Source organism: Pan paniscus, chromosome 19 (assembly GCF_029289425.2).
Source record: "Pan paniscus chromosome 19, NHGRI_mPanPan1-v2.0_pri, whole genome shotgun sequence".
NCBI lineage: Eukaryota > Metazoa > Chordata > Mammalia > Primates > Hominidae > Pan > Pan paniscus.
Window position 1 is genome coordinate 78,419,276 of NC_073268.2, and position 65,251 is coordinate 78,484,526.

Here is a 65,251-nt window from a genome sequence, read left to right on the forward strand (position 1 = left end):
CCAAAACAGAAGCTTATTTATTTATTTATATACTTTATTTATTTATTTTTGAGACAGAGTCTTGCTCTGTCACCCAGGCTGGAGTACAGTGGTGTGATCTCGGCTCACTGCAAAATCTGCCTCCCGGGTTCAAGCGATTCTCCTGCCTCAGCCTCCCTAGTAGCTGGGATTGCAGGTGTGTGCCACCACGGCCAGCTAATTTTTGTATTTTTAGTAGAGACGGGTTTTCACCATGTTGGCCAGGCTGGTCTCAAACTCCTGACCTCAGGTGATCCACCTGCCTCAGCCTCCCAAAGTGCTGGGATTACAGGCATGAGCCACCAAGCCCAGCCTAGAGAAGCTTATTTTTTAAAAGAAAATACACAAAAAAATCAAAATCTCTTAAGTCCAATTGTAATTTTTTTTGGCTTTTAAAAAATGTTAATGCCCTCAAATATTCTCCTATCCAATCACTGTATTTTAAATGGCATTCCTCCAACAAATATTTGTTGAGCCCCCACTACATGCCAGGATTGAAATGTCAAATTGAAGGAGGCAATAGCTACTGAAGTAAAGCAAAAAAAAGTACTGGCTATTTTTCCTTCTATAAAATGACCTAGTAATAACCGCTTTACCCAGGAGAGTTGCTGTAAAGATCTAATAACATGACACATATAACCACACCCCTAAAGAATGAGGTGTTACCGCATGTTCTCACTCATAGGTGGGAATTGAACAATGAGAACACATGGACACAGGAAGGGGAACATCACACACTGGGGCCTGCTGTGGGGTCAGGGGAGGGGGGAGGGATAGCATTAGGAGATATACCTAATGTAAATGACGAGTTAATGGGTGCAGCACACCAGCATGGCACATGTATACATATGTAACTAACCTGCACATTGTGCACATGTACCCTAAAACTTAAAGTGTAATAATAATAAAATAAAAAAATAAATTTTGCTTAAATAAATATTATAATAAAAAAAGAATGAGGTGTTATTAAAATGTTTGCAAGAGAAACCCTAGTAATTCCAAGCACATATTTTAGGAATGGTTTCTTGTGTAGAAAATCCTGGAATGTGAGGCTCTGCTGATTTTTTTAATGCATATTCTCTTCTTATGTATGCGGAATTTTTTTTTTTTTTTTTTTTGAGATAGAGCCTTGCTCTGTTGCCCAGGCTGGAATGCACTGGCATGATCTTGGCTCACTGCAACTGCTACCTCCTGGTTTCAAGTGATTCTCCTGCCTCAGCCTCCCGAGTAGATGGAATTACAGGCATGTACCACCACACTTGGCTAATATTTGTATTTTTAGTAGAGATGGGGTTTCACCATATTGGCCAGGCTGTTCTAGAATTCCTGACCTTGTGATCCACCCACTTCAGCCTCCCAAAGTGCTGGGATTACAGGCATGAGCCACTGCACCAGGCCTATTTTTGTTTTTACTAATGTTTAAAGAGACCCACTTTATGTACAGAATTCTGGCTACAACCTAACAAATGAGTTGCTCTGTTCATCAGTTATAGCCAATTTAAGTAATTATGAAAAGCTCAACAATACTTTAACTGGCAATGAAAGCATCAATATCTCACATTTACCACCACAACTTAGGATTTCTTGGTAGCTAAATAAAATGCTTCTATTTTGTGGGGGGAAACTGTCACATAAGTTGAAATTCTGCAATGTTCAATTGAGGAAAAGGTCTCTATGTTAAATCAAAGGTATAAATTCCACATCAGTAGTACATGAAAGAGAAAAAAAAAGCCAAAATTAAAGTGATTCATGCCCACTTCCCTAACTGAACCTAAGATTTTACTAACAGAGATGCCGTAACTTTGATCATGCACACATCAAACTTGAATTTAAAAACATGCATGCACTCACTCATCTTTTATCTGTTATGTAATTAATACTGTAAGATTATATTTTGCCTACATGCTCTATATTACTAATTTATAGGATTATTACTATTCAGTGTTGTTTACTTGAAACCATACTGTACTATACACAACTTTTGCAGTCCATGCTAACTTTATTTTTTTAATTAATTTTTTTTTATACAGAGTCTCACTCACTCTATTGGCCAGGCTGGAGTGCAGTGGCACGATCTTGGCTCCTGCAACCTCTGCCTCTCGGGTTCAAGTCATTCTCCTGCCTCAGCCTCCCAAGCAGTTGGTACCACAGGTACATGCCACCACACTCGGCTAATTTTTGTATTTTTGGTAGAGATGGGGTTTCACCATGTGGGCCAGGCTGGTCTCGAACTCCTGACCTCAAGGTTATAGGCGTGAGCCACCATGTCCCAACTCCATGCTAACTTTAGAGCTTATTTCCCATCCCATAAGATACAACACTACTTGTGTTACATAGTGAGCAGTGTGGGGAAGAAAAGCATAGAATTAAGTTAGTGACAAATCCAGTGAACTCAAAAAGAGGGAAAAAAACACTCCCAAACAATTGTTTTCCCCATATTCTATTCTCCCTAGAGGTAGTCCATACAGTAATGACAAAAGAAAAAAAAGGATACAAAATGAGAAAGATGTTCATGTGACATAGAAGTACAGTAATAAAATCAACAAGCATATATGATATTTAAGCAAAATAGTATCTATGCATTGATGGTCATCTGATATAAATCCATCATTTCTGTTGGCCAACATCTAAAACCTTTATTTTTCTGAGGAGACAAGCTATAAATCTATATGGATATTTCTACAATGAGAATTCACTATTACATATGAACCAATATAATTTGATGTCAAATATTCACAATTAGGTTTTAAAAATCCCCTACTTGGCCGGGCGCGGTGGCTCATGCCTGTAATCCCAGCACTTTGGGAGGCCAAGGCGGGTGGATCATGAGGCCAAGAAATCAAGACCATCCTGGCCAACATGGTGAAGCCCTGTCTCTACTAAAAATACAAAAATTAACTGGGCGTGGTGGCAGGCACCTGTAGTCCCAGCTACTCAGGAGGCTGAGGCAGGACAATCACTTGAACCCAGGAGGCAGAGGTTGCAGTGAGCTGAGATCGCGCCACTGCACCCCAGCCTGACGACAGAGTGAGACTCAGTCTCAAAAAAAAAAAAAAAAAAAAAAAATCCCCTACTTATGTTAAGAGTACCAAAAATAGGGCCAGGAATGATGGCTCATGCCTATAATTTTGGCACTTTGGGAAGCCGAGGTGGGAAGATAGCTTGAGTCCAGGAGTAAAATAGTGAGACTCTGTCTCTACAAAAAAATAAAAAATTGGCTGGATGTGGCACACACCTGTAGTCCAGGTACTCACGAGGCTGAAATGGGTGGATCACTTGAGCCTGGGAGGTCAAGGCTGTAGTGAACTGTGATCACACCACTACACCCTACACCCAGCCTGGGCTACAAGGTGAGACCCTGTCTCAAAAAAAAAAAAAAAAAAAGGTACCAAAAATCTATAGCTGTTTCGGGAATAAAATACATGTAGTTAGTGAGGTTTTTCTCTCCCACTGCTATGACTTAATTTTTGGTTGAGATGCTAAGCCAAACATCATTTTAAGTCTGTGGCCCAACCAAAAAATGGAATCATACTCTCCAAAGAATTGTACATTCCCACTCTAATTGCTAAAATAAAATGTTGGATTATGAAAATCAATTTTGTAGGTATCAATAAGTTATAAGAGCATGGCTTATTTTAAAAAAAAAAAGTGGGCCAGGTTACCCTACATGAGCTGCAAAGCAAGCAAACTGAATTTTCTTATCGAAGAGCCCATCCTCATACTTAAAATTTCCCATGACTACATGGAAATTCTTTCACTTACCAGAAAGACCTGATTGGCAGTTTCACTGAGAGTTGCGTCATCTGGGCTGTCGACAGGTGTCTGACGTGTAAACTTGGAATCAAACTGACTTACATCCTCTTCAGATTGCTTTATACAAACAAAATAATTTAGAAAATAATGAATAGTCCATATGACATCAATCAAATGCACTGTAAGCTCTGGGAGCTCTTTTCGCAGGGGTTAACTATAATAAAGTATTAGAATAGTCTTAGCAGGCACTATTCTAATAGTGGAGAAATGCAAGTGGAAGAAAAAAATGCAAGTGGAAAGTACTGAGTCAAATTACATCTTCAAATCTTAAACATGCACTAAAAAAGATTTTAGTATACTGTTATTCCTACTAAAAATGTGAATATATTGACTGGGCATGGTGGCTCACGCCTGTAATCCCAGCACTTTGGGAGGCTGAGGTGGGCAGATCATGAGGTCAGGAGTTCAAGACCAGCCTGGCCAATAAAGCGAAACCCCGTCTCTACTAAAAATACAAAACATTAGCCGGGTGTGATGGCGGGCACCTGTAATCCTAGCTACTCGGGAGGCTGAGGCAGGAGAATTGCTTGAACCTGGGAGGCAGAGGTTGCAGCAAGCAGAGATTGTGCCACTGCACACCAGCCCAGGTGACAGTGCGAGAGTCTGTCTCAAAAATATATATATATATATCGAGCTCAAAACAAGCTGGAAAAAATGTGAATATCAATTTCCCCTCTCACAAAGCTTCAGTGTGCCTAGGCCACTGGCTAAATCCCTGTTTAGAGATAATTAGTTCAGTTGGCTACTGCAGGTTTGTAATAAACCTGAAAAACTACTGAAGCAGAGTTAAAACATGAATAACACTGGTAAGATGCTCCAGTTAAAGTTTCTTCCCACAGCTCATTTCATTCCTCCAGAAATCTAAAGGAGCAAAAATAATTTTCTATTCTGCATGGGTTATAAGTTATATTTCCTTGTGAAAGTATAGTTATCACTTCAGTTCTAACCATGAGATTTATTTATTTAATTCCTTCTCTCTTTCCCAAAATATCTGGTTAAACTCTTGGGCCAAATGTAAGAAGTAAATAATAATTTAGAATATCTGACTTAATACTAAAAGATGATGACCACGTTGACCTTATAATTCTCTTAGAGCCCAGACTGTGAACCTGCACTCCCTGGAGGAATGGCTGATTCCAAGTGTGGGGAAAATGTACAAGATAAGCATAGAACACCAGTTTCCTTATTTTGCTCTTTCGTACAACACTAGACAATGTGCTCATGTCAAAAGGACTCAGAACCCAACATGAAGATGCACCCAGCATTCACTGCACCCAGCATTCAACGAAGGGAAAAAATGAGCACCAATAAAAATAACTGCTAGGTGCGGTGGCTCATGCCTATCATCCCAACACTTTGGGAGGCAGAGGCAGGTGGATTGCTTTTGAGCTCAGGATTTGAAGACCAGCCTGGTGAACACGGCAAAACCCCGTCTCTACCAGAAACACAAAAATTAGCTGGGCATGGTGGTGTACCTGTGGTCCCAGCTACTCAAGAGGGTGAGGTGGGAGGATTGCTGGAAGTCAGGACGTCAAGCCTGTAGTGGGCAGCGATTATACCACTGCACTACAGCTTGGGTGACAGAGTAAGACCCTGCCTCAAAACAATAAATGAATAAATAAAAATAAAATAAAAATAACTGCAATGAAATGAAACACAAATGTGTTAAAACGTGTAAGTTCATAATATACTAAAAAAGAAAAAAACACACACACACAAAGTTCATTGGTCAATTCTGGAAGATGCTAGGGAACTAATTCATTATTTTGAAAACTAGGAAAGAATCAAACATACATCCTGCCTTTCCTGTATGAACTGTACCTTGGGTAACTAACTGATCAAAGAGTTTCTCTTTATGAAAGAATTCCAGCTAACAAAGAAAGAAGAAATAACAGTTAGAATAAAACCATTTCACAAACACCTGATGAAACTATAAAAGTGGGCTACAGTTTCTCAACCTCAGGGCTACTGACATTTTAGGCCTATTAATACTTTGCGTTAGGGGGCTGTGCTATGCTGACTCTTACCCCTGAAGGTACCTATAGCATTCCCTCCCCCAACCTGTGACAATCAGTGTGTCTCCAGACATTGCCAAATTACCCTGGTAGTGAAATGCTGACACAGGCAGTGACCACTAACATAACTAAAAAAACACACATACACACACACAAGTACACATTATGCCTCCTGATCAAAGCATACGCGATACTGAGAGTGTAATCTGAATCAGATCAACCACCTAAATTTAAATACCAGTTTTTGGAAATTTGGGGAACAGATGAACATGGTCAATGAAACTCTGGGGATAATATCAGCAAAATCAAAATTTGAGAATTCTACAGGACAAATGACCCTGTTTCTTCAATAAATCACGAGGGGAATCTATAAATGAAAAGAGACCTAAGAGACATAGTAACCAAACTACATACAGACCTTGATTAAATCCTTACAAACAGGAGAAAAAAAAAAAGAATGGAACAACAACAACAAAAAAATTAGGTGGGGCAACACAGGGAGACCTCATCTCTAGAAAAATTCAAAAAATTGGATGTGGTGATGCACCCCTGTGGTCCCAGCTATATGGGAGGATCCCTTGAGCCTGGGAAGCTGAGGCTGCCATGAGCCACTATCATGCCACTGCACTCCAGCCTGGGCAACAGAGAAAGACCCTATCTCAAAAAAAAAAAAAGAGAAAAAAAAAAAAAACCTGGGGAAACTGTCAACTTCTTAGGTGTGATGATGGGATGACAGTTATGTTTAAAGAAGATGATCTAATTATTTTTAAGCTGGGCAGGAGGTGTATGACAGTTCTCCTCCTTAAAATTGTTTGTTGTTTTTCAAAGTGGGTCACATTATGCTCCATGACCAAAAAATAATCACCATCACCATCCTCCTCCTTTTCCACCTACAGCCCAAGGAATGGAAAAAGAAACTGTGTTTTCTCAGATTCTGAGGTGGCAGAAAGACAATAACACACTAACTCATTTACTCATAAACATATTGTTATGGGTTGAATCGTGTGCCTTACCCACCCCCCAGAAAATTTCGTATGTTGAAACTCTAACCTCTAGTTCCTCAGAATGTGACCTTATTTGGAAAGGGTTATTGCAGATGTAATGAGTGAAGATCAGGTCCTACTGGAGTAGAGAGGAGCCCTAATCCAATATGCCTGGTATCCTTAGAAAAAGGGGAAATTTGGCCACAGATATGCACACAGGTAGAACACCATGTGAACATGAAGGCAGAGATCCGGGTGATGCACCTACAAGCCAAAGAATGACAAAGATTACCAGCAAACCACCAGAAGCCAGGGGAGAGGCATGGAACATACAGTTTCTCACAGTAGTCAAAGAAACCAACTCTAACAATGTGATCTAGAACTTCTAGTCTCCAGATCTATGAGATAATAAATTTCTGTTGTCTAAGCCACCCGGTTTGTGGTACTTTGTTGCAGCAAGCCTAGCAAATGAATGCACACATATTCTGTATTTTGAAGAAAAAATTCCCAGAGAATCATATTTAAAATGGTTAAATTAAGCAAAATAAAACAAACCAAAAAAAGAAAAGTCCCAACCACCTGAAATATTTAATTGTCTTAGGAAACTGACTTAAAAATATCTAATACAGGCCGGGAGCGGTGGCTCACACCTGTAATCCCAGCACTTTGGGAGGCCGAGGCGAGCGGATCACGAGGTCAGGAGATCGAGACCATCCTGGCTAACATGGTGAAACCCCGTCTCTACTAAAAATACAAAACATTAGCCGGGCGTAGTGGCGGACGCCTGTAGTCCCAGCTACTCCGGAGGCTGACGCAGGAGAATGGCGTGAACCCGGGAGGCGGAGCTTCCAGTTTGCCGAGATTGCGCCACTGCACTCCAGCCTGGTCGACAGAGCCAGACTCCGTCTCAAAAAAAAAAAAAAAAAAAAAAAAAAAAAAAAAAAAAAAAAATCTAATACAGTCAATTGCCACTGGCTTTAGTTCTTTCAAAGACAGTACAAAAATAAAAGATGCTTGGCTGGGTGCAGAAGCTCACACCCGTAATCCCGGCACTTTGAGAGGCTGAGGTGGGTGGATCACTGGAGCCCAGGAGTTGGAGACCAGCCTGGGCGACATGGCAAAACCCTGTTTCTACAAAAAATACAAAAAAATTAGCCAGGCATGGTGACACGTGTCTGTAGTCGCAGCTATTCGGGAAGCTGAGGTGGGAGAATCACCTGAATCTGGGGATGTCAAGGCTACACTGAACTGTGATCGTGCTACTGCACTCCTTCCTGACAGAGTGAGACCTCGTCTCAAAATAAAATAAACAGGCCGGGCGCGGTGGCTCACGCCTGTAATCGCAGCACTTTCGGAGGCCGAGGAGGACAGATCACGAGGTCAGGAGATCGAGACCATCCTGGCTAACATGGTGAAATCCCGTCTCTACTAAAAATACAAAAAATTAGCCGGGCACGGTGGCGGGCGCCTGTAGTCCCAGCTACTCGGGAGGCTGAGGCAGGAGAATGGCGTGAACCTGGGAGGCGGAGCTTGCAGTGAGCCGAAATCGCGCCACTGCACTCCAGCCTGGGTGACAGAGCGAGACTCCGTCTCAGAAAAAAAAATTAAATAAAATAAATAAAAAATAAAAACAAAGATGCTGAAGAGAGGATAAATCAGAGATCTTTGAACTGCTAATAAAAATAATGTTTCTGTCTGCTCTGAGATTTTTCTTTTCTCAGCCAGGCCAGCTGTCTCTGTTCAGAAAGACCTGGGGGTCTCCTTGACCATGCACTCAGGGCTCAGACCCCAACACAAACAAGCCCCGTGTGCTGAAGAGAAGCAGGTCCCTTAGCTGAGGTCCAAAGGCTGTGGGTCCTGCATGAGCCTGAAGTGGTGCACGTCCCTGGTCACATTGGAGGTGGAGAGCTTGGGGATCTGAATGTGCTGTTTGCCTTGGATCTTTATTTGTGATTCAGAAACAGTGGAATAAAAGGAAAGGAAAGAAAACCCGAATGGCCACCTCAGCAGGATGCTCCAAGGGTAGTGTCCAGGTGGCACTGACTCAGACACGTGGGGGCTTCCCCCACCCATGCTCAAGAGCCACTTTGCCATTTCACCATCTCTCTGTCCTCCACACCCCTCAGCAGCAAGCACACCAAGAATGTGTTCACCATGAAGCTCAAATCTCAGCAGAATCTAGAGTCTGAAATCCAAGTAAGGGAAAGTGTAGAGCTTCTCGGATGATGCCCTGTCAATTTTATTTTAACGAATGAAAGACCAGAAGAAGTCAGTCTTTGAAAGGAGAGGACAGGAGCATCTGCTGGCATTAGCAGCCATGCCATCGTAGGACCGGCTCACCTGGACCCGCGGCCACCTGTGCTTTTACATCTAGTCTTGGTTAACCATGGGCCACTTTTCCAGCTTGGAAACTAAGTATATGCTCCACTTCCTCTCCTTCCTCATTGAACTCTTTCACTAAAAGAACAGTGCAAGAGAGAGTTAAACTGTTTGCCTCATTCTTAAGAACTTTCAGGAAAAGTGTTGGCAGGGAAGGAAATTTCCCAGCTCTGGGAAACAGTCTTGTGGATTATCTGCTGGTTTCGTTGATCTGTGCTGTCCTCCCTGCATTCATGAGGAAAACTGGCCTTGGTTCAAATAAGAACAGGATTTGTCCTGGTGACAGAGAAAGGTTTCTTCTGATGTCTATATATCTCCGAGGGGGATGCTTTGTCCAGGCAGAGGCTGTGGCCAAGCGATCGGGGGGCTCAGAGGGCTGCTGGGAAGGGGTGGGCCCCTCTCTCCCCAGAGGGAAACTCCTGGGGACCTCTCGAGCACCCCTGCCCATCCTTTAAACATAAATTCATAAATACAAACAAGTAGGCCATTCACAGAAATATTTCTGTGAATAAAATATGTCATAGGACGGGTGGCACTCTCATATGGCAATAATTATGACAGGGGCCGGCAAATGACCTGAGTGACCCGGAGTGACCTGAGCACTGACTCCCAAATGCCCTCCATCGGATGTTCTGCATCCCCGAGACCCTTTCCTGGGTCCTCCTGGGCCCTACCACCCCCTAGACCATCCAGACCTCAGGTCACCCCCCTGTCTGTTGACAGAGTAGTCTCCGTTCCTGAATGTGCTGGTCACCAGCAACAGCAGCTGCTCCTCCTCCAGGAAGCTCAGCCTATACTTCTACATGCAGAGAACCTGGACGGCACCCAGGTGGACCTAAGCCTTCAGCTCCCAGTAGACACTCTGGGCTTCCTACCCTGCCCAGACACTCTGGGCTTCCCCCCACACCTCCCCTCGGCCGGGGCTCCTGTGCGCATCTGTCTCTCCCAGTGCCCAGCACAGGCGTGGAATGGAAGGGGTGAATGGACCGATGTGAACACATCATCCTGGATTCTCCTTCCCTCTCGAGCCCTGCAGCTAACCCATCGGCAAGCCCTGGGGCCTCTGCCTCCAAAATCCTGCCTATCCCATGTGCAAACGCCTCTCACCATGTCCACTGCTATTTGCAGTTCTGTGTGTGTGGAAATACTTCCACAAATTTGGAATGAACAGGTCACAGCTGTGCCTGGAGGGAACGGCCAGGGAAATGTGCCCTCACCTTGCTGTTCTATCCAGGCCCACCCAGCTGAGGATGGGGGACCTGCCACCACTCTCCTGGCAGTTCCGGACTCCTGGGAACCGGCAGGTGAGGACCCAAGAGTGTTTTCAGTGACCCGGCTGACCTGGTCATCCGTCAGTCCCACCTTGGCCTAGGCCTCTATGCAGCACAGATCACAGCTCATTCCATCGTGGCATTACACTGGCCTGTGCCCTGTCCTCAGGGTCACATCCGTCTCCCAGAAGCCGTGCAACCCTGGAAAACCCAGGTCTAACAGTCAGGTTCCTCCTCTGTGCATTAACAATGGCGTTGACGCCTGCTTTGCGGGACGCTGGGAGGGGAGAGGGAGGTGTATGCTGGAGAGCTCCCCAGGGGCAAGGCCTGGCTCTGCGTCACTCACTGTCAGATCCTGAGAGCCTGGGGCTGGCCCAGCACATGGCCATCATTCCCTAAGAGTTGGATTTCATCCCTCAGTGCTGAAGGCAGGGGATAGAGCTTAGACAGACCCCTTGCGTCCTGTCTTCTTTATCTACAGCTTACTCATCCTTGCCCCTTTCACGTGCACCCGGCAGAGCAGGTGTTCACTGAGCTTGAGCAAAATTCAAGCTAGAGCAGCTGATGGATCTTGAGGCCTAGATTCACTGTCAAAGTGTTTCTCAAACGGTGCTCTCCAGAACACCAAGGAAAACTCATTTACTGTATAAGTTTGAAAATCCCTGCCCACCGGTCTACCTTTGTGTATGAGCAATCAGCTCTACCATTCAGCCCAGGTGTGTGTTTGCTGGACCATGTGGAGGAAGCTGAAGAGACATGAGCTGAAGGCAGAGGGTGAGTCCAAGGTGGGATCTTGGGACAGGTACGAGAAGTTAGGCAAAAATGGGATAATTCTAGCCTTCATAACCTTAGATAATAGTTCACATTATTATTTAGTTAATAGAATTGTACCCACATTACATTTCTTAAATTTTTTTAAGAGATAAAGTCTCACTCTGTCACCCAGGCTGGAGTGCAGTGGTGCAATCATGGCTCACTGCTTCCTGGAACTCGTGGGCTCCAGCAATCCTCCTGCCTCAGCCTCCTGACTAGGTGGGACTATAGGCACACACCACCATGCCTGGCTAATTTCTTTGACTTTTCTCTAGAGACCGGGTCCACCTAGGTTTCCCAGGCTGGTCTCAGACTTCTAGACTCAAGTGAACCTGAATCTCCCGCCTCGACCTCTCAAATTGCTGGGATTACAGGTATGAGCCACCACACCCGGCCTAAATTTCTTATGTGCCATGGGACTGCAAAACATCATTATTAGGGGCAGCTGGATGGAAGGTATAGGAGGACACTATAGTGCCTTTTCAATATTTCTGTCTAAAATCTAAAATCATTTCAACAGGAACATTTATTTCAAAACGTGAAGGTGGTTATCCTTCCATGAGTTTAAAGTACAAAGGCAGGCTCACGGTGTCGTCAGAATTCAGAATGATGGTCGTGGGGCTGGGGGCGTTGGGAGGGGCTGGGCATGGTTGGCTTTGTGATCTGGAGTCTGGTGTGCTCCATCTCTGAATGTCTCTCGAGCTGCACTCTTTCTTAATACATTCTCATAAGTTTAACAAAAAATAAAACGAGGAGGCGAAGCTTGCTTGGGTTGTTAAGCCTAGGGAAATTATCCAGCCATGAGCCCTGGCCCAGATGCTTCTAGAAGCCTGGAGGGAACTGAGAACTTTCCAAGTGGAGGCCGCAGAGGCAAGGCCCTGAGGTGGGAGCACACTGCTGTTCGTCCCTAGCTCTGAAGGGGGTGCCCTGGTCGGAATCAGTGCTGGGTGCACTGCAGGGCCGGGAAGTCCATGCCCACGTTGTGGCTCAGTGCAGTGAAAGCCGATCTCACCCGCTCCGCAGGGTGTTCAGCCTGCCAGCAGGTGGCCGGCTGGTCCTCCTGGGATATGGCACGGACCCAGCAGCTCTGTCTGAAATCATAACGGCGGAACCAAGGGTCCCCTACGTCCAGGTCCGTTGGGAGGCGGGGCATGGAGTTCCACTGCAGGAATCTCCAGGAACCTTGAGGTCCTCCCTGAGCCAGGGCCGGGCTGGGCACACCCTGAGTGCCCACAGGGTAGGTGTCTTCCCGGACAGCCCCACCAGGACAGGGTGTGGAAGAACGAGGTGCCCGTGGCGGGGAAGCTGACCACATGGGCCGCGGGAACCGGGCTGGTGGGCCTGGAGGGGCCTGCCTGTCCCCCTTGCAGAGGGTCTTCCCGCCACGTGAAGCCGGCACAGGCCTGGATGCCGACGACCCTTGCTCGGGTTTGGCTGAAAGGAAAACAGACGCGGTCAGCATCTCCAGTGAGCCCACGCAGGCCTTTCCGGGCTGGGCCCCACCTGCCTCCGTCTCTGGAGTCCTCGGGGTCTCTGTGTGGCCCCCGTGGCCTGACACTGAGGACACGCCTGTAGTCTGCTGATCCCAGAGGGAGGGGTGCGTGCTGCCTCGCGTGGGGAAGCTGTCGTGGCATGGCGGGTGGCTCCTGGGACTGCCCCCAGGGTTCAGACTGGCTGGGGGCTTCCTGCCACACACCTTCGTCCCAGGGCTGTTGGGCCTGGGATACGGCCCCCAGTCAGAACTCAGGTGGGAGGGGCCTTGGATGTCACCCAGCCCCTTGCCACCTCACGTGGGGACCCGTCTCCGCAGTGGGTGATTGGGCCCGGATGTGGGTCACCCTCTGTCCTCCTGGGCTGCCCAGTCCATGCCAGGACTGACCGTTCCCACTTCTGGCTGAACTCTTGGCTCTGGCTCTGGGCCCGGGGTCCCGCCTGAATTCCCTTGTCTCCCTGGCTCAAGGCTTGTTGTCCTGGCAACCTTGGAGGAGCGTGCAGGAGTGAGGGGCCTCTGCTGCTCTCTGAGGCTGTGGGTGCTTGCAGGGAGGGGCGGGGCCTCCCACAAATGGGTCTGGGCTCGTCTAGTAACTTGGAGGGCCCTGCGAGGGGGAGACGGAGACACCGCAGAAGGTGGGAGGGGGCTTGTTGGAGGGTCTTGCCCACATCCCCCTCCTGCGTGCACAGCATGTCCAGTATACACGCACTGAGTGCCTGCCCTGAGGACCGGTGGGCCTCCTGTACTTTCTTAGAGTCTGGGAGGAAGAGGAGGAAGAAAAGGTGAAGAGGAAGGCCCAGGTAGTAGGGTTGCAGGTTCCGGGCACTCCCCTACTATTGACTACCCCAGAGGGGGACATGGGAGGGGACGTGGCACTGGAGCCCACCTGGGGGTGGCAGGTCCCCCTGCTTTCTTGTTAGTTTCTTCATAGAGGCCCTAAGATGCTTGAGCACAGTGTCATCATCCCTGGCCCAGGTATCAACGAACCGGTTCCAAAAACGTGCCCACGGGCCACACCTGGACGTCTTCGTGAGGCGCTCTAGGGACAGGGTGGATATCAGGCCAGGGGAGTTACCTGGGAATGGTCACAGCTCATACCCCGTGGCCACTTCAGTCTCCCACTGGGCGGTGCCGGATCCTATTGTGGCCACCCCAGGCGTCCAGATATACACAGGAGACTGTGGCTGGGGGGCGATCTGGACAGGGAAGTGCTCACCACACTCTCGACTTTCATCTGGGTCATGTGGGGGATGGGCTCGGTGTCACAGTGTCCTGCCCAGCCCACCTGGCCAGACCTCCCTCTGGGCCAGAACAGAGGATCATGAGGACAGTGTGAGGAAGCTGCCCTCGGGCCAGTCGGGCTCTGACCCCAGGGCTCCCCAGGCCCCGCTGGGCACACGTAGACTTACTCTGCTGAACCTTAAAGGCGATTCTTGTTATCGGCATCAACGCCTGTTCGCCTTCTACCAGATACACATCCCACAGGCGCAGGGTGAGCCCGAGAGAGATCTGTGGGGACAGCAGGTGTGAAAGAACCTGGTCCTTCCAGGCTGGGGCTGGTGGCTCGAGCTGCGCACACTGGGGCTTCAGTCTCCAGAGTCAGTGACCTTCCCCATGAGGGTCGCCTGAGCCCTCCAGGACGCTGGGTCAGACAAGGTCTTGAAGCTCCTCATGGGGGGCACTCATTTGAGTGGGGATGTGGCTCCTGGAGAGAGGGGCTTGCCCAGGGCTTGAGGCTTCCCTGAGCCCTCTCAAGTCAGGTCCTGGCCCAGTCTGCCCATGAGGCTGGGCCTGAGCCCCAGCCATTGCCCTGGGATGACCCCTCTTGGGCAGAGGGTTTTGCTTGTGTGTCCTTTGGGGACCCGCCTGAGATTCCTGTGGGCTGGGAGTGAGCCAGACCCCCGGGCTGGGGAAGCAGGGCACTGTAGGGCAAGGAGGGTCCCTGAGCCAGGGTCTCCCAATGCCTCCTTACCCCGTCAATCAATATCCGGATGAGGCAGCCTAAGGACGAACACTGCCCACATAGATCTTTCTTGTCCTGATGGAAGCAACAGAGGTGCTCAGGCCACTGGGCTGCCCTAAAAACCTCCCTCTTCCAGGGCCTCTGAAGACCCTTCCCCTAGTGCAGAACACTGGGCGGTGTCCAGAGCTCCCCACAACACTGTCACCTTCCCACACTCCCGGTGGACACATTGCCCTTTGCCCTGCTCTGCGGGAGCTGGGCCCCCATCCCTGTGCCTCTGTCTCCTCCAGGGCAGGAAAGGAAACCAACTCCCAGCCCATGGAGAACCCGACGTCCCAGATCAGGCCCTGGCTGGGACTCAGCCAGTCACCAGCCCCACGAGGGGCTCCAGCCCCCCTGCTCCTACAGCCCCACGGGAGTCAGGGCTTCTGGGAAGAGCTGAGGGAACCATAAACTCACCTGATGCCACATGGTGTTGGGTTGTGACGTGGCTACCACATGCTCCTGTTGGTCTTGGAGCCCCTGGACGGTCCCGCCATTTGGGCTGTGAAATCCTGAGAAGCCCCCAGCCCATCATGAAATCAGAGCCTTCCCCCAAGATGTGGAGCCATCAGCTGCAAGAGCTGGGCAGCTGGAGAGGCCCCCAAACCCCAAGGCCTCCCACCCTCCCATCTGGTGACCCCAACATGCGGCCTTTACCCTGGGGAGGTGGGGCGGGAACATTCCCTGGAGCCTGGCTGGAGGTTCCCCTGGAGGCCTCCTGGGCCAGGGTGCAAAAAGGGCAAGCCTGACTTTCAGGCCACCACAGGGCGGCCGGAACTGGGTGGGTGCTGGGCTTCCTGGTCATCTCCTGGTAGTGGGGTCGGGCCAGGGAACAGGGGATGGGGAGATGCTGCCACCTGGGCTTGGTCGGCCCATTCGTGGGCACCGATGGCAGCAGGAGCCCGGGCAGCTGGAGGGCAGGAGGACTCTCAGGGAGGGGAGAGTCAGCTGCACAGAATCAGAGCCGGAGGGCGTGGCTCCAGGACACAGAGGGTGGCCACGGGGAGGATGAGATGCCCTCTGCTGATGGGGATGAGAGGTGTCTGATTTGGGCTTTGGGGGTCAGCCGTGGACTCCTGTGGGACCCTCAGCAGAGACATCCTAAAGTCTCCCAACAAGCTGGCGACACAAGGAGGGTGCCTTGGCTGAAAGCTGTGATCACCTGGCCAGGGTGGCCATCCCCAGGTCTGGCTGCAGGAGGTCCCCAGGGCAGCTGTTCGCTTACCCTGCAGGGAGTGCCTCTCACTGGCCAGCAGCTGCACCAGTGCCCAGAATGCATCCTCCTCAGGAAGATAAAGGAGGAACAAGGCGGCGATGTGGCTCAGGTCCCTGCAGTAGCCCACCTCCTGCAAGAGCCAGAGTCACCATGGAAGGACATCAGCTGGGAGGGCTGAGGTCACCTGGGAGGACTCATGTCATTGGAGAGGGCAGAGGTGACTGGAGAGGCTTCCTCTGAAGGAGAGGCTTCCTCTGAAAAAGAGGCCTCCTCAGGATGCACATTCATTTCATGACAAGAGCCAAGTCCATCAGGCACTTCAGCACCTTGTCCAAAATGTCTGCTGATAGCACCATCCTGTGTGTGATGCTGCCAAGCTCCTGGGCTTTGGGGCAGCCCCAGGAGGAGGGCGTCATTTCTTGTTCTGAGAAGTGGTGGTCAGGCCCAGGTGACACCAGGAGTCCAGGCCCTGACTCCTTTGTGTATCAGCTTGACCCCTTGAGACCACCCCCTTCCTTGGAGGTTTATGCCAGCGGTGAGCTGACATCCTACCTCCTATATCCTGGTGGGTCACAAATACTAACTTTAAAAGAAGCAACGACACCCCCACCAGACACCCACTCCTGTGAATATGGAAATATGGCCCGGGAACCTCACTGCCGGGAATACTCACCGGGTTATACTCCTCATACGCCAGGAGGATGTAAAGTAGTTCCCGCTGCCTAGGAAACAGAGAAAGGGGGCTTTGGTTTGTTTTGTGCAGATGTTGTTAATTTCACTTTGTCTACAAAGCCTAACAGCAAATCCCATTTCAGGTTCAGATGATTCACCAGATAAGCAGTGAGCTCTTCAGGGCCTGAGACTCTTGAAGAAATGTTTCAGTAAAATCCACATCTGTGACATGCAAATAGCCCAGTTGTACAGTGACTTGCCTGATCCTTTTCACTCTGAATGATTTTTTTTTTTTTCAGTTTGCACACACGCCAGTTCAGTCTGTGGGTGTACAGTTCCTCCACGGTTCCAAACCAATGTGCAGAGTCTCCTGGCCACCGCTCCAGCCCCTCCTGGGGCGACTCCTTCATCCTCCAAGTCTCCAGGGTGGCCCCTATGCACCCAGCCTCTCCCCGATCCGTCAGCCCCTGGCCACCCAGACTGCTTCTCAGTCCCTGTGGTTTGGCCTTTTCCAGAATGGCCTAGGAATGGGAATCCTACTGTGGTAGCTTATTGGGTCTGGCTTCTGTCCCTCAGCAAAATGCATCTAGGATCCACCCACGTTCGTGCGGGCATCACTGGCTCGTTCCCTTTTCTCACTGGGTCTTCCGTTTGAAGGGAGGACCAGCCTTGCTCTCCCCATTCCCGTGTTGAAGGCCGTCCCCGAAGGCTCCGTGTGTGAGTGACGAGGAGTCAAGCAGTGAACCTGGCATGCAGGTTTCATGTGGATGTCAGTTTCCAAATCAGTGGGTTCAATATCTGTGACACTTTGGGGATGTGTGGTTCAAGTCCATCGAGCTTTGTGAGCCACTGCCCAACTGGCTGCCAACGTGGCTGTGCCATGTCATGTTCCCAGCAGACCTGGATGAGAGTTTCCAGGACCCCTAATTCTCCCAGCATTTGGTGCTGTCACTGTTGCCTGGGGGGGCTCATGGGCCCTCTATCCTGCCACCCTCCCGTGGGTCCTACCATGGGTCCCCATGGGTCAGGGAGAGCACCTTTCACCATTGTGCATGATTTTGTTTGCTGCCTTCCATCTCCTCAGGATCCTCCTGGGTTCTGGCCCCACATGTTCCAGTCTGGCCCAGGGCTTGGAACCAGGGAGGTGCTCGGTTCATGGTGCCGGCTGCTCCCTGGGCCGGGAGAGCTCTTGGCAGCTGTGTCATCCCTCCTGGATGACCCTGGCTTCTGCTCCGGGGAAGCCCCCATCCCTCTCATTCACCCCATCTCTGCTGGGACCCTGTGGCTCCCGTAGACTTACTTGGTTCCGTATCGATCCCTGAAGAATATATGCCTCCTTAATGTCCCGCTTATGTCCAGGTCCATTTGCTGGATGTGTTCAGATGACCTCTTGCCCTTCTTCTTCATGATCTGTAGGGCAGGGCCAAGAGGAGGAAGCAGTCTCAGAACAGATGGAAGACTCCCTGCCCCCAGTGGCAGTCAGCCCACAGTCAGCACTTCGGGAAGGAAGGACAGAAGGAAGGTTTCCTTCTGCAGAAAGCTGCATTTTGGCTTGTTACTGAAGCCAGGGAGGGTCACCAGAGCTGAGTTTGTCTGTGGTGACTGTGTCACCATCTGTGCCCAGGGTGTTCATCTGACCTTCACCCCCAGCTCCCCAGGGTGGTCTTGACGTTCCCTCCAGCTGGAGACCTGGGCCCCTGACACGGCCTGTCCTGTTTGTTGTGCTCTGGCTGAGCGTACCTGGTATCTTCCGGGGTTTTTCAACTTGATTTCCTCAATGTTCAGGAGGACTGACCACATCGGGCCCCGGATGTTCATGGGAATTCCCTGGTACGCTCGATCTATGAGCTGTGGGCAGAAAACAATCTGGCGTCACAGGCCACGGGGTGACCCCAGTGAGGACCAGAGCCCGGGGATTCTGGAAATTGTCGGTTTTGGCCCCATGATTCCTCAGTAGAGGTGAGATCAAGCTGGGACAGGGTCTCCCTTCCCAGGACTGAAAGAGTAGATGGACACTCAGAGTCGAAACTCTGATCTGAACCTTTTCCTTCCTTCAGGTCACCAGGGCATCCCTAGCCTTGAGCTCCGGGTAGTCCCAGCCCTAGATTCAGATTCCCTCCCAGCAAGGTGACGCTTGCACGAATAGGCAGGAAATCTGGCGACCAGGCCTGCAGTCCTCTGGGCGAGGACAGTGTGCCACCCACCCTCTGAGAGGCTGACGGTGCCAGGCCACAGCCATGGGTGCCTGTCCCCTGTCTCTGCAGAGAGTGCTTCCTCCCTCCACACATTACCTTTCTGCTGTTTTTGTAGGTGTCCCACTCTCCCAGCATTTTCACCCACTTGCTCTTTCGGCTGATCTCCCGCCGAATTTGCTGTCAAATGAGGCATGTTCGAGTTAGCGGAGCTGCCAGGCTTCCCAGAGCCGCCCGCGGATGCTGGGTCTTGGGCTCTGGAGCCCTGGTGGGAGCCAGCTGGAAGGAGCCAGGTAAGGGCAGACCTCAAAGGCTGAGAGCCTTTGAGCAAATAAGCACCAGTGGGTTGGCTTTGGGACCCCGGGATGTACCATCCTCAGGCCACAGCCACACCAGTCTTAGGTCCCAGCCTCTAGGTGGGCTCCTGACACAAGCGCGCAGCCACCCCCAAGCCAGGACTGTGGTTCTCCTTTTGGAATTTTATCAAACTGCCAAAGCGAACAGCAACCTGGGGTCAGGTCCAGCAGGGACTGCTGCCCCTCTCAGTGACAGCGCGTTGCCCTCACCCGCCACCGCTCAGGCCAGCTGCTTCCTCTGCCTCACTGACCACCCGCCCAGTCCCTACGTCCCTGGACCAGCCCCTCCATGCATCAGGCTCTTACCTTCGCCTCCCGCGCAGTCAGAGGAGGCAGCTCCGTCTCACTGTAAGGCAACCCAGGCAGAGCTGAGGAACTGCACGGGGCCTGGAGCGGCCCCAGCCTGGGTGCCGACCCCCAGAAAGGACTGGCTCTGTCCCTTTCCAGTTCAGGGCTCAGCCCAGGAGAAGGCACAGGGAAGGGAGGACAAGGGCCTTCCTGTGGGGCTGACTCCCAGGAGGAGCAGGACCTGGGAGGAGTATAGGGACAGCCTAGCCGGGGTTACTGGGGCCCCTGGCGTGGGGGGTGGACAGGCTGCCCAATGGGTCTGCCCATCCTGGACTCGAGGTGGTGCTTTCTGCTGGAGCTGAGAAAGGTTAGCCCTGAGATGGGATGGGGGCCGCCCAGGGTGGGCGACCGGGCCCTGACAGGAGTCCCTCAGGGAGTGACCACATCACCCCGCCAGGGTCAAGGGAGCCTGCCCTGAGACCTGCCCGGTGTACTCTGGGTGCACCAGGGGCCCATCCCACTTGACAGCCCCAAGGCCCTTGCAGGTTCTGACCTCCCAGCATCCACCTGCCTCTCCCTGCACCCGAGCCACACACCCTGCGTTTCAGAAGTGGCATGGCTCATCAGCTCCCTCCCACCCTACCTCCCCAGGGATCCTCTGTCTCTCCATCCTGTGATCCCTGAGGGCTGGGCTCCTGGCTGGGCTCCTCTTACCCGGCCCCAGATCCCTTCCCAGCGTCAGACCCAGGGTCTTTAGCCGCAAGCCCTGCTGCCTCCCTGGCCTCACCGTGAGATGCCCAGAACGGGGCCCTGCCCATCTTCTCCCCCATTCTCCTAGGGCTACAGCCCCCATTGTCACCATGCCTTTTCCCCTCACGGGACAGTGAGGGCTGTAGCTCTAGGGGAATGGGGGAGAACGGGCAGGTGGGCCCTCAGAGACCCGCTGGACAACAGCCCTGAGGCTGGGCCAGGCGTCCCCTCACCCTGTGGCCATAACCCTTGGATCTCACCGGGGTTGTCTCCGAGTAGACAGGGCCAGACCCTCAGGCTGCCCCGCTCCTCTTGTGCTCACTTGCCGACAGAACTGCTGAGCGCCCAGGGGCCTGACCTAGCCCAGTCTCCATTCCCACCGGCTCCCTAGATGGGCCCCACACCTCTGGCCTAACAACAACCTCGGGCTGGACCTGCAGGGGAGTCAGGGAGGAGTTCTGTCCCTGGAAAGGAGGTTGACCCGACCTGGTGAGACATGTCCTGCATCAGAAAGGCCTTTCTAAAAGCAAACCCATCCCTGAGCTGAGACAGGTGCTTTAGGGGTGAGGGGAGTGCAGAGGACTCACTGTACAATCCCCAAATGATCGACGTTGTTGTTGTAGCTTCGAAAAGGCTTAGGCCCCTTGTCCTCTGACAGCCCAGCTCGGTGTCCCTGTAGCCCAGAGGGAGCCTTGGTGAGGGGTCCAAGGTAAAGGGTGCAAGGGCCTGGGGGCATTGGCCACCCGTCCCTGCCCTGTGCTCCTAGCGAGCCCAGGACCCTTTGACCAGGGCACACTGGAAGAGGCCTCCCTCCAAGAAGCAGACCCACTTGTACCTTTTCGTATTTCATAATGACGTCCTCTCGCTCTTGTGCCCACCAACTACCCGCGACCTCTACCACGTCCATCCTGTGAGACAAAATTGTCTAAAGATTACACTGTACGCGGCGGCTTCGGAGAACACCTGAACCGCTCTCGCCGGGCTCCCAGATGCTGGCTGGCTGCGTAACCCCCATTCCACCGCCGCCCCCAGGTAAAAAGGGGCCAGACCCAGTGGCCCACAGCCGCTCGAGTCTCTGGAGTCTCAAGTCCCAAGCAGGGGTGGGCATCTTCCCAAGGACTTGAGTACAGTGGGACCTAGACAGAGAATCCTGTTGTCCCCCAATGCCATGAAATGGGGACACACTGGCCCCAGCAGGTTGAATGGTTTCCACCTGCCAAGGGTGAAGGGCCCATGATGGGCTATTCCAGGGATGTGGAGGCAGACTGGGGTCAGCGACCAGAGGTCTCTGTACAATCGGCCTCCTGGGATGCTCAGGGCCTCAGAGATGCCCAGTTTCCTACAGGGAACAAGATCTCTCCTGACTGCTCGGTTCTACTCCGCTCATCACTTTGGCTACCGTGGCTCTTCAGTCTGAACAGTGAAGCCACTTAAGGAATAATGCCTGTTGAGCAGGAGGGTGTTCGGTTTGGGGGATGAGAAAGATCTATTGTACGCATGGAAACCACGTCTCTCGCGGAGGGACTGTGGAGTCCACCATTCTGAGCCGTCCCAACAGGAGGAGGCTTCATTTTCCTGGGTCACTGAGGACGAACAGTGGGTCCTTGGTCCTGGAGAACACCTGGATGGACCGTCCCTCCTGGGAATACTCGAGGCAAAAGGAGGGCGAGGCCTCAAGAGGACCACACAGAGCAAGAAATACCTGGGGAGAACCCTAGTGCCCGGACCCCTTTGAACAGAAGGGAAGATAGTCTCCCCTCAGCCAGCCCTCCAGGGCTCCTTCATTTTCCACAGCTGCCCAAGGGCAGCAGGCTCCCCTGGACAAGGGACCATGTGTGTTCAGTGGGGCCCACAGCAACCATCAGGACCCAGCTTAGGGCACAGAGGTGTTCTGAGGACCGTCAGTGGATCTATACCAGTGGATCTATACCAGTGGCTCTGCCAGGACCAGGCTCTGCCCCATCGGGATCGGAAACCTGGGCAGATTTGGGAGGTCACAGGGTTCAGGCCTGAATTCCAGCACAGCACACGGCAGGGCTGAGAGCAAAACTCAGGGTCATGTCCGGATTCCCAGGCCAGTTACTGCCTCTCTGACCCCAGACGTCTCATCTGTCGAATGGGGACATTTGGGAACAGCACCCACTCTACGAAGCCACCATGGAGACGAAAGAGCCAATCGTCTACACGGGCAGTGTAGAACGGGCGCCTGGTGAGTGCTCAGGGATGACCCTCCTCGGTAGCTGCCCCACAGAGGCCAACACCGCCCGCACCGTAGCCACTGTCCCCAAGTCCGCCTGGAGGAAAGAGAGCAGGTCACGCTCACCTGATTCTGATGAATCAGCTGGCCTGGGTCATACCTCTCAGGGAGAAAACCTTTGAGTCCACAGAGCTGCTCACAGATACCACTGCCTGTGTGTAACTGCTGTAGAACACTGAGGCAGGCCAGAGAGTGGATAGGTGTTAAGCACCAGTGACATTCTGAGGTCATGGCACGCATCACAATGGGGCCTTGCCCGGGTCAGCAGCGCCCAGAGTCAGGGTCCTCCGCTGCCTGAGGCGTCAACATGCCTGCATGCAATGTGTTTGTGCATGTGCGTGCACACGTGTATGTGGGTAAACACGTCTGTGCACGTGTGTGTTGCTTCTCTGGCCAGGCCCGGCTGCCCCACTCATGTGTGCACCCAGTTCCTCATCACTGTCACCCCCGAGGCCCAGGGCCAGCATCAGAGCATCCATGGCTGCTCCCTAACCTCAGCCCTCCCTGCCCAGGGTGGTGCTGGGATACACATAGGGGTGGAGGGAAGTGACTGCTGCTGTTGGATCTCAGAATATAAAAGCTAATACTATTACCTAATGGTCTTTTTAGTGTCTCTAATGGTATCGCTTTTTCATTTCTGATATTTTAACTGGGTATTTCTCTCCATGACCCTTGGATATTCTAGCTAGAGGATCCTGTGAGGAAAGTGCCGGGCACACAGTAGGGGCTCACTCTTCTAGACATGTTATCTAAAACCTGGTTCATCTGTCCTTCCATGCAGGGCCTAGGGGATGCCAAATTCCAGGGTCCAGAAAGAGCTTGGGATAAAATGAAACTTCAAGGGGACGGCTTTGACCTGGGCTGAGTCTGCCTGTGCCGAGTCTGCCTGTGCCATCCAACTGGAGTCTCAAGTCCTGAGGCAGGACGTCCAGGTGCCCCAGTGCAGGGTCCTCCTGATCAACACCTGCTCCCCTGTACTCATTAGCAACCTCACCCACCCTACTCTCAAAGCACACTTGGCTCTCATATCCAGGAGCTCTGCATCTGTAGATTCAGCAACAGCAGATGGAAAATATTCAGAAAATAATTTGGATGGTTATGTTTCTATTGAACATGTGCAGACTTTGTTCTTGTCATTATTCCCTAAAGAATACAGTATCACGACCATTTATGTAGCATCTGCATTGTATTACACATCCTGAATAATCTAGAGATGGTCTAATGTCTACAGGAGGATGTGCATAGCTGATATGTAAATACTAGGCCATGTTATGTCAGAGACTTGAGGATCCATGGATTTTGGCATCCCCAGGGACCCTAGAACTAATCCATGGATACCAAGGGATGACTGTATAAACTCACTCAGTAAGGCTTCTCATTGGAGGAAGGGCCCAGTTCAGGACACACAGGGACATCTCCCTGGACTACTGTCCATTCATCCACCCATTCATCCATTGTCTCCCCCCACCCCCCCATCTCGGACTGTCCCAATGACAGCCCTAGCAAGAAGAGACAAGAAACAAGATAAGTTCACGTTGTCCAGTTTTGAGGTATTGGAAGAAGTTGCACCAGTATGAGAATAGTGGGTCAGTTTTCTACAGGATCCAGAAAGCATATCGGGCAGCCTCGGGGTGCGGAAAGGAGCCTGGCCTCTCCAGCAGCCACACAGGCCTGCAGTAGGATGGGGCTGGGGCTGGCCATGTGGATCACTCAGGCCTCATGAGGGGAAAGGAAATACCAGGGGGCAAAAGAGGAGCATGGGGGCAGCTGGTTGCCTAAGGGGAAGGCACCTCAGGGAAGGGGACTGTATTCATTTGTTTTCACACTGATGTAAAGAAATACCTGAGATTGGGTAATTTATAAAGGAAACAATCTTAATTGACTTGCAGTTCTGGAAACTTATAATCATGGCAGAAGGGGAAGGGGAAGCAGGCACCTTCTTCACAAGACGGCAGGAGGGAGTGAGTGGAGAACCAGTAAGTGCCACACTTTGAAACTATCAGCTCTCCTGAGAACTACCTCACTATCCGGGGAGCAGCACGGGGGAAACTGTCCCCAAATCCAATCCCCTCCCACCAGATTCCTCCCTTGACACAGGAGGATTACAGTCCCAGATGAGTTTTGGGTGGGGACACAGAGCCAAACATGTGAGGGTCTCAGTCTATGTTGCAGCTCCCCTGGGGCTGAGGCCTCCTCCCAGCCACCCCTTCCCCCAGGGCTTCCCACCTTCCCTGCCCTGAATTCTCTTTTTTTTTTTAGCTTAGTGATAGACAAAGTTAACATAGAAATCTTGGCCTTCCCAGGTGTGGTGGCTCACACCTGTAAACCACTGCACTCCAGCCTGGGCAACAAGAGTGAAACTCCATTGCAAAAAAAAAAAAAAAAAGTACATTTCAAATAATTATCACAAAGCAACTAGCTTTCCATTATCACTGAGTTTAAGAAACAGAATATAGTGAGCACTCAAAAGCCTCCCATTTGCTTCCTCCAAATCACAAATTCTCCCTTCCTCACAAAGGTAACTATTATTCTAAATGTTACAGTAATCACTTTCTTGCTTTTCTTTACAGTTTTATATCCTATGCACAAGTAAATAAACACTAGATTTCATTTTCCCTGTTTTAAAAGTTTTTATATTTATAAATAGAATTACTTAATTCATTTTTGTTTGTTTGTTTTTTGTTTTTTGAAACAGGGTCTAGCTCTGTCATCCAGGCTGGAGCGTAGTGGTGTGATCTCAGCTCGCTGCAACCTCCACCTTCTGGGCTTGAGAGATTCTCTTGCCTCAGCCTCCCGAGTAGCTGGGACTACAGGTGTGTGGCACCACGCTGGCTAATTTCTGTATTTTCTGTAGAGATGGGGTTTCACCATGTTGCCCAGGCTGGTCTTAAACTCCTGGGCTCAAGCAATCGGCCCACCTCAGCCTCCCAAAATGCTGAGATTACAGGTGTGAGCCACCGTGCCTAGCCTAATTCTTTTGTGTCTGGCTTCTTTCCATCAACATTAGGTTTACGAGATTCATTTATACTCGATATAACTACAAATCCATTCATTTTCATTCCTGTATAATGTTCCATTATCTTAATATATCTCAACTTCCCAATCCCTTCTACAACTAATGGACATGCAATGTTTTCATTTTGGGGCTACTATAGAACATGGTGCTACGAATATTCTTGTACATATCTCCTAGTACACATATCTTTTGGGTGGATACCTACAGGTAGAACTGCTTGTCTTTAACTAGAAAATTGTATTCCAAAGTAGTTGTATTAATTTATATTCTCATCAGCATGGTATGAGAGTTCCTGTTGCTCTACTTAGCAACCCTCTCAGTCTGTTTAATTTTACCTGTTCAGGTGAGTGCACTGATATCATAATATTGTTTTAATTTACATTTCACTGATTACTAGTGTCGTTGATCACTTTTTTTTTTTTTTGAGATGGAGTCTCACTCTGTTGCCCAGGCTGGAATGCAATGGCATAATCTCGGCCCACTGCAACCTCTGCCTCTGGGGTTCAAGTGATTCTCCTGCCTCAGCCTCCCGAGTAGCTGGGACTACATGTGCCCACCATCACGCCCAGTTAATTTTTGTATTTTTAGTAGAGACGGAGTTTCACCATATTGGCCAGGCTGGTCTTGAACTCCTGACCTTGTGATCCATCCGTCTCGGCCTCTCAAAGTGCTGGGATTATAGGTGTGAGCCACCGCACCCAGCCAAGTTATCAATTTTAATGAAGTCCAATTTATTCTTTTATATGAGTAGCGTCAGGAATGTATTTACCAGTATTATCTTCCAAGGGCTATTTCATTGTTTTGCTTTCAAATTTAGCTCTATAGAACACCTGGAATTGTGGTGAAAGGTAGGTGCCAAGTTTCATATGGATATCTAATTGTCCCAGCACCACTTGCTGAGAAAACTGTCTTTCTCTCACCTCTCTGCAATGTTATCTTTGTTATAAATCAGGTGTTCATACATTTGTGAACTGGTTTCTGGGCTCTCTCTTCTATCCCAATGGTCTACTTGTCTTTTCTTGTAGCAATATGACATTATTTTAAATATCATATCTTTGTGAAATAAATCTTGATATCTGGATGATATCCAATCTTGATGATATCCTCATATCTTATTCTTCTTCAAGAGTATCTTGGTTATTCCTGGTGCTTTGTATTTCCACATATGAGAATCAGCTTATCAAATCACACACCACACACACACACACACACACACATGCAGACTTTGCATTTTTATTGGGATTGTGCATTAAGTCATCTGTAGATTAGTTTGTGGAGAACTGATATCTTAAAATATTGAGTCTTCTAATCCATGAACATGGTTTATTCCTTCCAATATTTAAGTCTTCTTTAATTTCTATCAATATTTTATTTTCTATATAGATGTCTTATGTGTCATTTTTAAAGTTTATTCCTAGGTACTTAATTTTTTCTCAGCATTTAATTTTTTTGATACTAAGATAAATAATATCTGTAGTTGAGTTGAATGGTGGCCTCTAAAACAGTATATCCATATATCCATGTTCTAACCCCTGGAACCAGTAAATGTGACCTAATTTGGTAAAAGGATGTTTGTAGATGTAATTAAGTTGAGGATGTCAAGACGAGATCATCCTGGATTATCTGGGTGGGCCCTAAATTCAATAAGTATCCTTATCAGAGAAAGACAGAGAGAAGGAGAAGGCTATATGAAGAGGCAGGGATTGCAGTTATGCAGTCACAAGCCAAAGAATGCCTGGAGCCACCAGAGGTTAGAAGAGACAAGAAAGCATTCTCTCCTAGAACCTTTGGAGGAAGCCCCCACCCTACAGAAACCTTAGTTTCAGACTTCTGGCCTCCAGAAGGTGAAAGAATAAATTTCTGGGCCAGGTGCAGTGGCTCATACCTGTAAACCCAGCACTTTGGGAGGCCGAGGCAGGCAGATCACGAGGTCAGATCAAGACCATCCTGGCCAACATGGTGAAACCCCATCTCTACTAAAAATACAAAAATTAGCCAGGCATGGCAGCGTGCACCTGTAGTATCAGCTACTTGGGAGGCTGAGGCAGGAGAATTGCTTGAACCCGGGAGGCGGAGGCTGCAGTGAGTGGAGATTGCACCACTGCACTCCAGCCTGGGCGACATAGCGAGACCGTCAAAAAAAAAAAAAAGAATATATTTCTGTTGTTTAAAGCCACCAAATTTATGGTAATTTGTTATAACAGTCCTAAGAAAACCAATACAGTACCTTTTTTACAATTTCATTTTCTCTTGTTGCTGCTATACAATCAATTTACTTGATCTAGAAGCCCTGCTTTCCTTTATTTTATTTATTTATTTATTTATTTAAGACGGAGTTTTGCTCTTGTCGCCCAGGCTGGAGTACAATGGCACGATCTCGGCTCACTGCAACCTCCGCCTCCCAGGTTCAAGCGATTCTCCTGCCTCAGCCTCCTGAGTAGCTAGGACTACCGGCGTGTGCCACCATGCCTGGCTGATTGTTGTATTTTTAATAGAGACAGGGTTTCACCATCTTGGCCAGGCTGGTCTCGAACTCCTGACCTCATGATCCACCCGCCTCAGCCTCCCAAAGTGCTGGGATTACAGGTGTGAGCCACTGTGCCCGGCCTTTCCTTTACTTTATAAAATTAGGACACTAAAGTCCAAAGAGCTCAATCAGCTATCTAGTGGCAGAATTAGAACTAAAACATAGGTTGCTAAATTCCTAGTTCAGTGCCCTTTCTACTCTACCAAGTTGCCACTATACCCGAAGACTACCTCTTTAACAATTATCCACTGACCACAGTTTTCAAACCTTCCTTTTTCTTTTTTACCAAAGAGTCAACCTTTAATGCAATAGTTATATATTAGACTATCAAGAGAGGAATTACGCACAACTTGATTTTCCTCAAGAACATTCTTGTATCCTCTAAGAAAAAAAACAAAACAAAACAAAAAAACCAACCCCAAAACAAAAAACTTTTCCGAAGCCATCCGCATTTATGTGGCAGTGAAGATATACATACCTACACAAACACACAGGAAACATAAATTTTGTGTGTGTTGGTTTTTGTTTTTTTCTAATTTTTTTAGAGACAAGGTCTCACTTATTGCCCAGGTTGGAGTGGAGTGGTTATTTACAGGTGTGAGCATCATAGCATATTATAGCTTCAAAATCCTGTCCTCAAGGGATCCTCCTAAACATGCCTGGCTTAGGAGATACTTTTTTTTTTTTTTGAGACAAAGTCTCACTTTATCACCCAGGCTGGAGTGCTGTGGCGCAATCTTCGCTCACTGCAACCTCTGCCTCCTGGGTTCAAGCAATTCTCCTGCCTCAGCATCTCGAGTAGCTGAAACTACAGGCCCATGCCACCATGCCCAGCTAATTTTTTTATTTTTAGTAGAGATGGGGTTTCACCACGTTGGCCAGGCTGTTCTCAAACTCCTGACTTCAGGTGATCCCCCTGCTTCAGCCTCCCAAAGTGCTGGGAGTACAGGTGTGAGCCACCGCACCTGGCCATTTTCTTTCTTTTTTTTCTTTTTCTTTTCTTTTTGAGACAGGGTCTTGCCCAGGCTGGAATGCATGGGGCAAGCAAGCATGGCTCACTGCAGCTTTGACCTCCTAGTCTCAAGTGATCCTCCTGCCTCAGCCTCCAGAATAGTTGAGACTATAGGCACACACCATCATGGCTGCTTAGTTAAAAAAAAAAAAAAGTCTTTTTTTTTTTGGAATAGACGAGGTCTCACTATGTTGCCCAGGCTAGCCTTGAACTCCTGAGCTAAGGTGATCCTCCTGCTTCAGCCTCCCAAAGTGTTGGGATTACAGGTGTGAGCCACTGCACCCGGCCAGGAGACACAAATTTCTAAAGAAAGTAGTACTCAGATGCACTGACTATCCTGTTGCCTCTTAATATACGGATAAGGAATGTCATTTCATACGTTAGCCACCATGAGTAATACTAAATCCTGGCTCTGATCACTTATATTAGCACATATAATACATTGAAAATGCATTCACAGCAACAGATTTTGAGGACAGGATAAAAAAGTAAAAAAATAAAATTTGTAAAATTATTAAATTTTAAAAAATTAAAGAAAAGAAGAGAAGAAAATGCATTCAATGATGTTGCAAAGACAGAAAATGACTATTTCACAAATGACACTAGCAAGACTGGCAGTGAGTTGCCTAACATTTAACTAACCATTTTTCGGTGGACTGCAATGATGTAACCTGTAAAGGGGCTGTCAGGAAGAGATGGCATGTGACCATTAACCATTCCATTTGTGAAGTTCTTCTCAGTTCCACATGGCACAACAGTGTTTGGCATTCCATTGGGGATGAATATTGGTCAGGGTAGGTCCCCATTGGTAGTAAGGGTGAACATTCCATTTGTAGATGGCGAAGAGGAGAAATCTACAAATTCAAAGATAAGTACAGCATCATAAGCTTGTGGTATTTTCATCTTTGCTCTTTTCTCAAGTATCCTGAGGACCAGAGACAATGTAGTCTCTTAACACAGGGCAGGGAGAAATCACAGTATAAATAATTATAGATTTATTGGAAGATTTTAATTTTCCAGTTTTACTTCCGTAACTCACACTTTTGACCAAATGAAAAAGAAAGAGTAACTGCTGGAAACTATTAAGCAGAATTTTTGGAGAAACTTGTATCAGCACCATGTTGTAGCACACAAACAGTTCTACCACTTGTTTTCTTTTCCTTCTCTTCGCCTTTGAAGACACTGTCCAATACAGTAACCTCTACCCAGATGTTGCATTTAAAATTTAAATTAGGCTGGATGAGGCAGCTCACATTTGTAATCCTAGCACTTTGGGAGGCTGAGGTAGCAGATGCCTTGAACCCAGGAGCTAGTGACCAGCCTAGGCAACATGGTGAAAACCCATCTCTACAAAAGATACACCATAGCTGGGCATGGTGGTACACGTTTGTAGTCCCAGCTACTTGGGAAGCTGAGGTGGGAGGATTGCTTCAGCCCATAAGGCAGAGGCTGCAGTGAGCCAAGATGATGCCACTGCACTCCAGGCTGGGTGACAGAGTGAGACCGTTTCTCAAAATAAATAAATTAAATTAAATTAAATTAAAAATGCATTATTCTCCCTCACACTAGCCACATCTCGAGCGCTTAACAGTCCACGTGACTGGTGGATACTGTATTGGATGGCAAAGATCACAGAAGTTTCCACCACTGCAGAATTCTATTGGACAGTGATGCTCTAAACTAAAACTAAAATTAGAACATCCACCAACTCACCGTCAGGACTATCTACCTACTACACATCAATGAGGGGAGCCTCATAAAGCCCTTTATAGTTGGGGAATTAGCCTAATTAACCTAATTGTAAGTAATATAGAGAATAGACAAAGCATACTAGTGGCTAAAAGGACTCAGTGAGTGACCACATTAAATTACATATAATGTTGGATTTCTTTCTAGCTATATCTATTGTTTATATTTTCTGGTAGTATGTTCCTCTCATACTAGCTGTTGCCATGTTAGTATTAGATAAAAGTTCAAAGAGATCTGAATTCCAAGAGTATATTAGCTAACGACTACCTATCTAACTGAAGTCACTTGGGTTCTCTAAATTTTAGGTTTCTCGTCGAAAAAATATGGAATAATCAGTAAGGTTTCCCTTGGGTTCCAAAATTCTTCTGCTATCATATCCTCAGCATGAACAAATATAAAAAAGTTGACAACTCTTAGGCAAATATTTAAAGGAGCAATCATGAGAAGGAGTTCTAGTTCTATCTTACCTGTCTGTGTTGGACTAGAAGCTGAAATTGGAGACGCAGGGACAGGAATTTCAAATGCACACAAAAATCCACTCACTGAGAGTCGTACTTTTTGGTTGTCCTGAGGAAAGTTCTACAGAAACAGCAGCAAGATGAGAAGGGGAAGATGTTTCAGATAAAATGGAAAAGTTCTCTCTCTAACATATTTCAAAAGAATGTCTTAGGCGCTTTCATCCGTAAAACCAATGAGATGATTGAATAATTTTTCAACTACATAAAGGATGAATGCTTGATAAAAATAACGGAAAACTAACCTCAATTTTTGAACTATTATCTCTTTTCACAGGAAGAAGTGTGTTATATATGACTGACTTCAGTTTTGTCCGTTTCAGGGATCTAAATTCCAACCCTCAGAGACTCCATTTTTGCATTTCATATTAAGAAACTGTCAATGAGGTGAGAGTGTGTTCAGAAATCCCAAAGATGAATATAAATAATACCAGTTGCAGGAGCTTAATTTAGAGTAGGCAATATATTTATTAGATTATTTGTTTCCCCAGCTGGTATGTAGAAAGACATGATTGGTGTCAATTTGTCTTTACTCTTAATTTCTTAGTGTGTTAAAAGACCAAGTATATATATTCATAAATACTAAAAACACACATTCATAAATACATAAAATACTTTAACCTAGGAATAATTCTACTAACAGCGGTAATACAGAAGAGTTGTCAAGTGTAATAGCAGCAGGCTTTGGTAACAGCAGCAGTCTTTGGTGGAAACCTATACTATAGTGACACAGCTAGAACACTCCATATAGGCAGCCTTACTTATTTCCCTTCTTCAAAAATACCACCATCAGTATTATCCCTTTATTCTGGTAGAAAACTCTTAGGTTTCTGGGTTGGAAAACTTGGTGTTTTTTGTTGTTGTTGTTGTTCAGTTTTCGTTATGTTTTAGTATCTCTCTTGGTCACATAACCTAACAATTGATCATAATAATTGAGAAAAATGTCATCTTTGGAGGATAGAATCAAAAGTTTCTTAGAATAGTTAATATTACCTTTATGTTGGAACCATGTACTTCTGCTAGAAGGATTTGTTCTGAATTAAGTCCACAGAGATCACTCAGCTGTTTTTTTAAACCTGTGTACTTTTCATCCATATTCAGTCTTAGTCCATACCGTACAGGGGTAGTACCATCTAACTTAATCACTAGTAAAGAGAAAAGATCTTTTATTGGTAAAATGCAGGTTTCATTGAAAGTCTTAAATGCTGTGTACAGATATATCTGACTCGTAAATATAATAGCAAATATTTCAGCCTAGAATTTTTATTTTATGTGTAAACACTAAAACAGATGGTGCTTAGGGATAATATTAAGTGAAATCAGTATTTTTTTGGTGTTCATCTGACATAAAAGTATGAGTGGCTTTGCAGGGTTTTAAAGAGAGTTGCTGGCATATTTGAAACCAAAAAAACATGCCCCAATCTACATCTTTCAAACCTCAAGTCATGCCTAAAATTAGGTTGCTCAATTATAATATGCTGACCACCGGTCTTTATTTGTAAACAAATAACTATGCTTACAAATTCAGGCTATTTAAATAAAGTAAATTTAATGGAGTCAAGTAATTTTTCAGAACTTTCTGACCTACCTGTTATTTCTAATTGCATATAACTGTCCATTGGTAGTGGCAAAGACAAAAAATTGAAAGGGTCAAATCGGACACTTATATGCCCACATGTCTTGCATTTTACTTGAGATCTTAGCTGCCCATGGAACAAATCCACAACAATTGATCTATTTCTTCTTAGTTGGTTGTCCCAGGCCTAGCAATAAAAAAGATGAGAATTTTCTCTCAAAATCCAAAAGAGAGGCATTTCTATATAAATTCAAAGAAACTAGTTGAATATATTGGATTTAAATGTAAAGAATATAATCCTTACTCTTCATTTAACATAAAATATTAAATTGAGATGGAAAATCCTATTTTTCATTTGTTCTTATCAAGGTAACAATGGTAAATATTAAAGTTATTTGTCCATTAACAAGTATAAAGCATGGCTATAGGTCACTGTATCCATTACTTTAGCAATTATGGGGACTCTTTAAATTCCACTGGATAATTATTCCTACATCCAGTCCCATAAAGTTTACAATATGAAATGGCAACAGTTTTCTATTTTCATTAAACGTATTTTTGTTTTGGCATTATTGCATAAGAATTAAGCACAGAAATAGAAATTCATTCATTTTTGCAGTAAAGTTCTGATCTCAGAATAGTTTAGTTTGCATTTAAGTTGTGCTACATGTATTTGTGGCCAGAACATTTTGTCTATTGCTTACATTAGAAACTCAAAACTGACAAACCTCTGCAGCTACTTCCCAGTCTGGTCGCCCATCACTGTCCTTCAGTTCCACATATGGCTTTTCATGGACTCGATTAAGATCTTCATGAAGACCATCCAAGAGAAAAGCCAGAAGTTCTTGGGAGTCTTGTTGCTGAAACCCGTTAAACCTGGGAGCATATTTTGCTATGGTCCACTATAAATATAAGAGAAGTCACAGTCATTATTTCCTACCCATAAAATTTGGAATGAATATGTCCTATAATCCAATCAGAGCCATTGTAAGAAAATAAATAGTATAGTACTTAGTCTGCCTCTATTTCAACAAATATATTTTGGATAATCATGAAATCTTTTGAATCTTAATGTCAAATGACCCCCCCAACAAAAAGAGAAGTATTTTGGCCAATACTGTGCAATACTGTGTCCTCAGTTCAGTATCATGTAAGCAAACTATTCTTCAGGCACACAGATGTTATTTAAGGCAGAAATATTAAAACAGCGTTTGCTCACATTGAAAGATCCTGTTCTATAACGTTTTACATTTTTATATGCACATAAAATATGTATATTTTATAGGTACATAGTATATACATAACATGTGCATAAAATAATGTGCATATAATAATACATAACATGTATAAAATAATATGTGTATATATTACTTTATATAATATAATGTTGTCTTCAACAATTACATTTTCTGGTCTTGTTGCATCCTAACTTTTATTAACTGCATTATATTATAGAATTATTTTGAGGATATAAATTAATTAGAATAGTGCCTGGCAAGAGGTAAGTAGTCAAATGTGTAGCTGTTATAGTTAATAATTTGTAATATAAAAAGCTTTTGCTTTGTATTTAAATAAAAATAATGAATAATCCTAATTTCACTAAAATCTACTACATCTGATATTAATATAAAACTTATATTCATTAGTTTCATTCATTCATCCTTCTACTTTTTTTTTCTTTTTGGAGACAGAGTCTTACTCTGTTGCCCAGGCTGGAGTACAATGGTGTGATCTTGGCTCATTGCAAACACCACCTCCCAAGTTCAAGCATTTCTCATGCCTCAGCATCCCAAGTAGCTGGGATTACAAGCATGCACCACTATGCCTGGCTAATTTTTTTTAGTAGAGACAGGGTTTCGCCATGTTGTCCAGGCTGGTCTTGAACTCCTGGCCTCAAGTGATCCACCCACCTCGGCCTCCCAAAGTGCTGAGATTACAGGCGTGAGACCCTGCGCCCAGCCTACTTCTTTGTATTCTACAGATAGAACTATCTTAGTTACGTTGAAAATGGATTGGATTGGATGTAATTAATAAGACTCTGAGGTCCACCTTGCAGTTAGAATACTGCTAATAGTGAAGTATTACCAAAAAAGGTTTACTCTTCATATAAGATGTTTGACAAATTAGTAAAATGAATGACATCCCGAATTTAGAGTATACCTTTGGTCTTTATCCTACCCACTACATATACAGTAGTATTTTGCATATATTTAAACAAGCAAAAGAATTTGACCTTTTGTTTATACCAAGTGAAGGATCCAAAAACATTTATTAAGCTAAAAGGCTAAACACAAAAAACAAGTAGAGAAAAATGATTAAACAACTATTAGGAATTAAATACTTTTATATTATTTTAACCTGCTTACCCGAAGCTTTAATGGGGCAACATTCTTCTGAGTTCCACTCCAAAGTTCCTGCACTAAATCACCATAGCATTTAGCCATATGCCCCTTCATACCAATGGGATTTGTCCTAGAAGTTTGAGAGGAAAATTTGTTGCCAAAGATTCTCATAAATCACAATCATGTGGGTGCAAAAATGCCTAGCATCTCACATCAAAATATCTTTTCTTTTTGAAACAAGAGATGTATTCCTTGGCCTATTTCATATTAAATAGGGCAAATAAGATAAAATCTTTCTCCCACAGGGTGAAAAAAGAGGAAATTTAGGTAATATTGGGTTTATATCAAAGTCACAGGTTAAGAGGCCAGTGACTCCAGAAAGATTACCTGTTGAGTTCATAAAGATGTCTCCCTGAGATAAAATACTGTGTCAGTGGCTGTGTGTTACTAACACACTGGATGCTTGAGTTCATGAAGCATGTGTTTCCCAGGTTGCTTAGACCTGTGGCTCCCTTTTCTGTGGGAACTGGAACAAACAATATGAGAACCAAAGCTTAGCTGTAGTAATATGCCATGGCACAAACAGTTACTTATATTCAATGAAAAGGTTTTTTATAACTCTCATAATCAGCTAAATGGTGCTAATAATTCTCTAGCAGGTCTTTGAAATGCTAGAGAAGGCTTTTCATGGAGTGTCTGGCAACAGTGATGATCCATGCTCATTTGTAACCCAGAAGCAGCAATTATTCTTTTTAATTGCTATGATTTTTCAAAATAATTCAAACAATTCTTCTTCTAGTATGTCTTTTAAAACATATAAATTATTTAATTGCAGAGTTAGAAAGAAATTTAGAAAATAATTTGATGGTGGGTTTGCCAACATCAAATGCTGCTTCAGGAAAAAAGAAAAAGAAGAAGGCCCTAATTACTTTTGAACTAGAAAACCAAAAGTTGTTAGCACTTTAATAGTTGAGAGAAGAAAAAAAAAAAAGAATACATTTAAAATAATCTCTTTAAAAAATAATACTGGAGACTTACCCTTGTGTCTATCTATTTTACTACTATTTGCTATAAAAGACATCTCCTCAGGCCAACTCATATCTTTGTTGCGAACTGGAAGGACAGATAGGAACGTGTTAATTTCTTATCAATCTAATTTACACCCATTTGATTGCTTTTTTTTTAAAGACATCTTATTCCTAAATCAGAAGTTTTAAAATCTAGTTAATTTTAGTACATGCATTGCTTAACGACGAGGTTATATTCTGAGAAATGCATCATTAGGTGATTTTGTCTTTGTGTGAACATCACAGAGTGTACCTACACAAACCTAGGCTATGTATGGTATAGGCTGTCGCTCCTTGGCTACAAACCTGTACAGTATGTTACTGTATTGAATACTGTAGGCAAGTGTAACACAATGGTAAGTATTTGTGTATCTAAACATGTTAGAACATAGAAAAGGCACAACTAAAAATACAGTATTATAATCTTATGGGACCACTGCTGTATACAGGTCTTTTGTTGACAAACATCTTTTTGCAGCACATGCCTGTAATTGGCTCTAAAACCATTCCTACTCTTCATATTGAGGACTTTAAAGTCACTTGGTTTGAATAATCTCATCCCTCAATTACCTACTTGAAGTAAAATTATACTCAACCATCTACAGAAGTAATTAAAGTTCAGAAACAATGGAATTTCTTATACTTAAAACATTAGAAATTACAATTCTTTCTTAAATTGTAACAACTGTCAGAGTAATTTATTCCTTTTTTTTTTTTTTTTTGAGACAGTCTGGCTTTGTCCCCCAGGTTGGAGTGTAGTGATGTGATCTTGAGTCACTGCAACCTCTGCCTCCTGGGCTTGACTGATTCTCGTGCCTCAGCTTCCTGAGTAGCTGGGACTACAGGCACGTGCCACCACACCCAGCTAATTTTTGTATTTTTAGCAGAGACAGATTTCACCATGTTGGCCAGGCTGGTCTGGAACTCCTGACCTCAAGTGATCCACCCATCTCAGCCTCCCAAAGTGCTGGGATTACAGGCGTGAGCCACTGCGCCCAGCCTATTCATTTTAATACAAAGGCAGCTAACAATGTTGCCACAAAACTTGATGGGAAAAGATACACTTAAAAAGTTTTTAATGGCATGTGCATGCCAGTGTGTAAATCTATGAATATACAAGTAGCTCTGTCAGTGAGTAGCCAATGTTGGTGACTAATGAAAGCCTGTGCTACTAACTATGCAAGAAAGTTGTTCTCTTTACTCAAACTCAAAGCAGCAACTTGAAAATTTTAAGGAACTATAAATGTGTAAACTGAATTCACTTGTTTTTTATCTACCATTCCCATCCTTTGTCAGTCAATGACTAAAAACAGAATATTTTCCCTTTAAAGCAATCTAAATTGTATGGTAGGATTACATAAGAGTTCAAAGGGTTTTCTTTTTCTTTTTTTTCCAAAGGGTTTCTTTATCATAAAAACATAATAATCAAATAATAGTTGTTTTGGAGAAAATTATAAAATGGGTTATTAGTAACTCTTTAAATTCTTCCCCTTGAAAATTTAATATAGATGCATGCTTCCATCTTGTACCTTCAATTACCAGGTGTTGTTCATCCTGGATTTTCAAATATTCCAATTTATGATCCTCATCATCCAGAAGAGTAAGGTAGTTCTGTGTAAGGAGGAGGAAATGTTTTTGTTATTTGGTTAGTAAACTTGAAACAAATACAGAGATAAAAATGAGTAACAATTAAAAAAAAAAACTTCTTTGTAGTTATATAACATATCACAAATATCTGGCCTACTATAGTTGTTCACAAATATTTATAACTTAGGTGGTGGTATGAGAGAAAGACAATGTGTACTTCATAAGCGTTATCTTTCTCTTTTTTAAAATTTCAGTAGGTTTTTGGGGAACAGGTGGCGTTTGGTTACATGAATAATTTTTTTTTTTTTTTTTTTAAAGATGGAGTCTGGCTCTGTTGCCCAGGCTGGAGTATAGTGGCACTATCTCGGCTCACTGCAACCTCCGCCTCTGGGTTCAAGCAATTCTCCTGCCTCAGCCTTCTGAGTAGCTGGGACTACAGGCTCACACCACCACACCCAGCTAATTTTTGTATGTTTTAGTAGAGACAGGGTTTCACCGCGTTGGCCAGGCTGGTCTCAAACTCCTGACCTCTGGTGCTCCAGCCACCTCGGCCTCCCAAAGTGATGGGATTACAGGCGTGAGCCACTGTGCTCGGCCACACCATTAGTTTATAATGTAACATATAATCTTTGTAACATGTAATCTTTATATGTAACAATAATCTTTGAAAGATAGTACTGTCCATGGTGATCAATTGCTATTATGGATCTCAGAGACAAATATTACAAGTATACATATAGTAACTTAAAAGATGAACTTTTCACTGATATCCTAGACATGGCTTTTAGCATAATTACTATAGGTAAAATCCCATACTCATGAAATATGATTTAACACTTAATTAGCCTTGTGCTCTTTGGCAACATATGTACTAAAATTGGAACAATACAAAGAAGTTTAGCAAATTTCTTTTACTATTTAAAATTAAACAAATACCAACAATCAGACTCTCCATGACTCTGAGATGCCTCTTACCTCACTGTTGTATAGCCACAGGCGCATATCTTCCTCTTTAATGCGCAGCCTTTGAGATAGATATTCGTGAATTTCCTTGATGGTCTGCATTCGACTAAAACAGCCTGTATAGGCTAATACCCGCTTTAAAGGTGCATTCGGAGAAGGTACATTTCCTATGGTTACAGTAATCACAGTAAGAAAAAAGGCAGATATGAAAAAGGAGCACCCCTCTCAGCAATGGGGACCATACTATTTTAGGAAATAATAATGAGAAATGAGAATTACAGGTGTAATAATTTTATAAATGAAGAGCACCAAAAAGCTTTAAAGTGCAGGCAGGAGACCCAAGTTCTTTTTGTTTGTTTGTTTGTTTTTAATAGATGGAGTCTTGTTATGCTGCCAGGCTAGAGTGCGGTGCTGTGATTTTGGCTCACTGCAGCCTCCACCTCCAGGGCTCAAGCAATCCTCCCACCTCAGCCTCCTGAGTAGCTGGTACTACAGGCGCACGCCACCACATCTGGCTAATTTTTGTACATTTTTGGGTAGAGACAGGGTCTTGGCCATGTTGCCCTGGCTGGTCTCTAACTCCTGGGCTCAAGCAATCCACCTGCCTCGGCTTCCCAAAGTGCTGGGATTACAGGTGTGAGCCACCAAGCCCAGCCTTCCAGGTGTTTTAAAGTGAGTCCAAAGCCTCGACTTTGAAAAGATGAGCAAAGGCCCAAGGCCCAAGGTCCAAATTATTGGCAATATTTAGATACCAAGAAGAGTAGGAACATGCCAGAAAACAATTGGCATTGATATCTGGCTGCACTCAGCTGAGTCACAGTCAATAGCAAAATGAAATAAAACTCAGTGGAAAAAAAATTAAGACAGAGTTAAAAAAAAAAAAAAACTCAGTGGAGGAGATAAAATGAGATGGGATTTGAATCCCACAGATAGATAATTGGATTCACCTGGTCCACTTTCCTAAACTTTCTTTGAATCACTAATCCCATCACTTTCAGTCATTAAGTAGCTGAATTATCTGGCACAGTGGTACAACTGCACCAGAAAACATATGTATATCTATTACATATCAATTTTAAAAAAAGAGAATTTGACATAAAATTCTAAATAGGTATAGACTCTACATAGCCAAACAGAGTTTTTTATTATCATTATTTGAGATAAGGTCTCATTCTGTTGCTCAGGCTGTAGTGCGGTGCGGCAATCATGGCTCACTGCAGCCTCAACCTCCCTCATTCAAGTGATCCTCGCACTTTAGCTTCCCAAGTAGAGACAGGGTCTCTCTATGTTGCCCAGGCTGGTTTTGAACTCCAGGGCTCAGGGAATCCTCCCACCTTGGCCCCCCAAAGTTCTGGGATTACAAACTGAGATTACAAGTGTGTGAGCTACCACATTTGGTCAAAACAGAGTTTCAAATTGAAGCCAAGAAGTTTCCCATGGCCAAATAAACAAGTGCCCAATAAGGAAAAAAAAAATCATATTAGCCTGTCCACCCAGTAAGATGACGACAGACATGACCTTGAATTCCTGAAGGGCTAAAGGTAGAAACAAGAAGAGTGGTAATACAGGGGAAAAGAGTAAAGAGTGAAGGAAGAATATATCAAGTCTCACTACATACTTCAAAAGAGGAGGGGTATGAAATGACAAGAGATTATGGAAATCAAAGAGAGGTGGCAAAAAAAAAACACATCATTAAACCCTGGTTCACTATTCCGCCAAAAATCTAGACAAAACTGTGGCTTAAAATAGTCTTCTCTGCTGAGGCTGTATTTTATTGAGCAACCCAACTTAAAAATATAAACTTATCAATATAATGTACATTCCAAATAATTTTCTACCCATTCAATCATGAGTTAGCTTTTTTCTTCCTGAAACATGCTTTTAATGAGTCTTCCCCACTAAATAAAGCTGAGAAAATATGTGCATCATCTACTTTTTTAGAACTTCAGAAAAGGAATTCCCTCACCTAAGGCAGGCTAAAAAGTCACCTAAAAAACAATGACTTCTATAGCCTTGTCTGTAGAAAAGGCTACATTTAAGTAATTGTAACTGTAAGAAGGTTTGAATACTTGTCACTTCAAAAGGAATAAAAGAGCCTAGTAAACAGTTGTAATAAATTGAGTATTTGAGAAAGATGAACATCATGTTATGGCAGAACAAAACCCAAACCGTGATCAGTTTTTAAACACATAGCAAGCAAATCTTTTACAATCAGCAAGCAAAGGATAATCTCTAAAAGAAAACAAAAGAGCAAATTTCTCCAATTATACATTTTAGGATTAGTTGTAAGATTACAGCAAGAAAGCATATTTTTATAAATTTTAAAATGATTAATGATTGATTTCACAACTAATTAGCAAGGAATAAAATTTCAAAATAAAACCAAATTTGGAGCATCTGAAATACGCAGTTCTAGGATTCAGAAGCATATAAGTATAGTATTCAAGTCAATCTCTATTGTCCTAAGCCACAATATGAAAATTTGAGTTTTAGAAAGTTTTTATAGCATAGCTCATTAAGCAGGCAGCCACTTACTATACATACTTTTGTGCTTTTGAATAGCACCAACAAATCTAGTGGAATTTATAGAAGCAGCAAAAATCTAGGATCAGCACAAGAGTTACAAAGAATACCTACTAAAAGCGCAACAACACATCTTGCCTCTCATGTTATCTTTCTTTTATATATTTTTTTGAGACAGAGTCTCGCTCTGTTGCCCAGGCTAGAGTGCATGGCACGATCTCGGCTCACTGCAACCTCTGCCTCCTGGGTTCAAGCAGTTCTCATGCCTCACCCTCCCGAGTAGCTGGGATTACAGACACCTGCCACCACACATGGCTAATTTTTGTATTTTTAGTAAAGATGGGGTTTCGCCATGTTGACCAGGTTGGTCTCGAACTCCTGACCTCTGGTGATTCAGCAGCCTCGGAGTCCCAAAGTGCTGGGATTACAGGCATGAGTCACTGCACCTGGCCTCATGTTATCTTTCAAAGAGAATTGAAAAAGTTGTAATGGGTGCCATGGAAACAAGGCTAATCCTTCTAATGGAAAATTAAATCAAGAATGTTTCATAAAGGTTCTATCTCACTGTTCCTTTTTTAAAAAATGGTTTCCTTCACTTTTTATTTTTTTTTAAGAGACAAGCTCTTGCTCTGTTACCCAGGCTGGAGTATGGTGGCACAATCATAGCTCACCACAGCCTTGAACTCCTGGGCTTAAGAGATCTTCCCACCTCAGCCTCTTGAGTAGCTGAGACTACAGGGCACACCACTTTGCCCAGCTAATTTAAACAATTTTTTGTAGAGACAGGATCTTACTATGTTGCCCAGGCTGGTCTCAAACTCCTGGCCTCAAATGATCTTCCTCCCCAGTCTCCCAAACTGTTGGGATTACAGGCATCAGCCACCATGCCCAGCCTCACTGTTCTTTGATTTTGCTGTTTTCCCCAAAGACAAAGTTTGGTAGACGGGGGCCAATGCTTTGCTATAATTATTACAAAACACTATTGAAAGAATTCTTACCAAACAGGCCGAGGTGGATGGATCACGAGGTCAGGAGATCGAGACCATCCTGGCTAACACGGTGAAACTCTGTCTCTATTAAAAATGCAAAAAATGAGCCAGGTGTGGTGGTGGGCGCTTGTAGTCCCAGCTACTTGGGAGGCTGAGGCAGGAGAATGGTTTGAACCTGGGAGGCGGAGCTTGCAGTGAGCCGAGATTGTGCCACTCCACTCCAGCCTAGGTGACAGAGCAAGACTCCATCTCGAAAAAAAAAAAAAATAAAAGAATCTTCATATATTATATGAATATAACCTTTAATGAAGATACAAAACTAACTTTGTTCAATTTCAAAGGAGAGCAAGTACTTCTTTTGGTCAGGGTTTAGAGGTAGTTCTTGCATACTAAGTTATTTAAATTATAATAACATGCTGGTATTGTTAACATAGTCTGAGAATTTGTGTAAATGGTTGCTCATGATTATTAATATTATTTTTTGAGACAGAGTCTCACTCCGTCACCCAGGCTGGAGTGCAACGGTGTGATCTTGGCTCACTGAAACCTCCACCTCCTGGGTTCAAGCGATTCTCTTGCCCCAGCCTCCCAAGTAGCTGAAATTACAGCACCACCACGCCCAGCTAATTTTTGTATTTTCAGTAGAGACAGGGTTCATGTTGGCCAGGCTGGTCTTGAACTCCTGACCTCAAGTAATCTGCCCACCTCAGCCTCCCAAATTGTGGGATTACAGGCATGAGCCACTGTGCTCAGCTTATTATTTCTTTACTGCTGAAGAATAATTTCAAACATTTGCAAAGCAAAAGCACAGAGCAAGTCTTGCCCATCAATAAAGTTTAACCTTATGGAGAAATGAAAGGGGAACTTTTTGCATGTTATACATTAAAATGGGAACTACTTTATATGTCATTTTGATAGGCTTGATGTTTTTTCAAAGCAAATATATCACTTTAATCTTCAAAAATATGCCTTTTGCTCTGTACTCTCTGTCTCTTATGTAAAGCCTCTTTAGATCAAGCATGAGAAATGTATCAAGTTTTGCCAAAAAACCAAACAACAACAAAAACCTTAAAAAACAAAAAAGATGATAGTATAAAAGGAATTGCTTTTTACAAATTTGAGTGGAGTTGAAAAGACCAGTCAATGACTGGTATACTACTACTTAGTCTAGTAACAATTTACAATGGCTTGTCTCAAAGAAATAAAGCATGTAAAATATATTTCTATTTATTTTCTTCGTAAGTAGAAAAGGAAACATCCCATCTCAGTTTGCTGTTGGAATGTTTGCTTCAACCCCTCATCTAGTCTTCTGCATGACCACAGATCTAAGCCCTGTAAAAATTAATTACTGAGTCTGTAGGAAAGCTGATGGGAATGTGTATCAATACAGTGGCACCAGACTTCGAGCAACGTAGTTTTCACCTTTTTTTTTTTTTTTTAAGGAAATGCATGGTATTCTTGCTGCATTCTTAAGTTACCTCTCGGTAAATGCTGAGGAAACATTCTCAGGCTCATCATACCCATATTCACCCAGATGTTAGACTGCTGTGTCCGAGTGGCAGGCTGCTGTCTCAGGAAGAGAAGATAGCGGGGAAATAATTCCAGCTCTGGGATGTCTGTCTTGCTGTTCTTGATAACCTATTATTTTAAAAGATAAAAAGAGATCACTAAAAAAAGAAACAAAACTTGCCATTTTAATCTAACTTCTGAGATTTATTTCTAAACCAAAATGTCCAACAAGTTCACTAGCCACATTTCAGTAATTACTGAAACTCACACATTTAAGTTACATGGATCTGATTACTGTTAAAATTCCTGCTCCAAAACCCGTTTCCTAAGATTATAACTCCTTGTAGATATCTTCTCCCCTTTTATTTAAAAGCAAGTAACAACACTGAGGAAAAAAAAACCCTAAGTATTATCTATAATTCTACTACCCTCACACCATAAGTCTTTTCATTTTTACATATTTCATGTATATAAATGACTGACATTTTAAGGACAAATTCATAAAAATTGAGTTACAAGTCAAAAACTATGGAAGTATTCATTAGCTATATAGTCATGCTGCCATCTAAAGTTTAGCAATTTACACTATTGCCAGTAATGTGTAAGTATACTACTCTCATAAAACCTTATCACTGGACATCATTTAAAAACATCCACATTTCGTTAATATGAAGAGTATTATAAATTGCTTAAATTTTTATTTTTTGTACTAGAGTGAGGATGCAACTGTTCCCATATAAAAATTTACTACGTTCTGCTTGCATAACCAGTCTGTTCACATATGTTTTGTCTATGACTTAAACAAAAAATTTGGATGTAAAAAAACCTCAGATTTCACATTGTTGGAACAGGATTTTTAAGTAGTTTTAACCTGCTTATTAGCCCACAGACACAGGAAAACATTTAATTATCAAAATATTGTTGTAAGAGTAGTACATGATCAATTTCATATTCTAAAAGGATAGCAGGGTTAACACTGAAACTCCTTTTTTTTTTTTGAGACACAGTCTCACTCTGTCACCCAGGTTGGAGTGCAGTGGCCCGATCTCGGCTCACCGCAAGCTCTGCCTCCCGGGTTCTTCCCATTCTCCTGCCTCAGCCTCCCAAGTAGCTGGGAATACAGGTGCCCGCCACCACACCTGGCTAATTTTGTTTTTGTATTTTTAGTAGAGACAGGGTTTCACCGTTGTTAGCCAAGATGGTCTTGATCTCCTGACTTCGTGATCCGCCCGCCTCAGCCTCCCAAAGTGCTGGGATTACAGGCGTGAGCCACCGCGCCCAGCCAACACTGAAATTCTTGAAAACAGAAACTCTGTACAGAGTCTTTTAAGTCTCAGGTGACCAGGCTTTATTTTCCTTTACTCTCATAACCAATATCTTCTGCAACAGAACTTTTTTTTTTTAGTATCAAGAGGGAGCAATAAAAATCAAATAAAAACAACACTACAAGCCAGGTGCAGTGGCTCATGCCTGTAATACCAGCACTTTGGGAGGCCAAGGCAGAAGGACTGCTTGAGACCAGGAGTTCGAGACCAGCCTGGGCAACACAGCAAGATTCTGTGTGAACACTTACCAATTGATGGTGAGCATTTCAAAAATACAGGGCCCTGTAAGAAAAATTTTGTTTTTCTATGAGAACATCTCAAGTATATTTATTAATTTCATGCAAAAAGTCAGAAGCATATAGAGACCCAATCCTAAAGAGTGAAGAAATAGTGTCCCTTATTATTAACCTGAGATAAAATATCAATAATTGGGCCCAGTACAGTGCCTCACATCTGTTATCCCAGCACTTTGGGAGGCGGAGGTGGGCGGATTTCTTAAGCCCAGGAGCTCAAGACCAGCCTGGGCAACATGGCGAAACACCATCTCTACCAAAAAATATACTACAAAAAAATAATAATAATAATAGCCAGGTGTGGTGGTGGATGCCTGTAGTCTCAGCTACTAGGGGAGCTGAGGTGGGAGGATCACCTGAGCCTGGGGAGGTCAAGGCTGCAGTGAGCCATGATGGTGCCACTGCGCTCCAGCCTGGATGACTCTTTGAGACAGAGTGAGACCCTCTCTCAAATATAAATATAAATATTCATATATATACACACAATTGTGTGTATGTGTGTGTGTGTGTGTGTGTGTATATATATTTCCTTATATTGCTGCTACCAGAGTTTCTATACCAAAAAACACCAAAATAAGATCATGGCCAGTGTTGGGATCAAGTATATAAGTAAACAGAAAAAGAATATTTGAGGAGAAGGTGGAGAAAATTATGAAATAATTCAGAGAGAAATAAACAGAAAAAAGAGAGAGAAAAGAAAGTGGTGGAAATTGTTAAAAGTTATGTGTACTATTGTAAAATGTACAAAACATTTCTAACAATCACATTTAATAAATTCATAGGTCTTAAACTTTAGATTGCATAGAAATCACCCGCTCCCTTGAGATTGTGATCAAGTAGGTCTAGGATGGAGCCCATGAATCTTCATTTTATATAAGCAATCCCACTACAGTTAATTTTGTTGAAATAGCCTTTACAATAAAAGAAAATATATGTTGATATATTTATTTGGAATTATTACCTTTTTGCATGATCTTTAGCAAGACGATCTCGTCAAAGCGCTCTGTTTAACTCTTAGCATCTTGAGCATCTTAACATCTTTAGCATCTTGCGATAATGTAATAGTTTGACAAGCATCCCAGAAGTACTGATTTACCAAAGCTTATCTAACATGATCTGATCATGCTTGAAACCATAAGACTTTCTGCTTGCCAAAAACATGGTCTTCTATTTCTTGCCCAACCTCTAATCCTTTTTTCATAAAACTGTGTAACACATGAGCCAACCAAGAGTGTGTAAAGCTCCTGTTAAAATGGGGATATGGCCCCACTCTAAATTTCCAGAGAGACCAGCTGATGTTTTGAAATAAATATTACTAGAGTTTGCCTCTGTTCTATGAAGGCTGGGTTTCAAAAATACAACCAAAGAAACAAAAGTACAGCAATAAACCAAAGGGATATAAAAAACAGCTAGAGAGCCATTTAAAATATTTGAAGTAAGTAGGAGCAAGTAAGTGTCAATGTTTTAATGTAGTGCTCTATTGTTGGATCTGAAATAGTTCGTAACGCAGTGGTTGCTTTGACATTAGTGATTGCTGTCACAGAAGCAGAGACTTCCTGTTGTTTGCTATTGTATCCCCAGTACTGAAACAGAGCCTGGCATGTAGTATGCACCCAACAAATATATTTTTTTAGAATGTAATTATTTTATTAATATTTAAAAACATTTTTATGTTTTGAACATATTTTTGAATATGTTCAAATATTTTACTTTAGTGAATAGTAGTGGACAAGGCCAGATATGATGTTTTTCTATAACCTTAGGTTAGTATTGGTAGCGGTTCGATAAATTCAAATCCTTTGACTCCAATCACAAGGCTTTCTCTGAAGTACTTCACTGATTTTTGTAAAATATTCTTAATTTGAACTGTTATTCAAATTGATTTTAAGTAAAATTTGTATGTGGCTAGATATTCCTTGTTGATTTCACTTTCACTGACATTTTTACTGTCATTTTACAGTGCTTACAAAATATTACCTGTTGGATTTCTCTTTTTTCCCCCAACTTTCATTTTAGAATCAGGGGGTACATGTGCAGGCTTATTACACAGGTATATTGTATGATACTGAGGTTTGGAGTATGAATGAATCTGTCCCCCAGGTGGTGATCATAGTACCCAATAGGTAGGGTTTTTTTCAATCTTTACCCTACTTCCACCCTCCCCGCTCTTGTATTCCTCAATGTCTATTGTTACCATTTTTATGATCACGAGTACCCAAGGTTTAGCTTCCACTTATAAGTGAGAACATACGGTATTTGGTTTTCTGTTTCTGTATTAGTTTGCTTAGGATAATGCTTTCCAGCTGCACCTGTGTTGCTGCAAAGGCTGTGATTTTGTTCTTTTACATGGCTGCATAGTATTCCATTGTGTATATGTACCATATTTTCTTTATCAAGTCCACGACTGATGGGCATCTAGGTTGATTCCATGTCTTTGTTGTTGTGAATAGTGCTGTGATGAACATACAATTGCATGTGTCGTTTTGGTAGAATGACTTATTTTCCTTTGGGTATATGCCCAGTAGTGGGATTGCTGGGTCAGATGGTAGTTCAACTCTCAGTTCTCTGAGAAATCTCTAAACTGCTCTCCACAGTGGCTGAACTAATTTACATTCTCACCAGCAGTAGCAGCAGCATGTAAGTGTTCCCTTTTCTCCCCAGCCTCACCACCATCTGTTATATTTTGTCTTTTTAAGAAAAGCCATTCTGGGCCGGGCGTGGTGGCTCACGCCTGTAATCCCAGCACTTTGGGAGGCTGAGGCAGGCAGATCACGAGGCCAGGAGATCGAGACCATCCTGGCTAACATAGTGAAACCCCGTCTCTACTAAAAATACCAAAAATTAGCCGGGCGTGGTGGCAGGCGCCTGTAGTCCCCAGCTACTCAGGAGGCTGAGGCAGGAGAATGACATGAACCCAAGAGGCAAAGCTTGCAGTGAGCCCAGATTGCGCCACTGCACTCCAGCCTTGGTGACAGAGTGAGACTCCGTCTCAAAAAAAGAAAAAAAAAAAGAAAAGCCATTCTGACTGGTGTGAGATGATATCTTATTATGGTTTTGATTAGCAGTTCTCTAATGATTAGTGATGATGAGCATTTTTTTCATGTCTGTTGGCCACTTGTAGGTCTTCTTTTGAGAAGTGTCTGTTCATGTCCTTTGCCCACTTTCAAGTGGAGTAATAATTTTTTGCTCTTTAACTTCCTTAATAGATTCTAGATATTAGACCTTTGTCAGATATAAAGTTTGTGAATATTTTCTTCCATTCTGTAGGTTTACTTATCTGTTTACTCTCTTGATAGTTTCTCTTGTGGTGCTTCTGTGTGCTCTTTAGTTTAATTAGGTCCCATTTGTCAATTTTTGTTTTTGTTGCAATTGCTTTTAAAAACTTAACCATAAATTCCCTGCCAACGCTGATATTGGAAAGGGTATTCCTAAGTTTTCTTGTAAGATTTTTATAGTTTGAGGTCTTACATTTAAGTCTCTCATCCATCTTTTGAGTTAACTTTTATATATGGTGATAGGTAGGGGGTCCTGTTTCATTCTTCTGCATATGGATAGCCAGTTATCCCAGCACCATTTTTTGAATAGGAAGTTTTTTTTCCCATTGCTTATTTTTGTCAATTTTGTTGAAGATCAAATGGTTGCAGGTGTGTGGCTTTATTTCTGGATTCTCTATTCTGTCCCATTGGTCTATGTGTCTGTTTTTGTACCAGTACCATGCAGTTTTAGTTACTGTAGCCTTGTAGCATACTTTGAAGTCAGGCAATGCAATGCCTCCAGTTTTGGTTTTTCTTTGTTTCTTGATTTTTTGTTTTATTTTGCTTAGGATTGCTTTGACTTCTTTTTGGTTCCATGTGAATTTTAGAATTTTTTTTTCTAGACCATCAAATATTTGATGAATTTAACAATGAAAATATTTTTTCTTTTTTTTCCTCTTTCACACTTGTGAGGAAGTAACAAAAACAGGACAAATTGACTGAACAGAATAAATGTGTTTATCATATTTAGATTATTTTTCCTTTCTCAATTTATACTTATATAAAGTAAAAATAAACTAATTAGAGCTAAATGGGGTGACTTGTACCTGTAACCTCAGCACTTTGGGAGGCCAAGGCAGGAGGATCACTTGAGCCCAGGAGTTCAAGACCAGCCTGGGCAGCATAGGGAGACCCTATCTGTAAAAAAAAAAAAAAAAAAATTGTAAAACATTAGCCAGGCGTGATGGTACATGCCTGTAGTCCAAGTCACTCAGGAGAATGAGATGGGAAGATCACTTGAACCCTGAAGGTTGAGGCTGCAGTGAGGCATGATCATGCCACTGTACTTCAGCCTGGACAAGAGAGCAAGACCTTGTTTCTAAAAAGGAAGTGTGTGTATATATATATGTATATGCATATGCATATACATATATATATACACACACACAGAGTATATATGTGTATATATGTAGTTTTATATGTATAAAAGTATATGTATATATATTCTTTTTATACATAAAAAGTGTGTATATATATACTTATATATTATATATATATATACACACACACTTTTTTCTAAATATATATACAATCAGAAGAAATTCTAGGCAACTGCCAAATCCTTAGCACTTTACTTCACAGTTTAAGAATTTTATGTAGGGAGCCAAGATGGCCGAATAGGAACACCTCCGGTCTACAGCTCCCAGCGTGAGCGACGCAGAAGACGGGTGATTTCTGCATTTCCATCTGAGGTACCGGGTTCATCTCACTAGGGAGTGCCAGACAGTGGGTGCGGGTCAGTGGGTGTGTCAGTGGGTGTGCGCACCGTGCGCGAGCCGAAGCAGGGCGAGGCATTGCCTCACTTGGGAAGCGCAAGGGGTCAGGGAGTTCCCTTTCCGAGTCAAAGAAAGGGGTGACGGACGCACCTGGAAAATCGGGTCACTCCCACCTGAATATTGCGCTTTTCGGACCGGCTTAAAAAACTGCGCACCACGAGATTATATCCCGCACCTGGCTGGGAGGGTCCTACGCCCACGGAGTCTCGCTGATTGCTAGCACAGCAGTCTGAGATCAAACTGCAAGGCGGCAGCGAGGCTGGGGGAGGGGCGCCCGCCATTGCCTAGGCTTGCTTAGGTAAACAAAGCAGCCGGGAAGCTGGAACTGTGTGGAGCCCACCACAGCTCAAGGAGGCCTGCCTGCCTCTGTAGGCTCCACCTCTGGGGGCAGGGCACAGACAAACAAAAAGACAGCAGTAACCTCTGCAGACTTAAATGTCCCTGTCTGACAGCTTTGAAGAGAGCAGTGGTTCTCCCAGCACGCAGCTGGAGATCTGAGAACGGGCAGACTGCCTCCTCAAGTGGGTCCCTGACCCCTGACACCCGAGCAGCCTAACTGGGAGGCACCCCCCAGCAGGGGCACACTGACACCTCACACGGCAGGGTATTCCAACAGACCTGCAGCTGAGGGTCCTGTCTGTTAGAAGGAAAACTAACAAACAGAAAGGACATCCACACCAAAAACCCATCTGTACATCACCATCATCAAACACCAAAAGTAGATAAAACCACAAAGATGGGGAAAAAACAGAACAGAAAAACTGGAAACTCTAAAATGCAGAGCGCCTCTCCTCCTCCAAAGGAACGCAGTTCCTCACCAGCAACGGAACAAAGCTGGATGGAGAAAGACTTTGACGAGCTAAGAGAAGAAGGCTTCAGACGATCAAATTACTCTGAGCTACGGGAGGACATTCAAACCAAAGGCAAAGAAGTTGAAAACTTTGAAAAAAATTTAGAAGAATGTATAACTAGAATAACCAATACAGAGAAGTGCTTAAAGGAGCTGATGGAGCTGAAAACCAAGGCTCGAGAACTACGTGAAGAATGCAGGAGCCGACGCGATCAACTGGAAGAAAGGGTATCAGCGATGGAAGATGAAATGAATGAAATGAAGCGAGAAGGGAAGTTTAGAGAAAAAAGAATAAAAAGAAATGAGCAAAGCCTCCAAGAAATATGGGACTATGTGAAAAGACCAAATCTACGTCTGATTGGTGTACCTGAAAGTGATGGGGAGAATGGAACCAAGTTGGAAAACACTCTGCAGGATATTATCCAGGAGAACTTCCCCAATCTAGCAAGGCAGGCCAACGTTCAGATTCAGGAAATACAGAGAACGCCACAGAGATACTCCTCGAGAAGAGCAACTCCAAGACACATAATTGTCAGATTCACCAAAGTTGAAATGAAGGAAAAAATGTTAAGGGCAGCCAGAGAGAAAGGTCGGGTTACCCTTAAAGGGAAGCCCATCAGACTAACAGCGGATCTCTCGGCAGAAACCCTACAAGCCAGAAGAGAGTGGGGGCCAATATTCAACATTCTTAAAGAAAAGAATTTTGAACCCAGAATTTCATATCCAGCCAAAATAAGTGAAGGAGAAATAAAATCCTTTACAGACAAGCAAATGCTGAGAGATTTTGTCACCACCAGGCCTGCCCTAAAAGAGCTCCTGAAGGAAGCGCTAAACATGGAAAGGAACAACCGGTACCAGCCGCTGCAAAATCATGCCAAAATATAAAGACCATCGAGACTAGGAAGAAACTGCATCAACTAACGAGCAAAATCACCAGCTAACATCATAATGACAGGATCAAATTCACACATAACAATATTAACTTTAAATGTAAGTGGACTAAATGCTCCAATTAAAAGACACAGACTGGCAAATTGGATAAAGAGTCAAGACCCATCAGTGTGCTGTATTCAGGAAACCCATCTCACGTGCAGAGACACACATAGGCTCAAAATAAAGGGATGGAGGAAGATCTACCAAGCACATGGAAAACAAAAAAAGGCAGGGGTTGCAATCCTAGTCTCTGATAAAACAGACTTTAAACCAACAAAGATCAAAAGAGACAAAGAAGGCCATTACATAATGGTAAAGGGATCAATTCAACAAGAAGAGCTAACTATCCTAAATATATATGCGCCCAATACAGGAGCACCCAGATTCATAAAGCAAGTCCTGAGTGACCTACAAAGAGACTTAGACTCCCACACATTAATAATGGGAGACTTTAACACCCCACTGTCAACATTAGACAGATCAACGAGACAGAAAGTCAACAAGGATACCCAGGAATTGAACTCAGCTCTGCACCAAGCAGACCTAATAGACATCTACAGAACTCTCCACCCCAAATCAACAGAATATACATTTTTTTCAGCACCACACCACACCTATTCCAAAATTGACCACATACTTGGAAGTAAAGCTCTCCTCAGCAAATGTAAAAGAACAGAGATTATAACAAACTATCTCTCAGACCACAGTGCAATCAAACTAGAACTCAGGATTAAGAATCTCACTCAAAACTGCTCAACTACATGGAAACTGAACAACCTGCTCCTGAATAACTACTGGATACATAACGAAATGAAGGCAGAAATAAAGATGTTCTTTGAAACCAATGAGAACAAAGACACAACATACCAGAATCTCTGGGATGCATTCAAAGCAATGTGTAGAGGGAAATTTATAGCACTAAATGCCCACAAGAGAAAGCAGGAAAGATCCAAAATTGACACCCTAACATCACAATTAAAAGAACTAGAAAAGCAAGAGCAAACACATTCAAAAGCTAGCAGAAGGCAAGAAATAACTAAAATCAGAGCAGAACTGAAGGAAATAGAGACACAAAAAACCCTTCAAAAAATTAATGAATCCAGGAGCTGGTTTTTTGAAAGGATCAACAAAATTGATAGACCGCTAGCAAGACTAATAAAGAAAAAAAGAGAGAAGAATCAAATAGACACAATAAAAAATGATAAAGGGGATATCACCACCGATCCCACAGAAATACAAACTACCATCAGAGAATACTACAAACACCTCTACGCAAATAAACTAGAAAATCTAGAAGAAATGGATAAATTCCTCGACACATACACTCTCCCAAGACTAAACCAGGAAGAAGTTGAATCTCTGAATAGACCAATAACAGGAGCTGAAATTGTGGCAATAATCAATAGTTTACCAACCAAAAAGAGTCCAGGACCAGATGGATTCACAGCCAAATTCTACCAGAGGTACAAGGAGGAATTGGTACCATTCCTTCTGAAACTATTCCAATCAATAGAAAAAGAGGGAATCCTCCCTAACTCATTTTATGAGGCCAGCATCATTCTGATACCAAAGCCTGGCAGAGACACAACCAAAAAAGAGAATTTTAGACCAATATCCTTGATGAACATTGATGCAAAAATCCTCAATAAAATTCTGGCAAAATGAATCCAGCAGCACATCAAAAAGCTTATCCACCATGATCAAGTGGGCTTCATCCCTGGGATGCAAGGCTGGTTCAATATACGCAAATCAATAAATGTAATCCAGCATATAAACAGAGCCAAAGACAAAAACCACATGATTATCTCAATAGATGCAGAAAAAGCCTTTGACAAAATTCAACAACCCTTCATGCTAAAAACTCTCAATAAATTAGGTATTGATGGGATGTATCTCAAAATAATAAGAGCTATCTATGACAAACCCACAGCCAATATCATACTGAATGGCCAAAAACTGGAAGCATTCCCTTTGAAAACTGGCACAAGACAGGGATGCCCTCTCTCACCACTCCTATTCAACATAGTGTTGGAAGTTCTCACCAGGGCAATTAGGCAGGAGAAGGAAATAAAGGGTATTCAATTAGGAAAAGAGGAAGTCAAATTGTCCCTGTTTGCAGACGACATGATTGTATATCTGGAAAACCCCATTGTCTCAGCCCAAAATCTCCTTAAGCTGATTGGCAACTTCAGCAAAGTCTCAGGATACAAAATCAATGTACAAAAGTCACAGGCATTCTTATACACCAACAACAGACAAACAGAGAGCCAAATCATGAGTGAACTCCCATTCACAATTGCTTCAAAGGGAATAAAATACCTAGGAATCCAACTTACAAGGGATGTGAAGGACCTCTTCAAGGAGAACTACAAACCACTGCTCAAGGACATAAAAGAGGATACAAACAAATGGAAGAACATTCCATGCTCATGGGTAGGAAGAATCAATATCATGAAAATGGCCATACTGTCCAAGGTAATTTATAGATTCAATGCCATCCCCATCAAACTACCAATGACTTTCTTCACAGAATTGGAAAAAACTACTTTAAAGTTCATATGGAACCAAAAAAGAGCCTGCATCGCCAAGTCAATCCTAAGCCAAAAGAACAAAGCTGGAGGCATCACGCTACCTGACTTCAAACTATGCTACAAGGCTACAGTAACCAAAACAGCATGGTACTGGTACCAAAACAGAGATATAGACCAATGGAACAGAACAGAGCCCTCAGAAATAATGCCGCATATCTAAAACTATCTGATCTTTGACAAACCTGATAAAAACAAGCAATGGGGAAAGGATTCCCTATTGAATAAATGGTGCTGGGAAAACTGGCTAGCCATATGTAGAAAGCTGAAACTGGATCCCTTCTTTACATGTTATACAAAAATTAATTCAAGATGGATTAAAGACTTAAATGTTAGACCTAAAACCATAAAAATCCTAGAAGAAAACCTAGGCAATACCATTCAGGACATAGGCATGGGCAAGGACTTCATGTCTAAAACACCAAAAGCAATGGCAACAAAAGCCAAAATTGACAAATGGGATCTAATTAAACTAAAGAGCTTCTGCACAGCAAAAGAAACTACCATCAGAGTGAACAGGCAACCTACAGAATGGGAGAAAATTTTTGCAACCTACTCATCTGACAAAGGGCTAATATCCAGAATCTACAATGAACTCAAACATATTTACAAGAAAAAAACAACCCCATCAAAAAGTAGGCAAAGGATATGAACAGACACTTCTCAAAAGAAGACATTTATGCAACCAAAAAACACATGAAAAAATGCTCATCATCACTGGCCATCAGAGAAATGCAAATCAAAACCACAATGAGATACCATCTCCCACCAGTTAGAATGGCAATCATTAAAAAGTCAGGAAACAGCAGGTGCTAGAGAGGATGTGGAGAAATAGGAACACTTTTACACTGTTGATGGGACTGTAAACTAGTTCAACCATTGTGGAAGTCAGTGTGACGATTCCTCAGGGATCTAGAACTAGAAATACCATTTGACCCAGCCATCCCATTACTGGGTATATACCCAAAGGATTATAAACCATGCTGCTATAAAGACACATACACACATATGTTTATAGCGGCACTATTCACAATAGCAAAGACTTGGAACCAACCTAAATGTCCAACAACGATAGACTGGATTAAGAAAATGTGGCACATATACACCATGGAATACTATGCAGCCATAAAAAATGATGAGTTCCTGTCCTTTGTAGGGACATGGATGAATCTGGAAACCATCATTCTCAGCAAACTATCGCAAGGACAAAAAACCAAACACCGCATGTTCTCACTCATAGGTGGGAATTGAACAATGAGAACACATGGACACAGGAAGGGGAACATCACACACCGGGGACTGTTGTGGGGTGGGGGGACGGGGGAGGGATAGCATTAGGAGATATACCTAATGCTAAATGACCAGTTAATGGGTGCAGCACACCAACATGGCACATGTATACATATGTAACAAACCTGCACGTTGTGCACATGTACCCTAAAACTTAAAGTATAATAATAATAATATAATAATATTAAAAAATAAAATAAAATAAAGAATAAAATGAACAGGAAAAGTGAAAAAAAAGTGAAAAAAAAAGAAGATATTGGCCAACAGATATAAAGTCATAGTTAGGAGGAATAGGTTCTGGTGTTCTATTGTAGAACAAGATGGCTATAATTAATAATAGTGTATTGTGTGTTTCAAGCTAGAAGAAAGGATTTTGAATGTTCTCACCACAAAGAAATGATTAATATTTGAGGTGATAGATATGCTAATTACACTGATTTGATTATTCCACAATGCTTACATGTATCAGAACATCACATCATACCCTTTAAAATACACAATTATTATTTGTCAGTTAAAAATATAAAAAATGTAAAAATATTTCCAGGGGATTATGATGGAGTAAACCCACAGACTTTATTTAGTTATTTATTTGTCTCCATTATTTTAGCAAGTTTCAGATCCTATTGTGCAGACACATTTATAAAGGTTGATTTTGGTCTTAGTTCTCCTAAAAGCAATAACAGAATCCCACAGCTCAGGGTTTAGAAATTCCTTACTTACATACCAAAAACCATGTTTACTTGACTAGTTTAATTGTTCTTTGCCCTTTCTGCTTATAGAATTGATGCCTAGGTGTGAGCTAGAATTACCCACTCTTTATATCATTACAAATTTTCTTGTATCCATCCCCTTATTTCTTAAGGAACAAAAGTGTCTTCAGATAAGAAGGAAATTTTCTTGAAAAGCATAGGAATTGATCTCAAGGAGAAAGAAATCCGGACACTGAGTGACCACCTACCAGTTGATGGTGAGAGTTTTTAATATCGGTATACCCCTTAGTAAACCTTTGAACATGAGGCTAGTAGTGGGGCTGGAATGATTGAAGGGGCTAGAATGATTGAAGATAGGGTATATATGAAAAGAAATGAGAGAGTAAGACCTTCACCATAGCTACCAAACTGAACCCAATGGCTACCGCTTGGGAAGAATCACCAAGAATACTGCTAACATAAATGGCAAGTGTCAACTCACTATGTAACACCACAGGAAATGCCAAGAATTAACAAGAATACATAGGACGTAAATCTTTTAATCCCTGCTGGTAATCCATCGTTAATAGCAATGACCAACACTGTGTGGTCCTGACACATGCAAGGCACTATTCTAAGTACTATCACATATCAACTTATTTAATCTTGCAAACAACCCTAAAAGGTAGGTTCTGCTTTTATCCCCATTCTACATATAAGGAAACTAGGGCACAGAAAAGTCAAGTCACTTGCCCAAAGGCAGAGAGCTAGTAAATGATGGAACCAGGAAAAGAACCTAGGCAATCTGGCTCCAGAAACTGTCTCTTAACCACGATGCTATACTTCCATGAGCTAATAGAATTAACGAATTTTAAAAGGTATATAGTAATGTTACAGATGAAATTAATTAAACTTGGCATATTTTAGATGGTCTCATGCTAGTGGAACTGAAAAAAATTCATCAGGAAATTTTGGGAGACTACTGTTCCCTAGAGGAAATTGTAAAAATATATAATTAATCCAAGTCAGTGAATACTGTATGTGCTTTTCTAAATCAGTGGTACCTTTCATTCTTCCAGTCCATCAACTTTAAAAACCATGATGCATCAGGCACTGTTCTAGGCCCTTGGTACCTTTGCCTTAATAAGTAAGCAATTTTCAAAACATGACTTTTTCTTTTGTTTTTAAATCCCTTCTATAGCTCTTTCAATCTACCAGTGCAATAAGCGCAGATACTTGCGGTTGCCCTGTTGTCCTAGAATCTTGGAACATCACCAGCACAGTGATTTAAAGTGTGAGGCCCTTAACATAATTCTTGTAGAATACCTTCTACCTCTGTTTAATCATCTGAGATAGGATAGAATATTGTTTCAGAACCTAATGGGCCTCAGTGGAGCTAATTGGGGACATAGAAAGGGAAGAGTGTGGTGGCATGTTATTTACAGGCAGACTTTTATCCAAAAAAAGGATCTCCCTTGTCCTATTTAAAAGTTATAATGGTAACCATATTACTACTAATAATAAGGTATTATAAAACTATAAAATAATACCAGTCCAGGCACAGTGGCTCACCTCTGTAATCCCAGCACTTTGGGAGGCTGAGGTGAGAGGATCTCTTGAGACTAGAAGTTCAAAACCAGCCTGGGCAACATAGCAAAACCTCACCTCTAAAAATTATTTCTTTTAATTATCCGGGAACGGCCAGGTGCAGTGGCTCACACCTGTAATCCCAGCACTTTGGGAGGCCGAGGCAGGTGGATCTCATGAGGCCAGGAGTTCGAGACCAACCTGGGCAACACAGTGAAACCCCAACTCTACTAAAATTACAAAAATTAACTGGACATGGTGGTACACACCCATAATCCCAGCTACTCAGGAGCCTGAGGCAGGAGAATTGCTTGAACCCAGGAAGTGGAGGTTGCAGTGAGCCAAGATCATGCCGCTTCACTCCAGCCTGGGCAACAGAGCGAGACTCTATCTCAAAAATAAAAAAATTTTCCAGGGATGCTGGTATGTGCCTATAGTCCTAGCTACTTGGGAGAGTGAGGCAGGTGGATTGTCCAGCCTAGGCGACAGAATGAGTCCCTGTCTCAAAAAAAAAGAAAAAAAAATACCGGTAAAAGATTGTCATAATCGCTGGGTGCGGTAGCTCACGCCTGTAATCCCAGCACTTTGGCAGGCCAAGGTCAGGAGTTCAAGACCAGCCTGGCCAACATAGTGAAACCCCGTCTCTACTAAAAATGCAAAAAATTAGCTGGGCGTGGTGGCGGGCACCTGTAATCCCAGCTACTCGGGAGGCTGAAATAGGAGAATCGCTTGAACCTGGGACACAGAGGTTGCAGTGAGCCGAGATCATGCCATTGCACTACAGCCTGGGCAACAGTGCAAAAAAAAAAAAAAAAAAAGATTGTCATAATCAAAAAAGTATTTAAAAAGAACTAACAAAGATAAATTCTGTATCTAAGAATCTGGAATGTAATAATTTTAAAGCCAATTCATTGTTTATGTTTGCATTTTGCTATTACTATAATTTAGTAAATATTTATGGAGCATCAATTGTTGTGCAAACCATTACACTAATGCCTAGGTGATAGTAAGAATGCAAAGTGATTCTTGGTATCTTGTCCTCAGATAAACTTATAGTCTTAGGAATATTACAAATAATACAACAGTGTGAACATATTTGAGCAGTGATGAATTGACACCCTTGACCAAGTCATAAATAGAAAATGAGTGTGTCCTTCAGCAGCTGTAAGGTTCCAAACTGAATCTTGCCTATAAGAGTAATAACATCTCTTAACTACTAGCTTAACCTGCCAATCCAGTGTCTCTCAAACTTGCAATCTTACAAACTGCTTAAAATTTATCTGCTGACTTCCAGTAACTTCAGACTTTAATTTGAGAAATACTGATCAAAGAAACTAAGTACATGGTCTACGAAAATATATTTTAATTGAGAATGGTCATGGCAAAATAAAAGTTTTGTCATCACAAATGGACTTTAACTGGATATATCAACATGATACTTACGTTGGCAACCTAAAAGCAACCAGATGTGGATACCAACACTCTCATCTTTTAGTGGATAACTTAGTGCCAGAGTCATCCTAAGCCTAAAGGTAAAGTCAGCGTTGACAAAAATGGAAATACCATTTTTAAACAAAATTTTTTAATTCTCAAATTTCCAACCCCTGAATAGACTAACTTACTAGATAATATATTGATTGTCCTGAAGGAAAGAAGAATGCTTTAAACTTTACTCTTGCATTGTGAAATGTAGATTTTGTTTGTTTATAGGATAAATAGTAGTAGCTATATTAATTAAATTCATGAGCATTGGACTTGGAAAAATAAACTTCTAGGGAAATGTTTTTGAATAATTGACTTTTGAGTTTCTATTTCAAAATTTAAAGGCCTTATATCATTTTTCCATAAATCTTTTTGATGCTTTTTTATCTTAAAGATAATGGGAAGATTGATTTTAATGTGATGATGGATGAAGTTAAAAATGTTACAGGTGAGTGAGATGTTACAGTAAATACTACATTGTGTGATCTTAAAGTTTTATATGGAACTATATTTTTAACACAATAACGTTTCTTCCACTCATTTATTTAACAATTATTTATAGAGTATTTACCACATGCCAGGCATTGTTCCAGGCATATAGGCTACATCAGTAAATACTACAAAGGTCACTGCCTCATGGAGCTTAGATTCTAGCAGGGGAAATAAGCAATAAACAATAAACATTAAACATAAGTACATTATATAATATGTTAGAAAGTTATTTATGCTATGGAAATAAGTGAAAAGTAGATAAAGGAGATTGGGAGAGCAGGGAGTGTTGGGGAAAGAGGCAGGTGTGTTTTTAAACAGATAATCAGGCCTTCTTGAGAAGGTGACATTTCAGCAAACACTTGAAAGAGGTGAGGGTTTTGACCATGTGGGGATTTCTAGACAAAAAGTGTTGCAGGCAAAGGGGACAAGGACAAAGGCAGGAGCATGCCTGGTATATTCAAAGAACAGCAAGAAGGTCGGTGTAGCTGAAGCTGAGTAACTAAGTAAAAAAGTAATAGGGAGACTGGGCACAGTGGCTCACACCTGTAATCCCAGCATTTTGGGAGGCCCAGGCAGGCAGATCACCTGAGTTCAGGAGTTCAAGACCAGCCTGGCCAACATGGTGAAACCCCATCTCTACTAAAAATACAAAAATTAGCCAGGCGTGGTGGTGCATGCCTGTAGTCCCAGCTACTCAGGAGGCTGAGGCAGGAAAATCACTTGAACAGGGAAGCAGAGGTTGCAGTGAGCTGAGATCAGGCCACTGCACTCTAGCCTGGGTGATAAAGCCAGACCCAATCTCAAAAAAAAGTAATGGGGGATGAGAAGAGAAAAGTAATGGGTGCATTACTTATTTTTGAAAGCCCTGCAAGGACTTGGGCTTATTTTCTGAGATAAACAGAAAGCTATTGTAGGGTTTAAAACCAAGGTGTAATATTATCTGACCTATGTTTTAATCAGATCTTTCCGGATTTGTTTTGAGCATAGACTGGGGGTGGGCTGGGAGGAAGGAATCAACAGTAGAAATAGGGAAACCATTTGGCTGGGCACGGTGGCTCATGCCTGAAATCCCAGCACTTTGGAAGGCTGGGATGGGTGGATCACCTGAGGCCAGAAGTTCAAGACGAGCCTGGCCAACGTGGTAAAACCCTGTCTCTACTAAAAATGCAAAAGTTAGCTGGGGGTGGTGGTGCACGCCTGCAATCCCAGCTACGTGAGAGGCTGAAGCACAAGAATCACTTGAACCTGGGAGGTGGAGGTTGCAGTAAGCCAAGATCATGCCACTGCACTCCAGAGCAGACTCTGTCTCAAAAGAAAAGAAGAGGAGACTGGGCGCAGTGGCTCTCACCTGTAATCCTAGCACTTTGGGAGGCTGAGGCGGGTGGATCACGAGGTCAGGAGCTGGCTAACACAGTGAAACCCCGTCTCTACTAAAAATACAAAAAAATTAGCCGGGTGTGATGGCAGGCGCCTGTAGTCCCAGCTACTCGGGAGGCTGAGGCAGGAGAATGGCGTGAACCTGGGAGGCGGAGCTTGCAGTGAGCCCAGATAGCGCCACTGCACTTCAGCCTGGGTGACAGAGCGAGACTCCATCTCAAAAAAAAAAAAAAAAAAGAAGAGGATAGGGGACGGGAGGGGAGGGGAGGAAACAGGGAAACCATTTTGAGGGCCTTTAGAGTAATCAGTGTTAGGGATGCTGGTGACACAACCAGGGTGGAAGGCAATGGCTGGATTCTGGACATATTTTTTAAAGAGTCAAAAGAATTTTCTGGAGGATTAGATACAAAGTACTAGATAAAAGGAGAAGTCAAGAATGATTCTAAAATTTTTGTCTTGAACAGCTAACTAAAAGGGTAGTCTTGCCATTAACTGAGATGAGAAAAGTTACCAGTAGTACAAGTTTGGGGGGAAGAAAATTAGGAATCCAATTTGGGACATTTTGAGATAACTAATAGACCTCCAAATGCAGATGTCAAGTACAAACTTACTAAACAGACTCAAATTCAAGAAATATATCTTGGGTAAAAATATAAAATTGAAAGTCATAGGCATATAGATGGTATTTAAAGCCAGGAGATTGAATGAATTCACTCAACGAGTGCGTATAAGTGAAGAAGAGAAGAGGACTAAAGAATGAAACCTGGAGTACTTCAATATTAAGAAGTCCTAAAGCAAAGAAGATGAGGAGTAGCCAGTGATGTAGGTGGAAAACCAAGATAATAAGGTGCCCTGAAAACCAGATAAGGAATATTAAATTAAGTTGGGTGCCCCCAGAAAACAAACCCTGAAACGAGGATTACATATACAGGTAGTTTGCTTGGGAAGTGAGCTCAGGGGAGCAGAGAAGTGAGACATAGATAAAAGCAGCCAATAAAGTGTTTATCAAACAAGTTACCATTGCAGGTAACGGGAGCTTAATCGCACTGGGGAATATCTGGTAAATGACATGGCCTCAAGAGAGGGGTAATAGAGCTAGGTTATTTTCACACCAACTCATATCAGTCATTGGTTAAAAACTGCTTAAAGGAGGGGAAAGCAGTATTACTCTGCTGGCATTTCTAGCCATCTGAGCATAGGCAGAGTGAACTCTGGCAGCTGGAGAAATCCCTCAGACAAACAGATACTAGTAACTGAAAGTGGAAAAGCATGCATTGATATGAGGGGATATGAGCAGGACATCTATAGCATCTGCTACAGTTACCAGACAAGAGGGCAAATCAATAGTCAGATGCTGCTGATAGGCCAACTAACATGAGAACCGAGAATTGACAATTGCATATAGCCACATGGAGGTCACTGGTGATATCCAAAGAGAAACTTCAGGTAGTGAGGATGAGAAGAAGCCTAAGTGGAATGAGTCCGAAATAATGGGAAATAGGATTTAGAAACTGTGTGAATATCTAAGGTGTTTCACTGCAAAAGAGAGCAAAGTGGAATAAGGGCATAAGTAAAGTGGTGAAAATGGTGGTAAGAGGCAGCTTCTTTTTTTAATTAAAGAGAGGAAAGAAGTAGTGATCAAGTGAAAGAAGAGGAAACAGTGGTTTGAAAAGAGGAACGAAGGTGTGAAGTAGTCATAAAGAAGAGTAGGAAAATTAAGGAACCAGCAAAGTATAGTATGATTGCCCCAGAGCATTAAAGACCCAACTGAGGTTCATGATCATCAATGTAAAGTGAGGGTAGTCAGCATAGTTCACTTTAGTTCTAGTTAGCTACATGGCTGTAGGCACAGAGTAGTAGAGACTTGCATTTAACCAGCAGTGGGATTTTGTCAAGTGAGTATATTAAAAGCAAGAACAGAGTAACTTAAAGCCAATCTTCTGCAAGATGTAAATACAGTTAAAGCTTTCCTTACTCACTGATGCTTTTAACTTCCTAGTCCTTTGTGGGTTCATCCTTCTTAGTGATATCAACAAAAGCCAGTCTTTGTCTAAAAGTATGTTTATTTTACAATCATCTTTGAATCATAGTTTGGCTGAATCTAAACTTGTAGATTGTCATTTTATCTTAGAACTCTGGAAACAAATGATTCTTTTTTTTTTTTTTTTTTTTTTTGAGACGGAGTCTCACTCTGTCACCTAGGCTGGAGTGCAGTGGCGCCATCTCGGCTCACTGCAAGCTCTGACTCCCAGGTTCACGCCGTTCTCCTGCCTCAACCTCCAAAGTAGCTGGGACTACAGGCGCCCGCCACCATGCCTGGCTAATTTTTTTGTATTTTTAGTAGAGACGGTGTTTCACCGTGTTGGCCAGGATGGTCTTGATCTCCTGACCTCATGATCCACCTACCTCGGCCTCCCAAAGTGCTGGGATTACAGGTGTGAGCCACCACGCCTGGCCATGATTCATCTTTGAATCATAGTTTGGCTGAATCTAGACTTATAGATTGTCATTCTATCTTAGAACCCTAGAAACTAATGCTGGTGTCTGTCCCTGAGGAGAGTATAATAAAGCTCGTTCCACAAGGTTGAAAAACTGAAAACTGGATTCAGCCACTACTGCAGGAAGGAACTGCATCTTCCAGCCTTTCAGACTCCCTCTAGCACTCTCCGTTGGCAGAATTTAACATGGAGCCAGAAACATAGTTTACAGAGTCTCAGGCTCAGCATCATAAAGCTAAGTATAGAACGGTAGGATTGGAGCTGAGAGACAATAACTGAATAGCTGAAAGAGTACCCTTTTGGCTACTCAGCTACAATCCTTCTGCATATATTTGAACTTATATTTATCAAAAAAAAAAACCTCTGTTTCCACCTAATAAGATGCAACTATTCTTCATATAAATGAAGATATTCTTTTTCACCCTCTCCACAGAATGAGGAGAAACAAAGTTCCAACAGTCCATCTCGGGTAGACAGTCATACTATCTCTGAGCTGTGTTAATTACTTATCAAATTTAGTTACAGTGCTATCTGAATATTCTGTTACCTAAAGTCTAAATTGTAAAGTTAACATATAACAAAACTAATATTTAAATTAAAAATGGAAAGAGGGAAAAGAAAATATATACCATGTGCGTGCGTGCACACACACACACACACGTATACACATAGACATACATATATACACACACTACATATATATGTATTTATGTATTGATTGTTTTCTGGACTCTTTTTGCTGTTAAAAAAATAAGCTCTCTTAATTGGGTTTTTTTTGTTTGTTTGTTTGTTTTGGAGGGGGACAGAGTCTTGCTCTGTCACCCAGGCTGGAGTGCAGTGGCGCAATCTCAGTTGACTGCAACCTCTGCCTCCTAGGTTCAAGCAATTCTCCTGCCTCAGCCTCCTGAGTAGCTGGGATTCCAGGCATGAGCCACATGCCCGGCTAATTTTTGTATTTTTAGTAGAGATGGGGTTTCACCATGATGGCCAGGCTGGTCTCAGATTCCTGACCTCAAGTGATCCACCTGCCTTGGCCTCCCAAAGTGCTGGGATTACAGGTGTGAGCCACCACACCCAGCCTTAATTATTTATTAATAGCTACTTTTTCTCTTGTAACTTTTAAGATTATCTCTATCTTT

At 43.4% G+C, this 65,251-nt stretch overlaps 2 protein-coding genes across 5 annotated transcripts; both read right to left on the reverse strand.

Moving 5' to 3' along the window:
• Positions 1–11,800: 11,800 nt before the first annotated feature.
• LOC117976578 (TBC1 domain family member 3G-like) lies at positions 11,801–22,697 on the reverse strand. Of its 3 annotated transcripts, none has more exons than XM_034942644.4 (14): positions 22,587–22,697; positions 21,099–21,171; positions 20,851–20,936; positions 19,532–19,571; positions 18,969–19,049; positions 18,418–18,525; positions 17,978–18,087; positions 16,679–16,727; positions 16,015–16,135; positions 15,207–15,301; positions 14,757–14,822; positions 14,194–14,293; positions 13,671–13,823; positions 11,801–12,726 (listed from the first exon to the last, which is right to left on the reverse strand). In XM_034942644.4, exons 2-14 carry the CDS (start codon positions 21,168–21,170, stop codon positions 12,230–12,232), a joined length of 1,578 nt encoding a protein of 525 aa, XP_034798535.1. In that variant the 5' UTR covers position 21,171; positions 22,587–22,697; the 3' UTR covers positions 11,801–12,229. The 3 variants fall into 3 exon arrangements, with proteins under 3 accessions (XP_034798535.1, XP_054957248.1, XP_034798536.1); XM_034942645.3 differs by lacking the exon at positions 22,587–22,697 and having other exon boundaries at positions 11,972–12,247; positions 12,291–12,726; positions 21,099–21,292; XM_055101273.2 differs by lacking the exon at positions 22,587–22,697 and having other exon boundaries at positions 21,099–21,292.
• A 4,739-nt stretch (positions 22,698–27,436) lies between these two features.
• LOC117976579 (ubiquitin carboxyl-terminal hydrolase 32) lies at positions 27,437–44,129 on the reverse strand. 2 transcript variants are annotated; one of them, XM_034942646.3, is made up of 11 exons: positions 43,865–44,129; positions 38,887–39,041; positions 37,854–37,935; positions 36,296–36,370; positions 35,645–35,783; positions 35,282–35,387; positions 33,644–33,817; positions 32,928–33,102; positions 32,333–32,484; positions 31,292–31,403; positions 27,437–29,929 (listed from the first exon to the last, which is right to left on the reverse strand). In XM_034942646.3, exons 1-11 carry the CDS (start codon positions 43,908–43,910, stop codon positions 29,865–29,867), a joined length of 1,281 nt encoding a protein of 426 aa, XP_034798537.1. In that variant the 5' UTR covers positions 43,911–44,129; the 3' UTR covers positions 27,437–29,864. The 2 variants fall into 2 exon arrangements, with proteins under 2 accessions (XP_034798537.1, XP_063455384.1); XM_063599314.1 differs by having other exon boundaries at positions 27,858–29,929; positions 43,907–44,123.
• Positions 44,130–65,251: the final 21,122 nt, after the last annotated feature.

Coding starts and splice junctions, on each gene's coding strand:
- LOC117976578 (XM_034942645.3), bottom strand. CDS start 21,170: ATGGACGTGGTAGAGGTCGCGGGTAGTTGGTGGGCACAAGAGCGAGAG. Junction 19,050..19,531: donor TGACTGCGCGGGAGGCGAAG/GTAAGAGCCTGA, acceptor CTCATTTGACAG/CAAATTCGGCGGGAGATCAG. Junction 12,727..13,670: donor GGGGGACCTGCCACCCCCAG/GTGGGCTCCAGT, acceptor TTTTCCTTTCAG/CCAAACCCGAGCAAGGGTCG.
- LOC117976579 (XM_034942646.3), bottom strand. CDS start 43,910: ATGGGTATGATGAGCCTGAGAATGTTTCCTCAGCATTTACCGAGAG. Junction 35,784..36,295: donor TAAAATAGATAGACACAAGG/GTAAGTCTCCAG, acceptor TGTTTGTTCCAG/TTCCCACAGAAAAGGGAGCC. Junction 29,930..31,291: donor TTCTAGTCCAACACAGACAG/GTAAGATAGAAC, acceptor TTGAATTTGTAG/ATTTCTCCTCTTCGCCATCT.